At 32.1% G+C, this 67511-nt stretch overlaps 8 protein-coding genes across 10 annotated transcripts; 4 read left to right on the top strand and 4 right to left on the bottom strand.

The window, feature by feature from the left end:
- Positions 1-1606: 1606 nt before the first annotated feature.
- Positions 1607-2020, bottom strand: LOC137805649 (uncharacterized). The gene has a single exon (XM_068605590.1). It carries the CDS (start codon positions 2018-2020, stop codon positions 1607-1609), a length of 414 nt encoding a protein of 137 aa, XP_068461691.1.
- A 22742-nt stretch (positions 2021-24762) lies between these two features.
- LOC137805938 (spermidine synthase 1-like) lies at positions 24763-28033 on the top strand. The gene is made up of 9 exons (XM_068605814.1): positions 24763-25086; positions 25471-25547; positions 25971-26093; positions 26231-26335; positions 26426-26498; positions 26990-27061; positions 27193-27391; positions 27485-27611; positions 27731-28033. Exons 1-9 carry the CDS (start codon positions 24909-24911, stop codon positions 27794-27796), a joined length of 1020 nt encoding a protein of 339 aa, XP_068461915.1. The 5' UTR covers positions 24763-24908; the 3' UTR covers positions 27797-28033.
- A 1673-nt stretch (positions 28034-29706) lies between these two features.
- LOC137807852 (uncharacterized) lies at positions 29707-32639 on the bottom strand. Its single transcript, XM_068608680.1, has 4 exons — positions 32228-32639; positions 32076-32156; positions 30320-30459; positions 29707-30226 (listed from the first exon to the last, which is right to left on the bottom strand). Exons 1-4 carry the CDS (start codon positions 32543-32545, stop codon positions 29977-29979), a joined length of 789 nt encoding a protein of 262 aa, XP_068464781.1. The 5' UTR covers positions 32546-32639; the 3' UTR covers positions 29707-29976.
- An 8272-nt stretch (positions 32640-40911) lies between these two features.
- On the top strand, positions 40912-43973 carry LOC137805936 (probable alpha,alpha-trehalose-phosphate synthase [UDP-forming] 9). Of its 3 annotated transcripts, none has more exons than XM_068605812.1 (4): positions 40912-41043; positions 41095-42893; positions 43126-43399; positions 43478-43973. In XM_068605812.1, the coding sequence occupies exons 1-4, from the start codon at positions 40912-40914 to the stop codon at positions 43814-43816; spliced, it is 2544 nt and encodes an 847-aa protein (XP_068461913.1). In that variant the 3' UTR covers positions 43817-43973. The 3 variants fall into 3 exon arrangements, with proteins under 3 accessions (XP_068461913.1, XP_068461914.1, XP_068461912.1); XM_068605813.1 differs by having other exon boundaries at positions 40912-41661; positions 41779-42893; XM_068605811.1 differs by having other exon boundaries at positions 40912-42893.
- A 2524-nt stretch (positions 43974-46497) lies between these two features.
- Positions 46498-47525, top strand: LOC137807851 (protein NUCLEAR FUSION DEFECTIVE 2). Its single transcript, XM_068608679.1, has 2 exons — positions 46498-46728; positions 46801-47525. The coding sequence occupies exons 1-2, from the start codon at positions 46595-46597 to the stop codon at positions 47204-47206; spliced, it is 540 nt and encodes a 179-aa protein (XP_068464780.1). The 5' UTR covers positions 46498-46594; the 3' UTR covers positions 47207-47525.
- A 2939-nt stretch (positions 47526-50464) lies between these two features.
- On the top strand, positions 50465-50941 carry LOC137805648 (uncharacterized). Its single transcript, XM_068605589.1, has one exon. It carries the CDS (start codon positions 50465-50467, stop codon positions 50939-50941), a length of 477 nt encoding a protein of 158 aa, XP_068461690.1.
- A 3392-nt stretch (positions 50942-54333) lies between these two features.
- On the bottom strand, positions 54334-58986 carry LOC137807850 (RNA-dependent RNA polymerase 2). The gene is made up of 4 exons (XM_068608678.1): positions 58263-58986; positions 56208-58111; positions 55508-55658; positions 54334-55417 (listed from the first exon to the last, which is right to left on the bottom strand). Exons 1-4 carry the CDS (start codon positions 58797-58799, stop codon positions 54650-54652), a joined length of 3360 nt encoding a protein of 1119 aa, XP_068464779.1. The 5' UTR covers positions 58800-58986; the 3' UTR covers positions 54334-54649.
- A 3536-nt stretch (positions 58987-62522) lies between these two features.
- LOC137807847 (RING-H2 finger protein ATL47-like) lies at positions 62523-63987 on the bottom strand. Its single transcript, XM_068608671.1, has one exon. The coding sequence runs from the start codon at positions 63658-63660 to the stop codon at positions 62650-62652; it is 1011 nt and encodes a 336-aa protein (XP_068464772.1). The 5' UTR covers positions 63661-63987; the 3' UTR covers positions 62523-62649.
- Positions 63988-67511: the final 3524 nt, after the last annotated feature.

Raw genomic sequence — 67511 nt, 5'->3', positions numbered from 1 at the left:
TCATCTCCATATCTATCTATAATCAGCACAAAAGAACCACAGAATTTTGGAAAAAGTAAAACAAAAGATAAATTTAACAAAAAATGGAAAATTGGACACTTGTTGAATACTTAACAAAGAGACATAGATGCGCCGTGTCCTTCTCCTGTGTCTCATTTACTCATCTACCAAGAGCTTTCCAAATTTGTCCTCAACGCCTCTATCTAAAAAAGTTCACAAAATCATGTAAAACTTGATCAATTTTAAAATGTAAAATTTTAATTTAATGCCTTTTATATTTTTTTTACAATATAACGCAAATATAAATTTTCACGGTATTATAATATAATTAAAAATAGATTTAATTTAATCTATGTATATGATTTCTTTATTAAAACTTAGTATATAATTAAAATATCTGTTTATTTTGTAAATGTATATATGAAATATCAAACCAAGTATATTACTTACAACAAACAATTATCAAATATTTTTTATAAAATAAAATAAAATAAATAAATTTATTTTACCATAAATATTTACTGAATTTCTTTTTCAAAAATGTTAATTACTTATAAGAAGTATTTAAATCATCAATTTTAATTTTTCAAAATTAGTTTCCAAAACAAAATTTAGACAAGTAATTATATATTTCTTAATATTTATTATAAATTATTTTAAAATTTATTATGTAAATATAAATTTTTAAAAAATCAGAATTAATATAATATATATATATATATATATTAAAAAAAATTATATAATAAATATATTAATGTTTTCTTACGAAAATTTTAAATTTTTTCAAATTTATATTTTTTTTTCCATATTATTTTAGAATGGATAAATAAACTTTACCAAATTACTAAAGTGAAATTTAAATGTAATTTACCAAACAAAATACAGTACTTACAATATCAAAATATCAAAATTATTTGTGTAAAATAAAATAAAAAATTCCTTTACCATAAATATTTTTACCAATTTTTTTTAAAAATGTAATGAATTATAAAAATTATTTAAATCATCAACTTTAATTCTTTTTAAATAGTGTCTAAAAATATTTTTGAAAAATAATTATAAATTTATTACTATTTATTACAAATTATTTAAGACAAGTTTTAGTGATAACTATTAGTTTTCTTCTAATTTATTTTATTTTAAATATTTCTTTTATTTCACTTATTTTTTAATTATTTAAATTCTATAGCTCTACATTATTTTATTTTATTCTATTTCATTTTCATTTAAAATCAAATATATATATATATATATATATATATATATATATATATATATATATATTGTTCCTGCTAGGGAGATGGGACCTAGAGAACTGTTGAAGTCTTCTTCTCCTTCCTTCGGTCGGGCAGGTGGTTGAGTGATGAACTGGGATCCTTCTCTTCCTTCTGCTTATCTTTCGGCACTCGGGACTCGGTCGTCGGGTGAACACCGGATGGTGGGGGTACCTGCGAAGGCACTCCGACGCTCAAGTCAGTAAAGCGGGTGGTTAGCTCTCAGGTAGGTGAACAGTAATAATGACATACCTTACTCCTTGAAATGCGTGCTATTTATATTATTGTAGTGGGCCTACCTTGTTGGGCCCGTTTATCGAGGTGGATACCGCTTAGATACTGTTTTTGGCCGCATGGTAGTACCGCTGCAGCAAAGGCTCTTTAACCTCGAAATCTCCGTTGACTTGGCCGACCATCACCTGGGAGTCGCTTTTGCATGTAACCTCGCGCGCTCTCATGTCGTAAGCTAGGTTCAGCCCGGCCAGCAAGGCCTCGTACTCGGCCTGATTGTTGGTCGCCCGAAATCCGAACTGGAGGGCTTGTTCCAGGAGGAGGTCGCTCGGCCCTTCCAGGACGACTTCCGCTCCACAGGCTGTTTTATTTGATGAGCCGTCCACGTAGAGAGTCCAACCGTCCGAGAGGGTGGGCAGTGGTGTCAGCTCGGCCGAGAAGTCGGCCAAGCATTGAGACTTGATGGCGCCCCTCGGCTCATAACGTATGTCGAACTCGGAGAGTTCGACGACCATCCTATCATCCTCCCTGCAAGGTCCGGTTTAGATAAAATTTTGAAAATAGGGTAGTCGGTTCTTACAGTTATGGAGTGATTTTGGAAGTAGGGGCGCATCCGTCTTGCCGTGAGGACGAGTGCGAGAGCCACCTTCTCAATCATCTGATATCGGGTCTCGGCCGAATGGAGGGTTCGGCTGACAAAGTATATGGGTCGCTCCTCGCCCTCGGCTTCCTACACCAGGGCAGCGCTGACTGCTTCTTCCGAGACTGCTAGATATACGAGGATTGGGACGTCGGGTCTCGGCTTCTGGATGACGGCCGGAGATGTGAGGAACTCTTTGAATTTTTTGAAGATTTCCTCGCATTGGTCGTCCCAGACGAATTTTTTGCCTTTACGGAGCAACTGAACGATCGGCCTCGTCCTCTCGGCCAAGCGGGGGACAAATCGAGAGAGGGCGGTCAGCCGCCCAAGGAGTTGTTGCACCTCCTTCACGGTGTTCGGGCTTCTCATGCTGAGTATGGCCTGGCATTTGTCGGGGTTGGCCTCTATCCCTCGGTGGGTGAGCATGAAGCCTAGGAACTTTCCTCCCTCCACCCCGAAAGTACATTTTTCGGGGTTGAGTTTCATGTTGACCCCCCTTAGGGCCTTGAAGACCTCGTCCAGATCCTTCAGATGTTGCTCGAACGAGTCGGACTTCACGACTATGTTGTCCACATAGACTTCTACCGCCCGGCCTATTAGACCCTTGAAAATTTTGTCCATGAGGCGCTGGTAGGTTGCCCCGGCGTTCTTGAGGCCGAACGGCATGACCTCGTAGTAGTAGTTGGCATCGGCCGTCATGAAGGCCGTCTTCTCCTTGTCCCGCGGGTGCATGCTTATCTGGTTATAGCCAGAGTAAGCGTCCAGGAAGCTCATAATTTTGTGGTCGGCTGCCCCATCCACCAGTCGGTCAATGTTTGGGAGGGGGTAGGTATCCTTCGGGCATGCGCTGTTGATGTTTCTGTAGTCGACGCACATCCTCCAGTTACCGTTAGGCTTGGTAACCATGACAACGTTGGCCAGCCATGTCGTGTATCGGGCCTCCCTTATGAATCCGGCCGACAGGAGCTTGCCGGCCTCCTCCTTCGCTGCGAGTCGTTTTTCGTCGCCCAAGTCCCTCTTCTTTTGGGAGATCGGACGGGCTTCCTTAAATATGGACAGCCGATGGGTGATGACATCCGGACTTACTCCCGGCATGTCGGCCGGCGTCCATGCGAACATGTCGACATTCTTTTTTAGCGCGGCGTGCATGACCTCGGCCTCGGCCGCCGCCAAGGCTGTCCCTACAGCCGTGCTGTGCTCTTTGTCGAGGAGGGGGACTCTCCTCAGCTCCTCTCTTGCCTCTAGCCTGTCCTCGGTTGCCCGGGGATCAAGGTCTACTAGTGCCACGGTTGGCTGGGTCTCCCGGGGCCGGTCCTTCCTGGGGGAGCGGTCCTTTCGGGAGGACTTTCTCGCCCGAAGGGGAGAGGTGTCTGCCCTTAGAGGCTCCACCCGGAGGCTCTCGGCGTAGCATTCCCGTGCTTCTTTCTGGTCCACGTGGACCGTGAGAATGTCTCCTGTCTTCGAAGAGAATTTCATTGCGAGATGAGGGGTTGATACTATGGCCATCAGCCGGTTGATGGATGGCCGGCCGAGGAGGATGTTGTAGGAGGTGTTGGCGTCGATGACCAGGTACCGAATTTTGATGGTCCTGGTGTTCTTCCCCTCTCCGAAGGTGGTGTACAAGTCGATATACCCCTTGGTACCCACCCTTTCGCCCGAGAATCCTACCACGTGGTCGTCGTATGGCATCATCTCGGCCTCGGTCATTCTCATGGCCTTGAAAGTTTTCCAGTAGAGGATATCTACCGAACTTCCTTGGTCCACGAGGGTCTTCCTTATGGTGAATCGATCTATGTCGACCGCTATCACCATCGGGTCGTCTTGCTGGCGGTAGTCCACGCCTTTAAAGTCTTCGTCCGTGATCGTGATGGGTGGCATCCTTGGTCGGAACGCCACGGCGTTTACCTGGTGTACTGCCCGGAGGTGCTTCTTCCGGGCGTTGTTTGTGCTTCCTCCCCCGGCGAAACCGCCGGCTATGGTGTTGATAACCTCTCGGTTACCTCTCCTATCGCCCTCCCTTGGGGGATCGTCCCTTCGAGGGGGGTCGGCCCTTGCGGGTTGCCGGTCGCCTCTGTTGTTTTGGTTTTCTCGGCCGCGCTGAGGTGACCTCGTTCGCCTGGGAGGATCCGCCCGGCCTGGTGGGTCTCGGCCATTCCTGACGAACCGGCGGAGATGCCCAGCCTGGATAAGTTCCTCTATCTTGTCCTTAAGTGCTTGACACTCGTCGGTTGAGTGTCCGGTGTTCTGGTGGTACCGACACTGCTTCCTCCGGTCGGCGTTATTTGGGCTGGCCACCTTCCTTGGGGGAGGGATCAGCTCGGCGTTAAGGGCTTCGTCCAGAATCCTTCCCCGCTCGGCCGTTAGGGGTGTATACCTCGAGAAACGGATCGGTCGGTCTCGATTTTCCCGGCGCCGGTCCGTTCTCTGTATCGGCCGAGCCTGTCGGTCTTTTTCTTCCTTCCTCTCTCCACCGGCCTCGGCACGGGCCTTGTTGCGGAACTCTCTTAGCTCCTCCAGCTGCATGTACTTAGCGGCTCTCTTTTTCAGCTCGTCCAGGCTGTCGGCCGGCTGCATGCATAGGTTGTCGGCAAAGGGCCCCGGGCGCAGGGCCGTCAGCATGTGGTGCATGGCGACATCCGGACTCAGATTTCGGATGCTCATTGCCACTTTGCTGAACCTATCTACGAAGGTCCTCAGCGACTCTCCTTTCTCCTGGCGGATGCCTACCAGGGCGATTGAGGTCAGGTGGTGCGGCCGGCTGGTCGCAAACTGTGTTTCGAACTTTGCGATGAGCGTGGCAAAGCTATCTATGGAGTTGGGTGAGAGCTTGGTGAACCAGCTAAGGGCTGCACCCTTCAAGGATGTGGGGAACACCCGGCACAAGACGGCGTCGTCCAAGGTGTAGAGACTCATATGGCGTCGTCCAAGGTGTAGAGACTCATATGGGTGGTGTAGGCGTCCATATGCTCATCCGGGTCAGTCGACCCGTCGTATCGGTCTCGGTTGAAACCCTTCCACTTCTCAGGAAGTGGGACTTCGATGATGTTGTTTGTAAAGGGGTGACGGCGGTTCGGGTCGGCCGTCAGGGTCGTCCGGGTGGACCTGATTAGGCACGACTCGTCGCCCATTTCAGTCTCGCGGGGAGGGGGTCGGCCTCTCGTCCCCTCGGCCACATCCGGGTTGGGGGGAGAGGTGTAGGACTTGCCAACCACGTTCGTCGGTATGACAAAGGGTCCTCCCTCCCCCAGCTTCTTTCTCATATCTTCGTTCTCCCTGCAGAGAACTTGCAGCTCTTGTTCATTTTTCTGAGCGGCCTCCTCGGCCTTTCTTCGCATCTCGGCCATCTCCCTCTGGAGAGACAGCAGCAGCATTGTTTGGTCGGCTTCAGTCATTCTTTCCAAGCTTCTTGTTGAAACCATCTACTTTTTTCCTTCAGCTAGTTTCCCTCGGCCCCACGGTGGGCGCCAATTGTTCCTGCTAGGGAGATGGGACCTAGAGAACTGTTGAAGTCTTCTTCTCCTTCCTTCGGTCGGGCAGGTGGTTGAGTGATGAACTGGGATCCTTCTCTTCCTTCTGCTTATCTTTTGGCACTCGGGACTCGGTCGTCGGGTGAACACCGGATGGTGGGGGTACCTGCGAAGGCACTCCAACGCTCAAGTCAGTAAAGCGGGTGGTTAGCTCTCAGGTAGGTGAACAGTAATAATGACATACCTTACTCCTTGAAATGCGTGCTATTTATATTATTGTAGTGGGCCTACCTTGTTGGACCCGTTTATCGAGGTGGATACCGCTTAGGGTTGCATTACCTAATTCTTGATGATGGATTAGCTTCACTGATCTCGGTTTGAGCGTTAATTGTAATGGGGTTCGGCCATCGGCCAGATTCCCACGGTGCGGGTCAGCCATCGGCCAAATCCCTGTGGTCTTTGGCGGTTTCGGCCAAGCCTTCTAAGGCCTCGGCCTCGCAGCATAAGTCTTCAAAGGCTTCGGCCTCTCGGCGCAAGTCTTCAAAGGCTTCGGCCTCTCGGCACAAGTCTTCAAAGGTTTCTGCTACGGCCGTTCGGCCAAGTCTTCAAAGGACTCGGCCCCGGCCGGTTGGCCAAGTCTTCAAAGGTTTCTGCTCCGGCCGTTCGGCCAAGTCTTCAAAGGTTTCTGCTCCGGCCGTTCGGCCAAGTCTTCAAAGGTTTCGGCCCCGGCCGGTTGGCCAGGTTCTCATGGTCTCGGTCAGGCTGACACGGCATCGGGCAGCCGGGTGGGTCCCGATCTCTCCCCCGTACCGGTACATATATATATATAAAAGAATTGAAGCGTAAAGAAGGAAAAACATAATAAATTAAACAATTTAAATCATGAAGTATAATGTCTAATGTTTGATAGTGTCTCATACCTAGTTTTGTCTACCATATCACCACTTTGTGCTTATTATTATATATAAAAATTTATTTTATGTACTCATAAAATAATGATATATTTAATTGTTGATATTTTTATATATTACTTTATAATATTCTTAAATAATATAAATTTAATTTTATTAACAAATGTTAATCTCCCTATTAAAAGTCAGTGCGTTGCAAGGATCTAAAGACTAGTGTTGTACAATTGAATGCTATTTTTTACAAAATAAAAATTTAAATAATTGGTTTGAATTATTTAAATTTCTATGAGAAACGGATCGTGTATGTCTGTTTAATCGTAATGGGTGTGCAGTTTAGAAAATAAAATTATTGTTAAACACGTGGTTTATCTCTTTAATCCATTTAGACCTAAATTGATATTTTCACATAACTAATTGTATTTAGAGTTCTAATTTCCATCCATAGTATATGGGTTAAAATAAGTTATTTTTTATTTACCATTAAATGAATGAGTTTAAAAAGTTCCTACATGGTGGGTTAAGGTTAAGATTAAATGGATTTGTCTATATGAAATTCAAAAATTACAATATTTTTTAAAATATTATAAATTATAAATTCATCTATAAATATGTTATATTAATTATAAATTAGTTTTTATTTAATTTTTATTATTTATAACTTAATTAAAAAAGTTAGTACCCTGCTCGATTTGTATAACTTGGTCGATCCAATTTAATTTTCAATATTGAGTTCAATTCAACATTATTCAATGTGAGTTCAATCTTGATCGATTTTGCTTCAATCTAATCTAACACAACTCAATCTGAACTCTATTTGACATAAGCATGATTTGAACCTAACTTGACTGGGTTCGACTTGACTCGTCTCGAAGTGAGTCTGACTACTTGACTTGACCCAAAATAGGTCCAACTTGATTCAAGTCGGTGTGTATCTCATCCTACTCAACCTTGTGTGGGTCCAACTATACTTTGACATGGACTTAACATGACTCAACCGACAAGAGTCAGACTCGACTCGACCAAACTTGGATATGGGTCAAGTCGACCCACTTGGCATGATATAAACATGACTCAACTTAACCTGAGCTTAGGCAAATTTGGATTATGCCCAACTTGACCAAGGCCTTCATGAAGATAACATTGTACTCCATATTGGCTAATATGGAACATTTTCCCATATGTGAAAACATGTTACGAATTACACAATTTAGAATTATTTGAAATGTGTTTATACCCTTTGGATTGGACAATCCATAATTTTTTTCCCGAATCTAGATAAATATTATGGAATACAACATTGTATTACGGTTTGGCCAATATAGAACGTTACTTCAGATCCTGTAACACATTTTAAATTGTCCAATCCAAAAATGTATAAACACATTTCAAATCATTTCAAATTATGTACTCCACTATCTCCAAAGTGCACAATCCAAAATATAAACAAAATCATTTAAAAAACAAAAAATTCACCATAAAAATCATTTACAAAACAAACAAAAAATCACCATAAAGCCACACCTCCAACTATCACTATCACCATCACAACAAACAACTACAAACCACCACGAATCAACTTGCTACTCACCATGAAAGCAACCACCACTATTCATCAAGTTCTTCGTACACTTGTTTCACTTATCTCTGCACCGAAACCTCCATAAAATTTAAGTGTTTTATATAAGGGTAACTCTAACAAAAATCAATATACAAGTGAGCCTCGTAATAAGAAGTCCACGATTCGTGCGAGCAATGGCGAAAACAAACTATCCAAGAAACTTTCATGGTGATGATATAACGTTGCGCATTTATATTTGTAACTACAAATTAAAAGACTATTATTATTAGACACGTGTTTAAACTTGAAGTCATTTCAATTTTTAAACTTAAAAAATAGTAACAGTTTATTTTATTTATAAAAAGGTACATCCATTATCAACTAAAATTATAACATTTTATAAGCAACTGTGTAACTATGTTAGCTAATTTTTTTATATATATAAAATCTTTTATATTAGACAATATTATCTAAGTCTACATTAACACCAAAAATAACAACAATTATCTCTTATTATATAAAAAAATATTATTAAAAAAATGTCTAACTTATTTACCTACTATAGTTAGTTCTCTTTTTAAGCGTTAGATTGATTTGTTTAAGATATAATTATAAAAATATTTATAAACTAATATTAATTTTTTTATTATATAAATTACACATTTTTTAAAAGATAATATAAAAGGAAATGATAAAAATTTAGTAACTAATAGGTTATTATATATTAAATGCACACATATATCTTTTTATATATATATATATATATATTAAAATACTACAAAAAAAATTATAAGAAAAATAGTTAAACAATAATAAAAAACAATTCATTAAAAAAAGAAAACTTTTAATTAAAACGATTAAATACTTGTACCCTTTTTTTTGAACGAATGTGCTCCTAGCAACAAGATACGATAACTCTCAACCCAATTTAATATTAAAAAATTTAAAGCAATAACCAAATTTAAAAATATATTTAAAAACTTGATTAATTGATGATTATATTCTATTGTCTCTACCACATCATTCAAATCTATTATAATTTTTTTTTCTTACTTTTTGCTTTTTTTCTTATCTTTGTCAACCTCTACTGTATTTATAAAGCCAAAGTCACGAAACTTCCACCAAACTTTGTTTCGGCTTTGATAGCTTCTCTAACATTATCCCACCACGATAATCACTCATCTCATGCATGGTACAAAAATTATCACTATATCAAATCTTATAATTAATTGATAATTAAGTTACAACTCCTTTTATATTTTTTTTATTTTAATAGTGTAAGAGTCCAAATATCATAATTTAATTATGACTTATCTAATTTACATTGTAAGTAATGATGGTCATGATTTGAATTTTAAATTTAAATCTATATTTTTTATAAAAATAATTTGGATATTAATAAAATCTAAATTCAAATATTTAGACTGGAATTTAAATCTAAATTCATATTTTTTTATAAAACTAATTTAGATTTTTATAATTCCAAATCAAATCCAAATTCATATTTTTATAAAATAATTTAATTGGATTTTGAATCTAAATTTATATTTTCTAAGAAAACTAGCCTAATATTAATATAATAATATGTAAAAAAAAGTTTAATATTATATAAATATCAAGAAAATATAATAAAATTACAATTTAATAATATCAAAAATTTAATAATACCAAAAATTATAACTACTATTCTTGAGAAGTTTGAAACTAGTTAATTTTACTCATATTTAAGTGTAAAGTTAGTAGAATAATAGGATATAAAATGTCTAATTGGTAACGTCATGAAACTCCCCTCTACACTTGAGGGGAATGTCTACAATTCGATACTAAACACACTAAAGAAAAAAGAAAAATTTCTATCAGTAATATCCCCTCTTTTTCATTAACCACTATTTCCTACCTAAGTACACTTTTTCTCCTCAGCTCTTTGAATTCATGAGGGAAGATTATTAGTTCAATCTATCATAATAAAAATAACAAATAACACATTTCTAATACAAATTTAAATAATTTTTTAGATGACAAATTGTACGAAATTATTTACATGGACTTGCCACAGACATCCGGACATGGTTTTCAACATTGTCTAATATGATTCAATCTTTAGGATTTCAACCGTCCAAGACAAACTACTCTATATTTACAGAATAACTCATCATTTACTGTCCTTTTGATTTATGTAGACGATATTCTTTTGATAGGAAATGATTTGACAGAAATTTAACGTATTAAAGACTGTCTATTACAACAATTTCGCATTAAATATCTTGGAGACTTAAAATATTTTAGGATTGAATTTTCTCATATTCTAAAGATAGTATTTACATATCTCAAAGAAAATATGCGTTTGATATTTTGCTAGATACAGTACTCACAGGTGCTCATTCAGACAAATTTCTAATAGAGCAATACATAAACCGATGGAGACTTATTAAAGGATTCAGTCAAATACAGACGATTTGTGGGATAACTTATATACCTCACGGTTACTCGTTCTGACATAGTATTTTCGGTTCAGACCCTAATTCAATATATACAAACTCCACGGAAACCTCATTGGCATGTCGCAATTCAAGTCCTAAAGTACATCAAAGAATCATCGGGACAATAATTGCCATCCGAGAATAATCTGACATTCATATCTTATTGCGACTCAGAGTGTGGAGGTTGTCAGACAATCAGTATCTGGGTATTGCATTTTTTCTGGTTCTTCTATTATCTCATGGAAAGTATATTATCAAGATATATGCGAAAGCAGAATACTGCACGATGGTTGTGATGCATGACTTAAAGGTGTCATGTAACTTGCCAACTCGGCATTATATATAGCAGCAAACCTACTATTCTATGAACGCACAAAACACATTGATAGACTTCCACATTGTGCGAGAAAAATTATAAGTCGCCACCACATGAAATAGGTTGGTTAGATTGAAATGCAAAAAAGTGTAGAAGTGGAAGTGGTTTTCGGATAATGAACAAACCTGAACAAATCCTTCCGCGGAGGCGCCGATAGTGGCCATTTCGGATAATCGCGAAAGGATTTCGTACAATTGGATCGCGACAACTTGGAGACAACTTTGTGAGGAGAGCTCGTGAGGACAGTTCGTGAGGAGGGCTTCACAATTAGGGCTTCGTGTTTAGGCAGAGAGAGGTTTGAGCGTTTAGGTTTGACTACGAGGGTTCGTGAAGAGCGTTTAGGCTTCGTGTTTAGGTAGAGAGAGGTTTGACTGTTTAGTCAAACCAGATTTTCAAAAATAATTGGGAATAAACTAATTTCGGTTACCAAAAATAATTGGGAATAATGAGGGAAGGAAAACTTGTTTTTTTATTATGAAGAATAATTGTGAGGGTTGAAAATGATATATTTTGAAAGATAATTGTGGCGGTTAGTCAAATGACGTATTATACTGAAATTTGTGGCAGTTATTAATAACCGACATATTAAAACCGTAACTTTTTACACGTTTTTTTTGTAATGTCGGATAATCAGTCATTCATATGTACTGACACACTACCAATATATTTACATTACAAAGACAATGGGCAAGGAACATTTTTTGACACTACGACACAAGTTGAGGGTTTATAATCTTCACCTACCAACTTTAGGGGAGTATTAAGTAAATAATAATTATAATTATCAAATTATACGCAATTATTGTATGCAATTATTGTATACGATATTGTACGCAATTAATTTAATAATGATAAAATCTCATGATTAGTGATTCATACCTAATTAGCTCGAAAAAATAAATATTTTCATACATGAAATTATGTAAAGAGATCTTTAATTTGGAGAAATAAGTAAATAATAATCTTCCCTACCAACTTTAGGGGAATATTAAGGAAATAATAATTATCAAATTATACGTAATTATTGTATATGATATTGTACGCAATTATATGCAATTAATTTAATAATGATAAAATATCATTATTAGTAATTCTTACCTAATTAGCTCGAAAAAATAAATATTTTAAATGATGTAAAGAGATCTTTATTTTTTTTACCATTTTTTATATACAATTTTCTTATACTTCATTTACTTACCATCTTCTTATCTACAATTTTCTTATGACTTTACAAAGTTGGATGAAAATATAAAATTTCCTTGATGAGTAAAGTAGTCTTCTACTCTATTTTTTAACTAACTAAATATATACCATTCTTTTAAATCAAGCAAAAAGGGTTTTAAAAAATCTAGTTTAGGTGAACTAGAGCGTTTTTAAATACAATTAAAATATGTTGAATAGTATGAGTGTGAGATGTTAAGAAATGAATTGGATAAGCAGGCTCAACAAACTGAGTTGAATTGAAAAAGGAAATGAAACAGGTTTTAGAGAAACAACGGAAATGAAGTAGAAGGGTTGTAGGTAGAGAACAAAATTTGGATTAAAAATTTGTATTTTTCAATTTCTAAAATCTTTTTAAACAAAATGGATATTTGATTTGAAAAATTGATAAAGTATGGATTAAAATTAAAATCACATTTAAATAAATGATATTTAATGAATTGGATCAGTGCAAAATTGGAGAAGTTTGGACTAATTAGATTTTTTCTCCACTCTAAGACAATTGATGTAAATCAAAATAATAAAATAAAAGTTATAATTTTATTAGTAAAAAATGTTAAGTGAACTAAGTTATTCACATCTTTTTAAAGTATGCTAGATGCTTGTAGAATTTTCTGAAAAAACCTTTTTTTGTAAAATTTTAAAGTATTTATAAAAATATTCTAATTATGAAATATTGATTGAATATTGTTTGAATACTTTTTATATTTTCAATATATTTAGAGATATTCTTGTTTTAAAAATAAATTTTAATTTCTATTTTATGCTTTACAATCTAACTTCTCTAATCTTACTTTTGTAATTTTTCTTCATAAATTTTCACATTATCTTCTATCTTTCTTTTTTTGGTTGTGTTTATCGTAAAACACTTCGAGTTCTTTCATTTTTTATGCCCCAATCATAATAAAAGCATCCATTAGGATCATATACCTAAAAATATAAAAATTTTATAAGTTGAAAAGTTATTATAAAAAGTCAAATTTTCTTGTAATTCTGACTATTTCAAAATGAATTTTCTATAATATCAAAATATATAATGAAAAATACATTCAAGATTAGATGAGAGACGTTATGAAATTGATGGAAAGGAAGAAGAAAAACTAAAAAATAAATTTAATTTGTTATATTTAAAGAAAATGATTTAGAAATAATTTAGATCCATAATTAAAATAAAAATATTGGAATTAATTCAACATGATCAAACTTAATAAATAATATATATATATATATATATATATATATATAAATAGCTATAAATGCTTAATATACCATCTCTAACTTTAAGACTATTGTTCTCTTTTATACACATAAGCATATCATTAAGAGATTTTGTTTTGAATATTAGTAGGTGTGATAATAACTTATTTTTATCATGTGAATTCTAATAAATATTTACCCAACAAAACAATCGATGTAATTGTTGGATCTGAAAAATATTTACTATGTAAATGGAAAAGGTTATCCCAGTTTAAAAAATTGTCTCTCGTTCAACTAGTAGTTATGTTTGTCCTCAACAAGGAGTTATACTCGTTTAGCAAGAGCTATCTTTTTATGAAGTAGTTGAAAAAATGAAAAAAATGTTTTTTCAGAGTGGGAAGAAAATATAAGGTTTGGAGAAGATCCAATATAATAATACCCTTTAAGATGACTTCAATATTATTACGAAATTGATCTAACTCAACCTTATAAAACGAATTTATGAGGTGAGGTTTGTACCCACTGGGATAATATATTATGAGTGGTTCGATAACTGTCCGATAGCGGGTGACTTGATAAGTCTAACAAACACTCGATAGGATATGCTCGAAATAACTCTAATATCATATTACGAAGTGGACTTTAAGCCTAACTCCACTCATACAACCAGCTCATGAGGTAAAATTTACATATAAAATGAAATGTTATAATCTCTAGTTGATGTGAAATCTCCCTTGTTATTCACATTTTTTACTCCCGTATCTAAAGTAGCTAACTCATTTCTTAATGGGATTGAATATCTTGGACTTTTCATTTTACTCCTTCTATTATTTAGTATACTTAGGAGTTAAAAAATATTCCTTTTGAGTTGAGCAAGTATGAAAAGTTAAAAAGCAACAATAGTACAAAACTTAAAATAAAGTATGAAAAATTTGAAAAACTGGAATCAAATAAAAATGATATGTTTTTTTTATTAAAGTCGAACCTTTTTTACGAAGTTATATTTTCAAAACACAACTTTTTAAATAAATAGTATATCTTAAATATAATTCTAAGAAAATATTAAAAATCATGATTTAAAAATACAGTTGTATCTTAATTAGTCTATTTTTTTAAAATATGTTTTTTATTTTAAAGTATTATTTGTTAAATACGATTTACCTTTTTTTTTAAAGTTGATCTAATTTGAAAATCTTAAAAAATCATCTTTACCTGACTGTCTTCTTTTAATTTCTATATATCAACCCAGGTAGACCATTTCAGTTTGAAAAGTGCTAGCAAAGTCATTAAACATATGTAATTAACTATTTTTATTGTCACAGGTTCTTAAAACTGATTTTAAATAATTCAAAAAAAATTGTTAAAAATATATATTAAAAATAAAACATTTAACTTTTAATTGTTAGGAGTTTTAATGGTTAAGAATTAGCTGATAAAAAAGAAAATGGTTAAGGATTATTTTGGTAAAACTCTTAAAAGACAAATCAAGTATCACTTTGGATGAAAAGATATGCTCATTCAATTAATTAATCAACTTCTTTACTTTTCATTTTCAAAGGATGTACGAAACCTTCAAGTTCAAGGCAATTTTTTTTTTCTTTTTTATATTCAAACACCTTTTAATAAAAGCAAAAATGAACCGCGTGCCACCATTTTTTGACCGCTGACTTTGACATTTTTTGTAAAGATAAAAAACTAGAATTTTACTTTAACAGCACAAATCTTATTAAATTATAAAGTAGTTTATGGATACATTGAACAATTAAAAAATAAGACAAATTATGAAATATCAGTTTATTCTCTTTTTAACATTAAAATAAAACAATTGAATATCAGTGCACTCGCACATTAAAGTGTGATACAAAGTATATTTTATTTACATCATATGACAGGACAAGACTTAATTTTATATTTTTTAAAGAAAAAAATTCACTTATCTCTTTCAAGATTATACTACATGGAACTCACTTCTATTTTAAAATAAATTTTTATCCTTTTTTTTCATTTTTTAACATAAGGATATTTACTTTTTTTCTATTTTTAAATGGATATTCAGTTTACTTAAAATATAAAAAAAAATTAATAAACAAAAAATTGAATAATTTAATTATGTGAAAATTACACTCATACTTTTTATGTTCTTAACTTTTGTAACACCCCAGAAAATGACATCTAACTATTACAATACAAGTTCTACGTATTTCTATACAAATTTAGACTTTTTCAAAATATTTCTAATACATGATTAGGATTTATATAAATAAAAATATTTACATATCCATAACTCAAAATAAAACTCTGAAACCTCTAAGGCTTTTCTGCACCTATATGATCATCTGCTCGTGTACATAGTATAGTCATCGCAGTTTAAACACAACACAAAAAACAAGGGTAAGCTAATGAAAATAAAATTTTATAATATACAAAATTAAATTAAAATAGAAAATCAAATTACATGGCCAATTTCTCAAATTATTCAATTTTCTTCAAATCTCAACAATAAACAATCACATAGATCTCACATGGATCTACATATCCAGAATATTCAACAAACAACGTTTTCCGAAAGACCCGTATTAAGTAAGTCCTACCAGAGACTAACACCTGATCCAAATATTACCAGCGAATCCAACAGAAAGGATCAGGGTAAGTTCAATACAACCCAAGCCGTGCATCTCATTTGTCACGGTATGCATGAACTCCCCCATCAGCTTCTCACCACCTGATATCTTAGTCTATGTGACTTAGATCATCAGTGAAGCTCAGAGATCTCTGTTACCATATAGGCATCAATACTTAATACACAGCAAACATCAGTCCATACATTATCCCAAATGTATGAATTCAATTCCATACCATTCTGTCATACAATATCATTCAAAAATTATCCACAATATTCAAAAATCTATTTGACATAAAAAAAAAACACTTTAATACTAAATCATCAAAATCGAATATTTCCACAAATTTAAATAATATATAACCAAACAACCCAATATATATAAACACACAACATCCCTCCAAGAGAAATTCAATATTGGGACCACATCCCTTCCGCATTCAGATCTTTTATCCTAGGGTGCTATTAAAAATTAAATTTAGCTTCCCTTACCTCAATTGCTTGCTTTCCAAGCAACTTTTAGAATTTTATTTTTCACTGTTTGGATAAGCTTCAAGATTTACGGGCCTAATGCAAATTATCCAAACAGAATAAAAATTTAGTATATAATAGAATAAGTTGAGAGAGTTAAACTTCTCAACTGACCCTACTAAGATTGATGACTAAATCCTAAGGAAAAACAGATAACAGAGGATATTTAGAGTAAAAATGAACTTACTCTGTTTAAAAATCTGATCGAGTAGAATTGTTCATTAACTCCTCTGCTATAGCGTGGTATGATCAAATTCTAAAATAGATGAAGATTGGAAGAGAAATTAAAAGAAAGAGAGAGAATAGAATATGGAGATAGAGAAAAATGGAGATAAGAATGAAAAAAAATGGATGCAGGGCTTCTGTTTCTCTTCTTAAAAAGTGCTGTTACAACTTTCTCTTTGATTCTAAAATAGAGATTATTACTGTAGAGCTCATACTTCTTATCTTTTATTTATATTTGTACTTATATTAAAATCTCATGTATATAATAATAATTTAACAAACTTAAACATATATTTTAAAATAAATTTTATTTTATAATAAAATGTTTTCCCAAGTATTTTTTTATTACTTTAAAATATGACTACGTCATTTTTAATCTTTTAAAATATATTATTTGTTGTTTTGTTAAATGTGTCAAATTTGATTTAGCTTAATAAATTTGTAAAAATAATTACTGATGGGACAGCTAGTTTAACATATGTACTAAAGTACCCATTATTTCAGTAACATGTTATTTATTAGTTCGTTAATAGAAAACATCGAGATATACTTTTTTTAACATTTAGAAATCTTGTCTTTTGTTATAGGTAAATGTAAACTCACGTAATTCACATACACACACCTGATCCACATACACACATAACTGTATACAACAATGTTTGGAATTTTAACATATTTATTGAGTTTATATATATATATATATACATATATATTTAATATGATTAAAATAAAATTGAAAAATATTAAAAGGAAAACAAGGTAATAAATACAAATAGATCTATGTGTAGTTAATATGATTAAAATGAAATCAAATTACTATTGAAATGAAATTCAATGATAGTAATTAAAAATATATCCATGTGTGGTATATGAATGATGTATTTGATATTGAAATTTAATTTTTATGAGTGACTAATTTGATTGATTCTTTTTGTATGTATTGAGTATGTTATGAATTTTTTTTTCATTAACTTAAGGTTACTTTCTCTTTTTATGTTGTGAACTGTCATAACTATAATATGTACACGAGCATATATACTACGCACCATAATTTACCTGCATGAGTTTATTCAACAAATAAGTATCATGTTTAAAACTTTTACTATTTCGAAACTAAATTTAATACATGTTAGATGTTAGGACTAGAACATGTAAGAAAGATTTGTCCAAAAGATAAGAAATTATTGGAAAAAAAAATATTAAGCTTCTTTTCTTGATATGTTGTTTAATTATTTTTATTTAAAAATCAAACATGAAACAACTATCTTTATATTCACACTTTTATATTACATAAAAAAAATAGATAGAATGATGAGTTTTTCTTCACCTTTTATTTTCGTTGTTATTCCTTCAAAATCCACATGTGTTTGATGACAGGGTATATGAAGAAGACCTAGTTAATCCAATTTTGGTGGTATGTTTGATAAAATAATCTATTTATCTATTATGCAAGTAGTTTATCTATGAGTATTTAATAAATGGATATCCATTTATTAATTTTATGGATAATTAATAATTTATTCAGTATTTTTCAAAATTTATTAATCCTATTATGAATTTTATAGGGAGGTAATAGGAACATTAAAATTTAGTTATCCTACCTCAATCCCTTAATCCCTATGTATAATATTAAAAATTATTTTTCATTTCTCAACAATCCCCATTGTGTAATATTAAAAGTCATATATTTGTTTCCCGAAACATGTAGTTTAACTCCTATAATTATACCCTAGTCTCAAGTTTGAAAATGAAGAGAATATAATACCATATAGATGAGTTAATTCATATTAAGGTAAATGCAAATCGATATAATATCATATAGATATGAGTTAATTCATATTAAGGTAAATGCAAATCGATATAATTTCTATGTGAATACACATAAGTCAACATAGTTTCTATAAAAATATGTAATGTCTTAATACTAAGTCTTAAGATGAAGAGATTATTAAGATTGATGTAATTTATATAATAGCTACAAACAAGTCTGAGAATAATTTCTATGAAAATACATATCTATTGACACAATTCCCATAACTTTATATACATCTGGAAGAAAATCATCAAATACAAACCAATTTTTAAATATTAAAATAATTAATTGCAATAGTAACTACATTAGAGACCATTTTAGAAACTAAAAAAAATGGTTTCTAAATTAGTTTATATTATTGTTAAATAATTTATAAATTGGTATCTAATTAGCTACCAAGGTTTTAACTACCAATTATTTAGTTTCTAAATTTGGTAGCAAAAACCTTGGTTGCTAATTAGATACCAATTTAGAAATCATTTAACAATAATAGAAACTAATTTAGAAACCAAAAATTTATTTAGTCCCTAAAATAGTCTCTAATTTAGTCACTATAGAAATTAATTATTTTTTGTCTCTAAAATTGATTTCTATTTCATGATTTTCTTGTAGTGCATATAATCCCAAAGAGAAAAAGACTATATATATATATATATAATTCCTATTAAAGTACACACTAGTTATACTATGTTCTTTTATCAATGCACTTATGAATTAAAATAATCTAATGAAAAATTGTCATAATTAAATACTTTTTTATTTTTTCACTTTTTTTAAATATTTTATTTTAATGGATGGATGTAATATTCATCTATAAAAAAATAATATTAGGGGATGAATTGAAATTTTATCAAAGAAATCACAATGATTCAGGTTTTTTAATGAAATTTTTATTGGATTAATATATTTGTTTTCCTTCTATCTATTACAATTTAAATAAAATTTATTTTATCAATTTTATTTCACACCCTAAGTTCAGTTCCAATAAAAGTCTCAAACAGGCTTAGTTCCAATAAAGAAATTCTATAGGTAGTAGACAAGAGGAGATGTATATGATGGTTGAAAAAAGATTAAGGAAAGATAGACACTGAGCTGGTGAGAGATGAAAATATATTAGAATAAAGAGAAAAAAAGAGAAACAATTAGTGAGATTTTTTTTTGTATTAGATAAATTAAATAATAAAAATAATATATAAGAGAAAGAATTAGTGAGAAGTTTTTTCTAAATTAGTATTATTTTAAGATATTTGTTTGATGACTTTCCGTTATAAGGATACTTTGAGTCCAATCTCATGTAAAAATAAATTAATTGCAGTCTCATTCACCACACATAACATAAATAAGTGTGGTTGGGTTACTGATATCTATCAATTCACATTAGGAAAAATATTATATATAGATTGATTTAATAACTTTCAACAGCCATTCACAAATCGAATTGCAAAATACAAACTCTTGAAGGAAGTTGACTAGCACATGCCTACAAAATTCAAATCAATATATATCATCAAAACCTTTTTTATTTATTTATAAAACTCATGTTAATAATCACATAAAAAATAATATAAACTTAAAAACAAAAACAAAACACGAGGAACTAATAAACTATGCGAAAAAAAATAAAAAACAAGAAATTTTCAAAAATAGTTTAAATAAAAAATTTAAAAAAAAAGATAGAATGGCAAAAAAAAAAAATTCTTTAATGTGTAATTTTCAAGAAGACAATCAAGAGAAATAATTGAATCTCAAAAATTCAATAAGTCGAACTCACGTTAGCATTCAACAACATTAATAACATTCAGTGATATTTTTTCACGTCACTATCATTATTACTTTTTTTTAGTTGATCGATTTTTGAAGTCATCTTATTGGGTTTCACTCAAACTTTAGGAGAACGTTCCGATCTCCTAGAGGTTTCAACTAGTTCATCATCTTCACTTAATGGTTTCTCCTTATTCATCTTTTTAGCTCAAAACTTAGAGACCAAATTGACTTTTATTAAGAAAATACCAATTGTTCTCGCCGGCTCAAGGTCGGTCGAAATCTGGATGAGCTCCAAACGGTCTCCCTTCAAGCTCTAGTGATTCAACCTTCAGAGAACAAGGGGGACTCCTCCTGCGATGACACTCTGACGCTCAAATAGGTAAGAGTACAAAATATTGTGTATGCAGTGAATATAGTACAAAGATGCGAGTTGTCTATTTATAAGCCTTCATGGGCTTGGATATTTGATTCCAGTTCCTCCAGGCATTAATGTGTCATATTTTCCATAAAATCTGAACATCATGTATATAAATTGGAGTATTTTGTCATATAATTGGAACATTTATGCAATATAATAAGGGATATTGAACAAGTAAGTTAGAGCATTTATGTGATATAATCGGGAATATTGTGCGGGTCATTTGTTATATATGCGAAAGTTATGTTAATTAGGTTTTGATGTGAGGACCTTCTCCTGGTACCATTGGTGTTGGATGATATGGGCCATTGGGCTCAAATTGTCGCATTTTAGGTCAGCTCGGTCGGTCCCATGAGTTACCTAATAGGCCAAGCAGCTCGACCCTATTCCTAACAGATCTTGAGACGGTACACCAACCAAGTTTGCTATCAAGATAGTCGAACATGACTCTTGAGCCTCTTGTTAATCACATGAAAGAGATTCAAAGCAATTTTACAAGACTAAATCTTGATAAACAAATTTAGGAGTTGTTGCATTAGTTGTAGAGTTAAGAGGAGAGAATCCTTCTAAAAGATTGAAATTTGTAGGAGGCAAGGAATCTTTTTTTTGTAGCAAATTATCTTATTCATGGACATCTTCTAAAGAGGAAAATATCATCCTGGGATCCAAAACCAACTCTTATAACTTCAACGAATTCTTAAACTTTTGACCAAAAAGAGATCCAATCTCCACCTAACCTACAACAACTTCAACAAGGGTATCAAAATCAATAGCAGCTCCCTTAACTTCCATCACTCGTGCATTACCAACATGTACACCATATATTTGTACCTCTAAGGTAGAATTTTGTTTCTCTATGACACCAACCACTTCCTTGTGAGGGGCATCCTTAATTTCATTAGTCGTCATATGTTTATACTGTACAAGAGTCTTAGTTTTGTGCTTGAACCACATAAGATGACTTAGCTTGTGAAGAACAACCTTGATCATTAAGACGCCTAAAAAAATTTGAAAATCAAACGTCTCCATACCACCAAAGGAAAATAATATTTCAAATATTCAACAAATTGAACAAAACACTAACTAGTGACCAATACCAGAATAGTGACTGTAGGGATATTGTGTTTGGAAGCGTGATAATTTCAACCAAAGATTATGAGAGATTAATGTAACAAGAAAAATGAGAATGATACCAAAATTTTTAGGTGGAAAAACTCTTTTAAATAGAGGTAAAAAACCACCGGCGAGAGAGTCAAAAACTTCTACTATAATGGTATTGGAGTACAATGAATTATTCTCAGGCTAATAGATAAATAACTCCAAAATAAATTCTCTCTATATGAGTTAAACACTTACACCTAAGAGAAGAAATAAAGATTACATGAAAGGAGAGAAGAAGCAAGTGTAATTTGTTGAGTTACATTGTTTGAAGGAAACCACTATATATAGTGGTTCTAGAACAATAATAATAAAAAACAATTAATTGGGAATGGAAAGTAATCTTTCTTTGATAACAATCAATAGTTAGCCGTAATAAATCTCTCTTTAATTTCTTTAGATATGCTCCTTCAATGATGCCAAGAAATTGATAAATGTGAGTTATATCCCACATTAACAAATAAAACACTAATCAGATCTGACTAGGATAGAAATTGTTATTCCCATACCCACACTCTCTTTTCATTTATTTCAAACACTCACACTTAATTGGTTATTTTTTTTTTCATTTTAATTTGTAAACAAGTGATGTTCCTTCGATATACTTAAAGTATATATAATAATTTCTATCTGGGACATTAGTGGCTCATGAACCTACTAAACTTAAAAGGCATTGAGTAAAAAAATACAGGTGCAACAAAAAAAATCAGTGCAGCAGATACTGTGGCCATTAATTTTTATTTTTTTTGAATTAGATATGAGCATTACAGAAGCAGATTTGCCGTATCAAGTTACATTCGTCAACTTTATTTTATTCAAAAGCTTCTTAGCCCAAAATATTTGAAGTTTTTTAATTTTTATTTTTGGTGACACATTCAGTTAACCCCATGTTAAAAAAAATAGTATTTTATATAATTGTAACCATCATAATTATTTTTAAAATGATTATATTTCTTTTTTGTAAGAACATTTTATTCTTTTTCTTTAATATCAACCCGACCAATTTCAATATCATCTAACAAATACCTGCACTAGTTAATTTTTTAGGTACTATATCCATTTTAATAATGCTCAATGATTAGATTTAAGATCCAGGAATGTGAGTCACATAATCTATCTACCGATTCAATTCTAATGTCCATTAAAGTTATCAATTTCCAATCTTATATAGACCCCTCAAAATTTTCATGAGACACTAGAGTTCTAAATCAATTCCCTTCGTGTTTTAAAAAAAAAAAAATGTTGCAAATCCTAACAAAAATTAAAGTCAAAATGTCAGCAAGAATATTAAGAAAACATATTTATTCATGATGAAGAGACGTGTGAACTTTTTTAAACACAAAATGTATCCCCTTTTCATGTTTACATTCTCCGACAACAAAAAGGTTGAGACTCAATAATGGAGTGTCTCTATTTGTTCCTGTGTCTTTGCACTTTTTTTATAAATAAATAACAAAAAAAAATTCCATTACGTTTTCAAGTCTTGGTTATTAATTAGATTGATATAATTGAAAGTTATGAACAAATCTTATTAAATAAAAGAGGATAAATTGCATTATGACATTCAATATATTTTAACATATTGTTAACCTTTGTTATGATAACAAATATATTCAATGAGTAAAGTTATTCCTCTTCGTATTCCTGTAGAGTCAAACTTTATATTGGAGGCACCCCTATGGCTGCAACTTTTAAATGTGTATATTACTTAAAAGCTTAGTATTTACTAAAAAAAGGTTTTATTAATAGTAAAATATTTTATTTTTTTTAACTTTTAAAGCCTTTTTCAAAGTTACAACAAATTATGATATTAAACTTGTCTATATTATTTATTTAACAAGATTTCATTCCTAGATTTTAAAAACCATTGGATAATTAAAAATGAAATCAAATTACGAAGACAAATTAGCTTTTCTAAAAGGTAGAAGAAATTATAATGTATCAAGAATCTTGATGAATTTATGTGTTCCAAACGTAAATTTGATTGTAACATAAAATATATACTCATGTAAGTTTTGATGTGAACTAAATATATGAGAAATCTTACTAATTATTAGAATATTTGATAATATATAAGTGATCTAAACTTAATTTTATAAGTTGATATTATAAAATTGAGTTAGTCATTTTGAATCTATTTTAGTAAGAGTTTGTTGATGATAGGTAAAGAAATAAATTTAAAGTTTAAAATTTCAAATTTAGGGTTTAAAGTTCAACTCAACCTTATAAAATCCTCTTATTATCTATATATAATTTAAAAAATAAAAATATCTTTGATGTCTACTTTTTAAATAGCCATATTGTCAAAATACTTTTACAATCTCATTCACTCTTACATTATTCTTGAAATTTTTTTAAAAATAACTATTATGAAAAATAATAAATTGTCATAGATCATAATATAAACTTGAATTTGTAATTTCTTTAGCGAGGAACTCAAGTTCCTTACACTTCAACCGACAAATATTGGTAATTTGATAATTTGATTAATGAATTTTGAGTAGAAGTATTCTCAATGTTTAATTAATTTAAATTGTGAACATTTAAAATAAGAGAGATAATTTAAACATTATAACTAAAAAAAGATTAAGTTTAAAATTAAAACCATAAAAAATTAAAATTTTATATATAAAAAAAAATACACGTCAATCACAAATAAGTGGATTCTATTTGGACGTTGATACATTAACACTATATAGAATAAAAACATATACCTAACATCTTAAATAAATTAATATTTAATTATATTTATTTAATTTTTTAATTTAGAATGTTATTATATTATTATAAGAACTTGTGAAGTGTGTGTTTTTTACCCCCACTTTTTGACTCTTTTGATTCACCATCCCTATATATATCATACCAGGGTGAAGGCTAAGAAATGCATTAGAACACTCTCTTTCTTTGCCTTCTTAGTTTTCCCTACCAATATTGCATAAACTTTACAAGGCAAAGAAAAGAAAAATATAAGAATTGAATACCAAACCCAAAGGAGAAGCTAACAAGTTTAGAAAGCAGAGTCTAATGGCCTCTAGTGTTGTTGTTGGTCAGTATCTGACTAAAACACCAGTGCAGTTTGAGAATTTTGATGATGAAAACATTGTAACATCATCTGCTAATAATGGAAAGAAGGAGTGTAATGGAACACCTAAAGACACATCTCCTGCACTTCCTGGGTGGTATGCTGATGTATCTTGGCCAGGTAACTCTCTCTAAGGACCCTTCAATTTCAATTACTTCACTCTTTTCTTTTAGGTTTTAATCTGGTGCCTTTTGTGCTAATTATTTTAAATTTGGCTGTGTAAAAAAATGGTATCTTGATAATGTTAAAAGAACTTTTGTGAAGTTGTTTTAAAAAAGTATAAATAATTTTTTAAGACCAGAAAAATGTGTTGCTGACTTGTGTTTGTACCCATATTGACATGTCATTTTCAAATTTTTACACTAATATAAAAAAACGTTGGAGTGGTTTTTTTAGTGCTTATTATAATAGAAGGAATGGTGTAAAAAGTGTAACAAGAACACTTTATTACTTTCAGTAGTTGTAACATTTTGAAGTACTAACCACACACCAACAATTGTACAGGAGAAGCGCACATATATAAAATGGAAAAAATCATATTCCAAGGAAAATCAGAATTCCAAGAGCTTCTTGTGTTTGAGGTACCTATTAATCATTTGATTTGTTTTTATAATTTTGTTACTAATTGATTTTAATGCAACTTTTCGTAATCCATTTTTTCTCTCATCTCTACAGTGTAGGGGTTAGCATGTGAGCATAGTTTCGTGTATCTGGTCATGTATATTATCACATTAATACACATTAGAAATAGTTTGTGCACTGTTTCTAGGATAATATTGTCATGTTTTCAAGAAATAAAAGAATATTTACGTATTTCTGCAAATTATTTTGACATATTTTTGTCTATTTCCTACCAATAAAATAAAATAAGAGTCGTAATATTGACAATCTCTTTTAATATTATTTACATTATTTAATTATAAATTTATTTTTTATTATATATATTTTTAAATTATCACATTAAAAATCGTAAATAATTCAACAAATTGTTGTGAATTGTACAGTCATCCAGACATGGGAAGGTTGCAATTCTGGATGGGTATATCCAGCTGACAGAGAATGATGAATTTGCTTACCAAGAGATGCTCACTCACCTTGCACTCTGTTCCGTTCCAAATCCAAAGAAGGTTTTTTTTTTGTTCTTCATCGATTATTGGTTTTTATATCAATTTTAATGGAAGAGGAAGCATTTATGAAACAACACAGAAAGAAAACGTAATGTGATTCCTAAATTTGTTAAACAAGGGATTGATGATGATTGCAGGTACTGGTAGTTGGAGGGGGAGATGGTGGAATTCTTAGGGAAATATCACGTCATTCATCTGTTCAGCATATTGATATATGTGAAATAGACAAAATGGTGATTGATGTAAGTCTTCAACTTAACATTCCTTAGATCCACTTTTAATCAACTTTCACTGATATTGGTTTCTTATGCTTTTGATTATACACTATATAGGTTTATAAGAAGTTTTTCCCAGATATAGCGGTTGGTTACAAGGATCCCCGAGTACATGTTCATATCAGAGATGGTAAAAATTTAAACCACTTGTTTTTATCTGATAGAATAAACATGATCGTATATTATGTTAGAACAAATTTTATAGTAATATTTGCATACGAAAGAAAATAAGGAAAAAAGACAACATAAAAGTTTAATAAGATACATAAATTTAACCTTAATTTAATTTTACAAAAACTTGACTTGGAAGGTAAGGTTTGTCGTGACTTATATGTTACAAATTAGTTTTTTTTTAATTGATATAAAATCTTCGACTCACTCATGTTGAGATTGTGCATAATACTAGATATTTATGAATAATCTCAATATTAAATTTTATTAAAATAGATTCTAAAAAATATACAATTTTAATAAGTAAACTTTAATCATACAAAATGAAATTTGCATAGGAATAAGTCTTATCTTTTATGAATGTGGGTCTCCAACAAATTATTTTGTAGAAATTGATGTTTGAGCTATATTAATCCATACTTTCACTAAATTTCTAACAAACATATGCAGGAATTGCGTTCATCAATTCTGTTCCTAAGGGCACTTACGATGTCATTATATTGGATGCTTTTCAACCAATGGGTAAAACACCATTCCTTCAGTCAATTTTTTATTTAAAATTGGAGCTGACGTGACGAAAGAACACAGACATTTATTCATTAAAAAGAAACAAAAAGTAGTTTAAAGTTGTGAAGGGACGCAATGTGATGCAGGACCTATTGCTGAAGTTCTTGCGGATAAATGCTTCTTAGATTCAGTAGCAAATGCTCTTCGAGCTGGTGGAGTGTTGTCTGCTCCAGCAGATAGCTTGTGGCATAAGAACTTTGTAGTTGCAGATACCATAGACAAATGCAAGAATATATTCAAAGGCTCTGTTAACTATGCTTGGACCACAGTTCCTACATATGCAAGGCACTTCTTATTTAACTACATATTTACATATTTGAACTCTAGATATTAGGAAAAGCTTTTGGTGAGAAGTGTTTATTTGTTTTTGTTTACCAGTGGAGTGATTGGATTCATGCTTTGCTCCACAAAAGGTCCCCCGGTGAATTTCAAACGCCCAATAAATCCATTGAACCCAGAGCAAAATGGGGTAGCAAAGGGACCTCCTAAGTTTTATAACTCAGAGGTAGTCCATTGAAACAATTCCTGTTCATGTTCAAGGGTTAACTTTCTTCCTTTGCTTTATTCTCTTTCCAACTTAAGACTTAACTCCTCTCTCATCGCCTTTTGTTTTTGTTATGACAGATCCATTCTGCTGCATTCTGTCTTCCTTCTTTTGTCGACAAGGCTATTGATCCAAAAAGATATTGATAAGAAAACAGAGTAATAAGGACTTGTTGTTATCCTTTGTACTGGGTTGTTTTGTATTTGTACAAGTCAAAGGTTGCACATGCAAAACTATTATAAAGATGAAAAGTTGATAACCTGTCAAGTCATTTCTTAATTATTACTTTAATTACAGTCACTAATTGATGAACAATGCAACTCATGCACTTCATACTTGGCACAGTGAGAAAGAGCTAATAAAAATGGTTGGTTATTGACTTCACTAATAAGTTATACTACTTCCAACAACTTGTATTTTTTATAAATTTGGAAAATTTAGTGTTTGTTAACGAAAAATGCGAAAGATATTAAGATGCATTAAGTAAGAACACGACTGAATTGTTGATAGTAAAATTTAAAAAATATTGGAATAAATATAATGTTGTATTTGCATTTGGTACAATTTTAGACCCAAGGATGAACTTAGAAACATTGAGTTTTTGCTTTGAAAAAATATTCACTTATGGGAGCTGGGATTGGAAAAAATAAAGGAAAAATTGTACAAACTTTTTGCTAAATATTCTAGCAAAGGTTTGAAAACATCATCAAATGTTCAAAAGCGTAAGCGTGGACAATCTTTGTCCTTGTCTACTTCCACATAAAAACAACAAAGAGTAACGATTGAATCCTAAAAATCCATTTAGATTAATCCTCATTTGCATTCAATAACGATAATAAAATTCTATGATATTGATGCACATCTACCATTACTTTTATTGGGTTGACCTGTTTTGAAGGTTATCTTATTGACTTTCACTCTCTAGGAGAACATCCCAGTCTCCTAGAGGTTGAACTAGTTCATCGTCTTCACTTAATGATTTCTCATTATCCATCTTTTCAACCAAGAACTTAAAGAACAAATTAATTTCTTTTAAGAAAATATCAACCGAGATAGATTCAACGATAACCACTATCAAGATGACTTGACATGACTCTTGAGCCTCTTGTTCATCACTTGAAAGATATTCAAAACAATTTTGCAAGACTAAATCTTGAAAAAAAAATTAGAAGTAACATGTTTCGCAACAACTAATTTAGGACTTGTTGCATTAGTTACATATTTGAGATGAGAGAATCCTTCTAAGAGACCATAATTTTCAAGGAGTCAATGAGTCATTTTTTTAACAAATTATTTTATTCATGTACATCCTCCAAGAAGGGCATATCAGTATATCCAAAGAGGACAAATCAACAAAAATATCATCCTAAGATCCTGAACTAGCCCCTATATCTTTAAGAGATTTCTTAAACTTTTGACGAGATCCACCCTCCACTTGGTCAACAACTCTCTCAGCTTCCACCACCCTACATTACGAACATATACATCATATATTTGTACATCTAGCATAAAATTTTGTTCTCTCTAACACTAACTATTGAGAGTATAACAACAAGTTTGGACAAAACAACATTCAATTTGTCTGTGTTATCAAAGTTATCATGTGAAGTTTTATGATGTCGTTTGTTAAAATATCATTTTCTATCATTTTTTACTTAAGAGTAAAATGGAATGGAGGCAACTTCTAATAAGGATTATGGTTACTCAAACTATTTTTTATTATGCGAGTATTTAACGGCAGATTAGAAGTAGCTCACTTGTAAGCTTTCTATCAAAGCCAAAGTAGCTCACTTGTAAGTTACCTCAGAGAATAATCTGAGATGAAGCAATCTTAATTAAGACTTGAGACCGCTTCAGCTAAATCTGTTGGGTTAGACTACAGAAGACCATACATTTTGCTTCTTTTTAACATGAATAAAGATAAAACACAATAAAGCTGTCAACATGACTATGTGACGTGTGTGTATATATATTGTAGAATTTCTGATTCATCCAAACAAATTTAAATTTATGAACACCTTCAAAACCTTTATTCGAACAGCTGAATCGTACATAATGACAGGAATCAAATATCAAATTTCTACATTCCATCACTTTGCAACAGGTTACTTTCTTTTTGAACAGTGGAACCAGATACAGATAACAATGAATACTCTATACAGTATACAAGTAAGTGGAATAAAAACCGTAAGGTCAAAAGAATCCTGTAACAAGGAGTATATGAAGAATTTACATATTGCTGGTGATTGATTGTACTATAAATACCGGCGGCTAGACCCTAGCAACCCTCGCAACTGAATAGCATTGGCAAGAAAATAGAGTAAACTTAAAGAGGAATTTGGTTTGGATCAGGATCTTTTGGGGACATGGACATTATGCACAAACCGTAAGGTAGGAAAAAGTATACAGCTAAAAACACAAGAACACCAAGATCAGCCTCTTCACCAACTGCTGGACGGCGCGGACTGATCCAGTATATCTGGATTGCACACCAAAAACAGTACAAGGAAGCTATGGATATCATAAGTAGCATCGACTGATATGACTTTTTCTTTATGGAGTTTGAGGAACTTGCTCTGCGTGGCAATAAAGGAGACAAAAAGTCAAAACCATTTTCTGTTTATGATATACGTTGATGATTAACATGGTAAGTTGCAAAAAATAAAAACCTGTTGATGTAAAAAAAGCCACCAATTAAGCAAGCACATAAGAAGCCAACTACAACAACAGCATCTGGGTTGACTGGTGCTCTACTTTGCCACCAGCCCGTGCTCAAAATCCAAGTGTACGTGGTTGTTTTCCCATTCTCCTGAGCGATTTGGGAGATAATACATATTTGTCAATCAGTTGTAGTACAACAGTAAATGTTCAGAACAAATTATGACAAAGTGAATGCAGCATTTGGCTTTTCTGTGGACACCATTAGATAATTTGCAGTCCAGCTCAAATAGCTAACACCACTATATTTGTAAATGCTATCATAAATAGGCAAGACGAATAGACTACATAGATCAGACATTTAATTAGGGGTTACTTTCACCGTGAGAAAGCAGAAAGAAAGGCAAATGTAATTGACTGGTATATTATACTTTTATATTAATCTTAAACTACTCTTAATCATTCGTATATTTAAATGGGATTTCAACAAATTCCTCAGCGTTTCCATTGTTTCAGTGAATTATGAGATTGGTTCGTTATTCTCAAATCAATGACTGCTTATATTTGGTCACCATTTTTTTCTGCTTTGCTAAATGTTTATTATGCGGAGACATGCTGGGATCTAATAGCAAGTGTGAAACTTGATTGTAGCGTGAGGTATATAAACAGTTAACTCTTCAATTATAATAACTAACTTTTGTGGTGTGATTCTCCAAGGACTCTCATCAATTGGTATCAACCAGGGTTAGTTCACAACCATCCCACACCGGCAGAGCGTGAGGGATGCTATTCTAATTGTTAAGGGTTTATAATCTGAAAATCTAGTTTTTTCTTTTTTACTTTAAATGTCCACAATGATAATTTAATACGAAAATAATTAAACCCCATACATTTATTCATTGTTTTCTCTGACTGATTGCAAAAATTTAGTGTAAAACTTGATTGAAACTTTACCTTATTAGAAATAAGAGAGGGTGAGAGAAAAGAGAAACTGAATAACAAACTATTCACTACCATACTTGGGTGTGGGGTGCCATGTTGCTTGACATAGTTAGGATATGATGAATCTAGAATGTTTTTTTCAATTTTCTTAATCACATACATGCACATAAACCAAAACATTGATTTATATTCCACATTTTTCAACATGAGATGGCAAGCTTTTATTTATTTTTCCCACATTTTCCATCGCCATCAATGCATCTAAAGAGTCGGTGAATGACTGATTTAATCTATTTATTTTGTACAATTTGAACCTAAAAGCTCATACAAACTATTCAAACTCCTCAGGGCTAAGTTACCCAGTAGACGATGAGTAATCTAAAGTCACAACAACAAAAACTTATAAATCAAAGGAAAATGGATGTTTCTCATGATAGCGACCAATGAGGCCAATACTAATGGGGAAAAGTAGCCGAACAGAACTATTAATAGCAATCAATTATGCTTCGGCAATTTATATAATGAACGAAGCACTAATCCTTTAGAGAATGATTCCTTTTCACACAGGACAAACAAAACATGCCATGCCACGCTGATTCAGTTATCCTTAGTCACTAATTATACAATTTCTTGTTTTCTGATGGATAAGAAGTGTAGGATAGTAATCTCCCTAAAGACTTGATGATAGCCATGATAAAGATCCAGTATCCCAAGATAAAACAATCTCCATAAAGACTTGACAGCGCTTGAACTAAAGCTTTTGGGTTACTTTACCAATTTATTAGGTCATAGAAAAGCAGACATGCATAGAAGAAAACATATTACCTCAAAGAGATCATCAAGAAAGAAGTGGGTAAAAGAGCCAGCAGATATCAAGAAAAAGCATTGCATCCTCGTAAGGGGCACCTGCAATCCGAAGTTAAAAAAGTAGGAAATCATGAATTTTGAGGAAGGAGGAAAGAAAAAGAGTAACAGACCCTGGAGACGGAATCAAGAAGGTGTGTGCGAAGAAGGTAGGAGGATATCCGAGAATAGAGAAAAGAGAGAGGAAGAGCCAAAATAAGGATGTAATAGAAAGGATGGTGGATGAGATTGGCAAGAGCGGATCCCAAAGCATGAGCAGTGGCACCAGAAAGTGAACCAAGCCACTCTGAGAAAGAACCAATATCAGGGCCAAAGAAGGAGTTTAGTGTGTAGGTGAGTGTGTGGTGAGGACTAAACCTTCCATTGGAGATGGTTGTGAGAGCCAAAGCAGAGGCCATGGCATACATCAGGTGAGGACCAGGGCCTGGCATTGCCTCCAACAACCTAGTTTCACTTCCAACAAACAATACTCCAATTAAGCACACATCACCCCTTTTCACTCTTCAACAAAACTAACCACCTCAATAACTATTCTAATCCAACTTTGTTAGTTAGTTATCTTGGATACTGATACTCTTTCTTTTTTTGCCACTTTTACCCTGCATGTTCCAAATCACCCACAATACCAACCCTTCTCAATTTGCCCAAACACGTCTCTATCAGTACAAACATCTAACAAATAATTAAGTTCAAATAAGTTTTAAGTAACATTCTATTATTATTATTATTATTATTTATATTCACATTTCAAAATCATGTAACATATGTATAAGTAATATATCAGCAGTAGAAGATATGATATATTAAGAACTTAAAACTTATTTAAGTAAATAATTTAACATATATTTTTAGTAAATTTAGTATTAGTATGTCATAAATGATTTTAAATTTATAAAAAATATTTTAATTATTTTTAAATGCTTGTTAAAAAATATTCAAAAAATATGTTTTCTTTTTAATAAACTCATTTGTATCTTTTAGAGATATAAAGTGAGGGTAAGTTCATGAAAGAATTTTGGTGATATCTAGATTTTTGATATTTTCTTTACATGCTATTAATATGTTAGTATGTAATTAATGATAAATATTAAATATCTTAGATCATTTTAAATTAAAGGTTATAATATAGAGTCTTCTTTTTATATATAAAAAAAAAATTCATGTTAGACATCATTATGCTACTTGAGTCTGTCACACCTCAAGTAACAACAATCATTTCTCATCACATGAAAAAAAATATTATTAAAAAAAAATACAAAAAATATGGAAGACTAGACCAAAACTCATATGTTAACAAAAACGATACATAAGTAGACTATACCTAGTAATAAAGAATTCTAAGATTAGATGAAAACCTATTATACCAATGAAAGGATTCTCTATGAATAAATCCTAAATTAGCCAACTTATCAGCACACGCATTCCCTTCACGAAAAATACGAGTAACCCTAAACCTGATTTTTTCATACTAATTAAGACAAGTATTTCATTGATTGCAAAACATCCAAGAAACATTTGTCCTAGCAGTAAACGCAGCACAAACCAAGACAGAGTCACATTCCATCAAGACATTAGTAAGACTCAATTTTTGAGCTTCCTCCAAACCATATATAACTCCATAAAATTCAGCAACCAAAGTCATCTGAACATCAAGAAATGTAGAGAAAGCTCCAATAAACTCTACCACGAAAAATACTTTCACAAGGGGCAAGACATGGATAACCCCTAACATCCCCATCCGTATTACTTTTATAAGTATAGAGTCTTCTTTAACTTTAACGTGAATTTTATGAAGTTATATCTATCTTGTAACTTTTTTTAAATGGAAAAATATAATACTTATATTTTAATAATTTTTATCTACATTTTGACTTTATAAACTTAAAAACAATATATATTTTTTAAATTAGAAGTTAAATTTTATTTAATATCAACACACTTTAGTATGATATTTTATAAAATTCAGATGTTATGCTTATTATACTGTACATTCTTATATAAAAGAAAAGTATGTGATTTGGTAAGTGTGTGTCAATGCATTTTTTATTTTTTTTTAGCTTATATTTTTATCTCTTATTTAAGTAAGATAAACCTAAATGCTAGTATTTTAAAATGATTTTTTTTATTCTTCTTCACTTAGTTGTTGAGTACCTTTTTTTTTGCTCTCCTCAATTTTATCTTGTTCTCACTCTTGAGTACTTATTCATCTTTCTCATATTATTAATCTTTGTTAAATAATTGTTTTTACTCATATTTCTTTCCATTTTGGATTGACACAATTGTTTGAGCAAAAAACAAATGTTCATGTGTCAAGCAATTCTTATTGATTATCTCATATGCTTGATTGAAAAGGAAAAAATAAGATAAAATAAAATGTTCAGGATAATCTAATAGTTAATATTATATATTGTTTAATATTTAAATTTTTATACATGCACTTTAGTTAACTTTGTTATATTTTTAACATAATTTGTATTCAAGACTCTTTCTTTTACATTAGAAATAATTACAACAATAATTCTAATTTGAAATAACGCAGTAAGTCAAGTATGTCAATTATAAATTTACAATGATTACTATGACAAATAAATTTAAAATCATCACAATAAATACTTTATTTGAAGTTTAATTTAGAATCAATATAATAAATCTTATTATATTTACAAGTTTATTACTGTACTACTTCTGACGACGAGTTAATCAGAATTAATATATTAAGTTATTATTAAATATTATTTTTACATATTTAAATTTTAAAAAATTCACTAACATTGATATTCTAAATTATATTATGATATCATCTAAATATGAATTTTAGTTTTATTTTTTACAATTTTATTCAAATCCTAATACAAAATATTCCAATTCGTTTATGAATACTCTTATCCACTTAAAATAGATGTGATAGTGATATAAGTTGTAACAAAACATTAATTGGTATTTTTTATTTTAAAAAATGTAGATAAAGCAACACATTTAAATATATTTTTAGCATTCAATTTGTGGCTCTATTTATAATAATGTTTTAAATTAATTTTTAAATATATGCTAAAATGAAATATTTTTTCAAAAATAAGTATACATTTATTATTTGTTTAATTAAATGATTCTAAAATATTTGTCTGATTTGTGCGCCAAATAAATATAACTTTTCGTTTTTTTGGTTACTTTTAATGGAAACAAGAAATATATTTCAGCTTTAATACATTTGTTTTTTCTTTTTAATATGTTAAGTGATTATAGAAATACTTGTATGATTTGTGTGACAAATTAATGATTATTTTAATGTGACATTATTTATTATTATTATTATTATTTTTTGGAAGTGAAATTTTTTATCGGATACTTCTTTTCTTATTCAACCAAAAAATAATATATTAAATTCCGCTGGTACTTAAAGAAAAACTTCTGTTGGTATATAGTTTTGTCTAAATAATTTATAGTTTAAAATTATTTATCAAAATGAACAATCTTTTATGAAAAAAAAAAAAGAAAAATTCAAAGGTATTTTTTTTATCAGCCAAAAGAAAAATCCAAAGGTGTTAATGAACATTTTGTCAATAAACAGGGATAAATTTTACGGAGAAACTGTCTATTTTCATTTATTCAAGCAAACGTGGTAAAACAGAGAAATTTAAAAAAAAAAGGATAAAGCAAGTTATTGTAGTTGTAAGAGATAAAACAATTCCCTTACTTACGTTACGATTTGACATTTCAAGGTTTTAAAAATTATTGCTTATATTATAGGTATTGTAAATAATTAAAAAGCTTTAAAAATATTGATTTTAAGATGTTTTTTTTGTTAAAAGTTAAAGATATTTGATCACGTATAATATTTCTGAAATTCAAAATGTTGAGGTTATGGATTCAAAGAAAAGGCTTAATTTTGGAAGCAAAATACTATAACTTTTTATGTGATTTATTTAGAAATAAATATATAATAAAAAATATATTTTGATTTAAATAAAAAAATATTATTAGAAATTGTAATGTGATTATATAAAAAAAAATGAGTTGTTTTGAAATTTGATGTATGATTGTTATTTTTATTTGCCATGCTTCTCTATGCTATTTGAGTTTGTTTTGGAACATTGTGGTTTAGACAATAATGTATCTTTCTCTTGTTTAAACTAACTTATTACTATTTTTATGCTTTCTTTATTGTTGTAATTAACTTTCTCTAATAGGACATTTTCACTTTCATGCTCCTAACGACAACATCAAACATCCTCTTTTGCAAACTTCACATGTTCCTCACTGTTTTAATCATGTCCACAATTTTAGATTTGAAAAGTGATAAAAGGAAATGATGGCCAATTTTAGAAGAAAAAAAATATTAACTACCATCTTATTTATTATCTTTTATATCAATCACACACATTTACACACTTTTTTTTTTCATTTTTCTCCAATTTTCATTAAATTCAATATTTTTTACTTTGTGCAAATCATGTACCCAATCATATTAACTAAACAAATATTGTGGGCACACAATGTAACAAAAGTAAGACAATTAAGGAATTTGGTTTAGGTTAAAAAAAGAGACGTGTCATGTAATCCAAGAAAAAAAAGGATGAAATTTACTCTTTTAAATTAATTTGGTATATTTTGATATTGTGCAATGTTTGATTTTTTTTGTAAAGGTGCTTAAATATTTTCTTTTGAAAGTTAATACAAACTCTTAATTTAAGGTATTCATTTTACATAAAGATTTTTTTTTATATTATTTCATAGCACATGTTATAAAACATTTCCTTATTTTCTTGGAAAATTTTAAAACATTATCAATTTATTATACATAACACGTGAATTTATACCTTTTGAAATATTTTTTTCAGTTCAATTATTTAATTTTTATTTCATACAAAGTCCTTTTCTATAAAAAAAAATATTAATTCGTTTATTATCATTCATAAACAATCAATTCAAGTCATGATAAAAAAATCAATTTAAAAAACTCTTTTTTTAGATCATGTTAATTTTTTATGAAAATAGATTTTGTTTTCAAATTAAGTTAGAAGATTTCGTTTATAATGTGTCTGGATGAAGAATTTTGAGAGAATAATTCATTTTTAAAGAGAAATTGAAATGTTTTATAATAAAATATGTTCTTTTTTCAAGAAATTGAAATTCTAAAATTTTAAAGAAAAATTTAATTTTTTACAACAAAAATAAGATGGTAAAAAATTGAAATTTTAAATTTTTTAAAAATAAAGAATTTTAAATTTAACAAAAAATATTAAGAATTTGAGATTTCTCATATTTTAAAACTTATATATTTTTTTGTCATATATTTTCTCCAAAATTGATTTTAGTTTGAGAATAATGATGTGATCAAAATACAGTTAAGATAATTACTTCTCAATTAATGTTAATTGGAGATTCTTGATTGATGTTGATAGAAGTTAATTTTTTTATTTAAATGATTAAAATTATTTTTGTTATTGTGAATCACTACTCTTTCTTATTTGATATTATTAATTAAGATTTTATCTATTAATGTCAAGGAGTGTAAAGTGATTTTTTTTTATTAACATATGAAATATGTTATGATTATGTTTTTTTAATGTGTATAGTGATTATTTTCTCAGTGTTCTTCTAATTCAAATATAATGGATATGAATGTTATGCAAATGGAAGATTTCCTGTAGAAATCCAAGGTTACTGTTGGGATAGACTTACAGTGAAGGTATGTTTGATCTAAAAACGTGTGAAAAGTGTAAAATCCTGATGAGAATCTGTTTGTGCTTCAAAGAAGATGCAGTTCAACTGTAAAACTCTTATTACATACCATGTTTCTCTTTCTCTATTCTTTTGACTTTTCACTTTCTATGTTTTCACAAATAAATATTCCAAAACGAAAAGGAACCTCAATTCAAAACTCAAGATTTCTTTTTTCAGCGTTTTATTATTCCACCTTAATAATAATTGTTACAATTGGAAAGAAAAGTCTTCCAAAAGTCTTCCAAATTTCAACGTTTTCATCTTATTAAGTCCATTTCCAAACTCTCAAAATTTACACGTTTCTATCCTAACTCTTATTCCCTATGCTCTTTTAAAAAAAAAAAAAAAAATTGTTTCTATCCTAACCCTTATTCCTATGCTCTTAAAAAAAAGTTCTATTTTTTTATTTTTACTTGCAACTTTTCACATACTCAAGTCACATCTTTTCCTTCTCACCTTACTTTTCATATCATAGCATCTGGAAGTTTGTTTTTTTTGAGACAATCATGTAAATTGACCTCTCTTCATCTTGGAGGACCTCTTTCTTCTTTTCTTACTTTCTCTTCAATCATCCTTCACTTGCATAAAAAAAACTTTCTTTCATTAAGCATATCATTATTATACACAATTATTATACGTTAGTTATTATTATTGTACGCAATTAATTTGATAATGAAAGAATCATATAATTAATACATCCTACATAATTAGCTTGCTTGTAATTTGGAAAGAAAAGTCTTCCTATACACTTATATTTCTTATACATGCATCATGCATGGAGTGATACTAAAATTTGCGGTGATAATTGCCTACAATAAATTTAAACCGTAAAATTTACACGTTTTTTTATCCTAACTCTTATCCCCTATTGTCTTAAAAAAAAAAGGTGTTATTTTTACTTGCAATCTTTCACATACTCAAGTTACCTCTTTTCCTTCTCACCTCACTTTTCATGTCATAGTGTCTGTAAATTTGTTGCTCTTCAATCATCCTTCACTTGCATACTTCACTTGCATAAAAAGAAACTTTCTTTCCTCAAGCATATCATTATTATACACAATTATTATATGTAATTATTATACGTTACTTATTGTATGTAATTAATTTGATAATGATAAAATCTCATGATTAGTGGATACACAATTATTATAGGTTAGTTATTGTACGTAATTAATTTGATAATGATAGAATCGCATGATTAGTACATCACTACATAATTAGCTTGTAATTTGGAAAGAAAAGTTTTCGTATACACTTATATTTCATGTACATGCATCATGCATGAAGTGATATTAAATTTGCGGCGGCGATAATCGTTTACAATATCGTACAATAAATTTAAACTGTAAAATTTAATTTACAAAGTTTATCCTCTAAAAACAACAAAATAGCTAAGCAACATAGTATTTTGTTAAACCTAACACTTTTTTAGATAAATAAAAAAAATAAGATTAAAGATAATAAATAAATAAAATAAATAGAGATATAAAAATTGTTATAACAAATTTATTTAATTCTTATAACTTTATTATTTAATTTATCACCGCATATGAAAGACGATCAAAGGAAAAAACAACATTCTTGAATTGCAGAGCCATTTCCTATACTCTAACTTTGGATCAGGTAAGGCATTGCTTCCTTTACTTTTCTTTCTTTCTTGCCATTGGGTTCCTTTGACAATGCGGCATTGGGATTAATTTTGGTGCTGTTTATTTGGTGAGAAACTATTTTGATCAAGGGGATACGATTTTGCATGTGCACGTTAGATCTCTAAGTACAAGGTTATACCATTGGTTAAATTGTAAAGAGTGGATTTTACTCATAATCCTTAACGGCTGACCTTCTAATCTTTAACTTATGGTTTCCTGATTGTTATCATTAGTAGTTCTCTCTAAAATGTTTCCATGTTCAATATAATAATACTCAAAATTAAGAGAGAAAACAAAGATTTAAAAAAAAAAAAAAAAACTCACGCAACGGGTGTAAGTCTTCAGTGTAGTAGTAAAAAAAGAATCCAATTTCTGGAGTGGTTTTGCTTAGATTTTGTTCTTTTACCTTCTTTTGCCATATATGGATTGCAGAAAGACAAATTTGAACAATGTTCTATGATAAGGATGAATTAGTAGTCATTTATTTGTTGCATTGATTTGAAATTCCTTCAGTGGTTATGGTGTTATTTGTTGGTTGAACATTGTTATCTTTTAATTATTCCTTAGACATACTTAAAATGTTTACTGAGGTTAGGGAGATACTCCTTATGTACTCATTTGATTAATGTATTTAGTTGTTAGACAATGTAAGCAATCATATCCATTTTCGATGATGTGAGTCAGCATGCTTCTGTGGTAAGTCTGATGGGCTGTTCGCAAATCATATAACGCATCCTCAATCACAAGGTTCATATGATATATTCAGAGAAGAAATTGTGTGAAAGAATAGTAACCGATTACAGAAGATCAGGAGATGATTAATTGCTAGAGTTTGAGTTCAGTTTTCTAGAGAAGTGGATGATTGGAAGATGAAAACACTGAAGCTATTATATCCTTAATTAGACTCTCTTCAATTTCCTCTCTGAAGAGAGTTCTATTTGTTTTTATTTAGAGAATTTTGTGCTTAAAAGGAAATTTTATTGGTGGTAGGATCACAATCATCACATCCATTTATGATATAATGTATGCTGTGCTTCTCCTAGTGTTGCTTAGATAGTGGAATGGTACATTTTAATTAATGACTTGTTGAATTTTTGGTTTCAAATCTCTATAATGGTGTTGAGGGAAACTAATAATTGGAAAAAAGCTTATCTGATTATATGAGCAGCTTTGTCAACCATTTTCATGTCCATGCAAGTAATATTTATTAGATTGTCAGTTTCAACAATTTTCATTGGGAGAATTTGATAACAGTGATCAAGCAGCCAAATAATTGTAGTTCTGTTGTGATCTTTCATGTTATAATTAATAGCTATTTCTCTTCCATTTTCACAGGTTTCTGGCCGCATTCAAGAATTTGCAGTTCTGAGCACTGGATCATAGTTAAAGTTCACATTGCTCACCAATTCACTATTGTAGCAAAGATGGTGGAAAGGTCGGGCTCCAATTTGTCTGACTTGGTATCTGAGGACAGTTTGAATTCTCCTCGAACTCCAGGAGATCTTCCTCAAACCCTGTCTACTCTTCTAGGAATTATGACTGATGTTGATGGCAAAGTAAGGGACAATGATGATTCAAAAGCTTTCTCATCAGAACAACATCAGAAGATCATTATAGTAGCAAATTTTCTCCCTCTCAATGCTCAAAAGGATAAAATGTCTGGCAAATGGTGCTTCACATATGATGAAGATTCAATCTTGTTGCCATTAAAGGATGGTCTCTCTTCTAACACTGAGGTTTTTTATGTGGGTTCTCTGAAGATTGATGTTGATGTCAGTGAACAAGAGAATGTTTCTCTTCAGCTACAAGAGAAATTCAATTGCTTGCCTACCTTTATTCCTTCAGACCTACAGAAACAATTTTATGATGGATTCTGCAAGCGACATTTGTGGCCGCTATTCCATTACATGTTGCCCTTTAATCCAGGCGGCAACGGCTTTGACAACTCACTGTGGAAAGCTTACGTTTCTGTTAACAAAATATTTGCTGATAAAGTCACGGAGGTTATTAATCCAGAGCTTGATTATGTATGGGTTCATGATTATCATCTCTTGGTTATTGCAACATTTCTACGGAAGCGATACAATTGGATCAAGCTAGGATTTTTTCTCCACTCTCCATTTCCTTCATCAGAAATTTACCGGGCTTTACCTGTCAGGGATGAAATTTTGAAAGCATTGCTTAATGCAGATTTAATTGGCTTTCATACATTTGATTATGCTCGCCACTTTCTTTCTTGCTGCAGTCAAATTCTTGGCTTAAAATATGAATCCAAAAGGGGTTACATCAAGCTTGAATACTTTGGCCGCATAATAGTAATTAAAATCTTGTCTATAGGGATTGATATGTGTCGACTTCAATCTGCCTTGAATCACCCTTCTTTTACATTCCATGTCAGAGAAATTTGCGAGAAGTTCAAGGGGAAAAAGCTTATTCTTGGAGTTGATGATATGGACATTTTTAAAGGTATCAGCCTAAAGTTAATGGGCATTGAGCAACTCCTTCAGCAATATCCTGAATTTCAGGGTGAATTAATACTTGTTCAGATTGTAAATCCAGCAAGGAGTACTGGTAAGGATGTAGATGAGGCAAGGAATGAGGTGCACGTTATTGCCAACAGGATAAATACAACTTTTGGTTTTCCAGATTATAAACCTGTCATCATCATGGATCGTCATGTTCCAATGTATGAGAAGGCATCCTACTATGCTTTAGCAGAATGTTGTATAGTGAATGCAGTGCGGGATGGTATGAATTTGGTTCCTTACGAGTACATTGTCTGCAGGGAGGGAGGTCCTAATAGGGATAAAACTTTACACATTGGTTCTGATCCCCCTCGAACAAGTGCAGTTGTTGTTTCTGAGTTTATTGGTTGTTCACCGTCTCTAAGTGGGGCAATCAGGGTAAACCCATGGGATATTAATGCTTTTGCCAATGCACTGAATTTGGCAATCAGAATGCCCAGTGGAGAGAAACAGTTGCGGCATGAGAAACATTATCGATACATTAGCTCTCATGATGTAGCTTACTGGGCCAAAAGTTTTCTGCACGATCTTGAGCATTCATGCAAGGATCACCAGAGCAAAAATTGCTGGGCGATAGGCCTTGGCCTTAATTTCAGAGTTTTTTCGCTTTCTCCTACTTTCAGGAAGCTTAACAAAAGCCATGCTGTTTCTTCATATAAAAGGACAAATTGCAGGGCATTATTTTTGGATTGTGACGACATAGTTGTCCCTTCCATTGATAATACCCCAAGTCCTGAAATTATAGATGTTCTAAATAACCTTTGCAGTGACCCTAAAAACATTGTTTTCATACTAAGTGGCAGGGGGAAAACCACACTCAGTGAATGTTTTGATCAGTGTCAGAATCTCTGTTTAGCAGGGGAGCATGGTTATTTTATTAAGTGAGTTTTTCCACTCCTCAATTCATGTGCAATTCTGCTGATTGTTACAATGGAAATCCTCTATTTCATTTCTATCAAGAATGAGCAGGAAGGGAACAAAAGGATTAAGAAGGAAAAGATAGTGGTTTTTCATACATTCATGATGCATATATTTGTTTCTTATCAAGTGATTTTTTCCACCTTATTAGCAAGTTCTAAACTGATGATGTCATGTCTGGTCTTCTTGTCACAGATGGAGTCAACAGTCAACTTGGGAAATGAATCATACAAATATAGTTTCTTCTTGGAAAGAGATTGTTGAACCTGTGATGAGATTGTATACTGAGGCAACCGAGGGCTCCTATATAGAGACCAAAGAGAGTGCCTTGGTATGGCACTACTGTGATGCTGATCCGGAATTTGGAACTTGGCAAGCCAAGCAGCTCTTGGATCACCTCGAGGATTTATTTTCAAACGAACCAGTAACAGTAAAGAAAGGAAAACACATTATTGAAGTCAAGTCACAGGTATGTTGAATCTATCTCTTCAATTCCTAACTTGTGACTATCCTCATGTTTTTTAATAAAGACTATTCAACATTACAGGGGATGACTAAAGGGTTAGTTGTAGAGGACATCCTGTCTAAGATGACCAAGGATGGAAAATCCCCAGATTTTGTACTGTGTATAGGGGATGATAGATCTGATGAGGATATGTTTGAGAGCCTGCTGAGTAAACTTTATAGTGAAACCTCTTCTACTGCACCAGAGATCTTTGCATGCACTGTTGGTCAAAAACCAAGTAAAGCTGGGTACTATTTAGATGATACTGAGGATGTGATGATGCTTCTTCGAGATCTTAGCACAGTTTCAGTGCCTAAACCAGCATGTCTTGAAGAAAACTCTGGTGGAGAAACAGAATCAGCCTTCTTCAAGAACGTCTGAAATGCAAAACTTATTCAGTCTATTTTCTTAGTAGTTTTTTCATTAGAAGTCATGCTGCACAGAAGTAGTTTACATTCTCCGATCAAGAGGAAACTGAGGATTAAGTTTTAGACTGACAAGAGTTGTTTTTTTTTCTTGCTTTTGATTGTAGTTAGTAGCAAATGGATGCATATGTTGTCTTTTAGCCATACCTTTGATCCTAGGTTCTAAATGTAGATTTGAGAATACAATTGTTGTATAGCTTAACTGGATACAATCTCCCATTGCAAGGCCATTCACAATTTAAAACCATGTACCATTTTGCAAGGCTGGTGATTTTCATTGTGATGCCTTTTTTAAACAAAAATATGAGTATTATCCTTTTCTTTTATTATATCTGTGTATTTTTGGAAAGTATCTAAAAAGTAATATAAACAAAAGGATAAAATAAATATTTTTTTTCAATACTTGATTACAATTTATCATTTAGTTTCTTACCTGAGATCTAGTTTTCTTTTCTTTTCAAAATTTCACTATGAAAATAGTACACTGATGTCACAAGAAATTTAAATCTCACAAACAACAACAATAAAAGTGAATACGAGAATAAAATGTAAATAGTAATGAAAAATAAAAGTATATGTTTCAAGATTTAAGTTACCATTCCTGAGTGGTGGTCGTCATTATAGAAATGCTGGCATGTATGTATTGAGTAAAATGATGCTTTAATTTGGCATGTTAAGTTTCATATTTGTATGCATTTACTACAGACGAGAAATATAAAAAATAAAAAGAATATTATATGAATAATATAATTTAAAAGTTTTTAGGTTTCTTCTGAGAGATGAAATTATTTGTTTTTTAGGAAAATCCTACTCTGATACATAAAGTTTTTTTATATTAATAAAATGATAAAAGTTGCTTTTGAAAAACGCGAAGAGCTGAAATTATGTATAATCCAAAAATGTATGAAATGCACTTGGACTACGATGTTAAGAGTGATAAGTTATACAAGAAAAATGTTTTTTTAAGAGAAAATAATTATTAATATACGTCATAACCTGTCACAGGATATTTTGAACGAGTTATTCATCTATAATATAAATTATTTTATTGAAGTTGAACTTAAGAAGAATAAAAGAAAAAACATCAAAGGGCACATACCACATATAGGCAACTAGTATTAGTATAGCTAATTACCAATAGAATAGCTAAAATATTATTATAGTCCATAATTATTCAGAGTAACAAAACTTAAAAGAAAAGTGTATCATCCCACTCTTCCACGTGAGTATGTTTTCTATATCAATTACTATGTTTTTGGACATCTGATATATTGGAAATTTGATAAGGAATATATTGACTGTTTTTTCATTAGAATAAATCTATTGAATTATTAATCACATAAGTGATATTTATTAGTTGAAAATTTTATTTCTTAAACTAACGATCTTAGGTCAAACTTCACAAAACTAACTCTAGTACTACCCGACAAAAATACACCACTTAACCAATCTCATATAAACTATAGATCAATACATTAGTTAAAATAAGAGAAAAAAAATGGAGTGTGACTTGAAAATAACCAAAGATCAAACCTTTAATTGAATCATAGCAAATAATTCTAAATTATCAACCACCCACCTTTGAAAATGACATTATTCATGTGCTTCCAAGTCTCGTTAACTACTGCAATTCAAATCGCTCCTCAAACATCATTAATAGAATCAGAGGCGTTACACAACCTAAACTGTGAAAAAAAAATTAACAGTGGATCATTGTGACTCACTGATGTCACACCAAACCAAGCAAAACATTGACTTCATATAGGCCAAGCTATTCTGCACTCAAAAAACAAATGGCAACAAGTCTCTTCCTTCACCCCACAAAAACTACACAAAAGACTTTCAACCGTAATTCCACGCCTTTCTAAATTGACCCTAGTAGCAATCTTATTTTCTAACTCCCTCCAAGTAGAGACAAGTGCAGAAGGCACAACTTTAATCCTCCAAAACTTTTTGTACGCAGAGACAATCTCCCCTTCACGTGCCCTTCTTAAACAATTATAAGTAGAATTCACTAGGAATTCCCCATCTTTCCAAACCCAATTATCCATCTCTTCCAAGTCAAAGCTCAACTCTTGAAAATCGTGAAAAAAAAACTCACCAAAGGCTTTTCCAATTAAAAAAGACTTCTCCTTCAAGTTAGTTGTCAGTCCCAAGAACCATTATTCTATTTCCCAAGCTCGACCACCTTAGCATCTTTGCAAGAGCTCAAGGAGAACAACCTCGGATAGACATTCTTTAAAGTTCATCACCCGCCCAACAATCCTTCCAGAAGTAAACACGTGGATCAGACAACTTCAATCAACATAGACCCAGGACAACTTTGATCGACACGACCCATGACAACTTTGTTCGATAAGGGATCGGACAGACATAATTTTGATAAAAAAGAACAATATCTAAATAATGGTTTGATAATTTTATTTTATGTACAACTAATTAATAACCATTTTATAATATTACAATAATATAATAATAATAATAATAATAATAATAATAATAATAATAATAATAATAATAATAATAATAATAATAATAATAATATATTTTATAAATAAAGAAGTAAGTGGCCATTTTTCAAAGAAATATCATTATAGAATTGTTTTATTATTACAGCAAAAAGATAGAAGTCCTTAGTAGCTAAGTAAAGTTAGTTGTGATCGAGGAGGAAGTAAAAAGTCCTCAACACTGAAGCAGTGAGAAGCAACTGTCTTCGCCATAGTTTCCTGCCAAAATGCGATCCTCAACTGTTCGATGCTTCATCATCTTCACCCTGCTACTTCTCCTTTTGCAGGGTCACGCAACAACCCACAAACTTCTCTCTTCTCCTTTTTCAACCGCTCTCGAAACCCTCCAGAAACAACTCGGGTAAACCCTTTCCTCTTTCTCTCACTTTCTTTTTTCAATTATTTCTTAAGCAGTTCTTTTTTTCTGGGTCAGGTACACCTTCAAGAGCACTGATCTTCTCCGTCGAGCCATGACTCACGCCTCCTTCTCCGAAGAAAACAACAAAGCTTTCGCCATTCTTGGCGCCACCGTCATCGAAACCTCGGTCTCTTTCCACTTACTCTCCAAAGACGTTGATATTTCTCCCAAAGAGCTGAACCATCGATTGTCCCAAATCACCAACGTCGACTCTTCCTGCGCCGTCGACGGAACTCGATTAGGGTTGCACAAGATCGTTCGCGTCTCGCCCAAGACCAATTCCTCCGCCCCTGCTGTCGTTTGCGGCGCGTTCCGAGCAATCTTCGCTGCCATTTCTATTGACAGCGGCATGCCCGATAATGCAGGTAACGTCTTCTGGAACCTTCATGGCGGTGAGCTAGGATCTGCCGTGGCTATTTGAACTGAGTTCGGTTTTCTATTTTCTTACGTTTGTGTTTGCTGCCCAAGATACTTGATAGTGACTAGTGTGTTGGTTGTTTATAGCTCCTTTTGAAGTTAATCTAGTTGCTTTATTAGTGCTGGACCACTAGTTCTGTTGTGGAGCAGCGAATGATAATGTAGTGTGATGTTATAGCTACATGTCTGTTAACTGAATGAGTTATGAAGGTAGCTATGTAGCTTCTTTTTCTTTTTGCTGTTAGTTTATAGTTCTTTACTTCTGCTGTTATTGTAAAACTTAATGCTTAAATGAACTTGCTAAAGACACCTATGATATTGAATCGGTCCTCTCGAGTATGCGGATGTAGATTAGTCCTTTTTTTCTATTCTGCAATAATTATTTAAGTCAGTCTTCTCGAGTGTCAATCTACTTTTTTTCCTCGAAATACCCTTGGAGTTGAATATCTAGTGGATGCTTTTGTTTTCTTTTACATCATGAAAGACAAAAATGTTGTTTGAAATCTTTGCAGGACTTTAATTTAAAGTTGGGGTTACTGGTTTATATATTTTAACCAGGTTTCTGTCCCTTTTTCTAATCTTTGCGCTGGTCTCTTCTGGGTAAATCTTCCTTACTTTTACTAATGGGTGAAATTATCACTAAAAGTTGATACTTGTTTCTTGTTTCATTTCTCAATTCTTAAACTCGTATTCTAGGAGCAAATACATAACTAGGAGCTAATACATTACTGCAGGTTGAGCAGAACCAATGTTTTTTATTAGGAATTTAAGCTTAACGCAATCTTACAAAATTGACTCATTGATCTTTGATTAGTTGATGTAGAATCTTCAACAAACTCATGTGTGTGACTATATAATGGGTGCTCCGATAACAGATGACCTTATAAGTTCAACAAACTCTCGTTAGAATAGACTCTATATAACCTTGATACCATTATCATACTAGGGTAGACTCTATAACTCTAATAATATATTAAGAGGTGGACTTTGAAGTGAGATTTGCATCCACTTATATATTATGAAATGTCTTTAGTTCTAGTTTAGTCGATGTGAGATCTCCAATAGAGATAAAGACATCTCATAGTATATAGATAGGTGTAAACCTCACTTTATGAACCGGTTTTGTAAGGTTGAGTTAGACTTAAAGTTCATCTCCTAATATGGTACCAGAGTCACTTAGAGTTTATCATAGCGAGAGTTTGTTGGATTTATCAAGTCATCGTTATTAGGCCGTTATTGGATCATCCTCTAATATATAGATAAGGACATTTCATAGTATATAAGTAAATGCAAACCTTACCTCATGAGTCGATTGAGTTAAGTTTAAAGTTCATTCTTTTTTTATCTTTGAATGATAACTTCTAAGGGGTGTGTTAAGAGAAATAACATAATGAAGTGTTTATTGGAAAATGCTCAAGTCACAAGTGTTGAATAAGTAAGTTACTCTTTGAAGCTTACTGAAATAAACTTAAAAAAATAGGCCTATAGTTATAGGCTATATAAGTTATTCTCACAAGGCTAGCAAAACACTCAATTTTCATCTTAAAAGTTCATGTAAGTTGAAATAAGGCTCGTTAAAGCTCTCTTAAAACCTCCTAAATGTTTGAGAGGGGAAGCAAGACTGTGGGATCCTCGTGGCTTTTGGAATGATGTGGATTATTATCAAATACCAATGCACCATTATATGATGACAATGCCTTCATATTAGTATCGTTGCAAGAAATTGTTCATCCTTATATGGTTTCTTATCTGTGTCATTAGATGAGTTTGATAATGGATGAGTTTATTTGTGCATTTTTTAAATGATTTTTTGTGTTTGTCTAATCTATTTATTTTTTAAAATAATCAGTTTTCTGTTTATTTTAATAAGTACACTTAAATAAGTGATTATTTTAAAAATACTTGTTTTAAGTTTAAACAAACTTGTCTAATGACATGAAAGAATAATGACAAACAGGGTGCACGAGAAAATAAATTGACGTGAAGGATACATAAAATCTGAAAGTATGGGTGCCCATTAATTCAAATCTATATAATTGGATTAATCTATATTTTCTAAAAAAAACATTTTGAATTTTTATAAATTTAGATTTGTATTTTTTTTTTTTGTCAATTGTCTGTACGCGGTACATAGATTTGTCAATAAGTATCTCTTGTGAACGGATATTAATAAGGTAATCAAGATATTAAATTATCTAATTTGTTCTTTTAAGGTTTACATAATGTATTTAGAACAGTGTAAATATGTTAAAATTCCCAATTCTAAAAAACATATTTAAAATAAGAAAACAAATGAATTTTAAGAAATTAAGTGAGAATAACGGATAATGAATCTCAAATTTTGTGTCAATTTCTGTATATTGCTTAAGATCTAGCTCATCCTATTTGTGAAGAATAATAAATAAAATTTAATTCTCAAATAATTTATAATCAAAATTATATATATATATATATAGATAGATAGATTGAAATAAAAATATAATCCAAATGTACAGTTTGGATTGAGGTAGGCAATGGAACAGTTAAAATCGGATGATGTTATCAGACCTTTTTGTAGTGATTTTTGAACTTTCTGAATCCACCGACAAATTGTGTCTCCTGTTTAATTAATTTTATGAGTGAGATGTTTGGTGATTGGAGTTTTGATGATGAAAATAATATATATAATTGGGGAAAAACCCAAAATCTAAGGTATGATGACATTCCTTGGTTGAATGAATTAAGTCAACGTTGGTTCCTTTGAAATGGAGAACTGGGTGAGCTCTTTGACCATGTGCTTTGTTGCACATATTTTCCTGTTCAATAGTTTGACATTGTGAGTTGGGGGTGAAGCTGTGTCTTGATGGGAAAACGCATAGTTTAAGGGGGAAAGTGGTGATAAAATATACATCCTTTTGAAGAGCTCAGTGTTGAGTCCAAGCAGTCAGCCGAGTGGGAAATTGCGCTTGCGGCTGTATTTCATAACCGTCTTCTTTTTTCTGCGGGCGCCCTTAAACTTATTTTTATATTTATTTGTACAACAAATACACAAAATCTGACGTGACAGATAGATAAAAAAATTGAAAAAAAAGGATATAGTGAAAAAAGTGATGTTAGAATATTGTTAGGGATGGAGATAATATTAATAATAGAAAATAAAATAAAATGGGAAGTGAGTGGATGGTGCGTAGTGAGGGTGAAGAGACCCTATTAATATCTGGGAGAGGTCTCTGCTCTTCTTGCGTTTCTTCTGAACAACCGAAATCTGATCTGAGTTGCTGACATGTCCATCCAGTTTGAATCTGAATCCACTACCACTCCCACGGCCCAAGCCCAAGAGAGATCCAACCCTGCCTGCGCCTTACTATTACCCTCCTGCTGCCTGGGCCAACGACGCCGCTCCTCATGGTGGGAGCGCGTCCGCTCCACCTCCTGGTCCCACTCCAATTCATCTTCATCCAGTGACCGATGGTGGTCGCGTGGCCTCAGGGCGCTCAAGAAGCTTCGCGACTGGTCCAAGATCGTGGCGGGCCCCAGGTGGAAGACCTTCCTTCGCAAGTTCAACCGCAACCGCACCTCCAAGCGCATGCCCAAGTACCAGTATGACCCAATGAGTTACGCCCTCAACTTCGACGAGGGCCGTAACGGGGATTCCAACGACGACGCCGCCCTCCGCAATTTCTCCACGCGCTACGCTGCCGTCAACCTCAAGTCGCTTTCCCCCAAGGCCCGTGACTCCGACGACGCCGTTTTCGTGTGAGTGGTGGAGTGGGCGTGACACTACGCGTGTTTGACGCGGTGGCTCTTTGGTTGGTGGCTGAGGCTGCCCCTTCGCCTCACTTTTCACTTCTGATTTTCTTTGGCCAATTATTTTACTCTTATTTTTTTTCCTATATAGTATATACATCCATATAAATCTGAATGGTTGTTACTGTGTATATACACCCTTTTTATTTTAATTTTACTGAATTGTATCATAATTAATTCATTTTTTTTCTATGGTTGGAGCTTGGGTTGGGTGGGAGGATGATCCAGGAATTGGTCTTTGATTTAATTTGATAATAGCATTAGGTAGTGATTATGATTATTATTATTGTTATTATTATGTGGTGTGGATGGTGAAGAGGTGGGGTTTGCTTTTGGAATGGGCAACTGCAATGAATAGGCTTAGGTAGAAATTTGGTTATTTGTTTGGAGTGTGTGGTGTTCTTGAAGCCTAAAAAGTGTGACTTTATTGTTGTGATAAATGGTAGTGTGTAGTGTACGAGTGACCAATTCAGACAGACAAACAAACAGGAACAAATGCTCTTATCCCTCGCCAAACATACTTTCTTATAACCTACACTCTCTAAACATATATTATTCAATCAATAATTAGATTAAGACATTTCTTATCATCTTCATTGCCACTTTTTTTTTTCCTTCGAAATTTAAATCAACACTCTGACTCGCCAGTTCCATTTTTTTTATCTCTATTTTGTTTAATTTAATTTGTTCAAAAATATTGCCAGTGTACCAAATGAACTTTTCTTATTAATGACTTCATTTTATTTATTTATTAATAGAAAACACGTGTTCATAATATTTAATAAACATTGATAGAAAAAAACCCTAAAGAGAAAGAGGTATACACATTTAGTGGCATAACAAATATTAAAATACAAATTTAGAGTGGCATAACAAATATTAAAATTCCTTAATGTGCAGCAACTTGAACACCTACGACGAGTTATCTATAGTTTTATACTTGGACCATTTATTTGCATTTTCGTTAATTTCAATGCATATTCACATTCAGTATTGGTGTGATAAATTCATAAAACATGAATGTTGTTGCAATATTATCTCTATGGTCTTTGTAATGATGTATAATTATAAGTTGGATTTTTATGTTCTCTCTTTCTTTTTGTTATTATCTTAAAACAAAGAATTAAAAGAAAAATTATAAAAATTATTTATTAATATTAATTAAAAAAATTAAAAAGTAATTTTACTTTTAAGTAATTTATATGAAATAATAAAAATACTTCATTATATTAATAAAATAAGATATATTAAATAAATAAAAAATTGTGTACATGGTTATTTAAAATAATCATATATATATATATATATATATATATATATATATATATATATAAATTAAGGAACTCATGATATTGGAGAAAAAAGTAAAGCCTCAAATTAGCCTTCTAAACTATATCACTGCTTTTAGTTCTAAATATTTTTAAAATCTTTCCTCGGTCTCTCTCTCAATATCTAGCCACATATTATCTTAAAACTACTACTTCTGATTTCATAATTAACACAATTTATGATTGTGATAATAAGTCTTTTATTGATTTTTTTTTTCTAGTCTTTTTAGTGTATACTATGTAATGATAGGCCTTTTAATAGTTTCTTGACCTATACTTAAAATTGATGGAGATTATAAGTTTTTTAAGTAACTTTTAAACTCATATATCACTAATCAAGTGTTATAAATTACTGACATGTGGATTTGTCTTGTATAGTGATATAATAAAAATCTGGCCAATCTCAAGTGTTGTCTTTAATAAGAAATACCAATAATTCTCCATTATTGTTTATTGTGAATGTTATACTTTTAACTAAAATAAATATTATTTCTATTGTATTAATATATATATATTATTTGAATAATTTTTTTAATGAAAATCTTATTTTTTTATTTAATATTTCATATCGTTTTGTAAAATTGAATTATGTTTAAACTCTTTTTAATATAATATCAATGTTTATTGGATTTATTGTAAAATCGGTTATTGAAACATTCACTTAGTTTCATATATGATGTATATGTTTTAGTTAAAAAAGATGTCTTGGAAATCATAACCAAAGATAAGATAAAATAAATTCGTAATATATAATTAGAGATAATGAATCTTGTAGACTTAAACTCTCTTATTAATACTATATTTATTTTGGTAGGGATGTCTCATTGGAACAAAAGTGAATGTTTCATTGAAAAATGAGACACTTGTATAACTAAAGCTACATTTAGTTTGGTAGTGATGTAATTAATTTGTAACACTGATTCTTCGAGCACTTCCGTATTTTCTTCCTACACTTCCATACTTTTTTTTTAAAATTTCAATAATACCCTTCTGAGTATATTGAAAAATGTGGTGCATTCTTCTTTATTTTCAAGTGTTGGTAGTTGTTTGTGGTGACTGGGGATAAACTTTGTAATTGAGATAAATTTTGTGGTGTTTTTATTGGTGATTGACTGGGTTTTCGTTCGCTTATCACAGAACCTCGAATACAACGATTTTTTTTGTCATTCCTTTCACACATGCTCAAATGATGGAATTGCCCTCTCAAACAATAACTGAAAAAAAAATAGAAGTATTGCGGTTAAAAATGAGGTATGTGGTGCAATAAAAGTTATTTAAAAATGTAAAATTATGTTTTATTTAAAATTATTTAAAAATGTTATTTCACAATTAATATGGAAGTGGAAGGAATGGAGTTTAGGGAAAATTTCTCATTTGAATTCATAAACATCCCCTCCCTTCACTAGTCAAATATTATTTTAACTCGCGCCTAAGATCATCGTATCATCCTTGTTTCAGGTCTTACTTCAGAGGTCTCTCACATATATTTTAATTATTTCTCACAAACTGACAATAACAAATAATCTAAACGAATTTCTTTCCTGTAAAATGTAAAACAAAATAAATGTTTAAATTCTTATAAAAACTCAGAATGATGGAAGAGTAAAATTCTTAAAAAGTTTGCCCCCACAGGTGGTATAATGGATAGGATGAGATTTTGTTGAGACATGACATGAGATACTCTTTCATTATTGGTTCTCAATTCATATAGATACCAAACTAGTTTGCAAGGCATCTCAGGTCATATTAATCAGCTATTGCCAGAGCATGTACATAAGAATTCGATACATTCTCCTACCTTAATGACTATGAATTTAAATTTCCTATTAGATGATTGATAAATAAGATCTCATATATATATATGATTTTTTTTGGTGATTTTGTAGCAAGTCAACCCTTTTTATACAGAAATTAATCTGGATTGTGAACCTTCGTTCGAAATTATCAATTCCAAAATTTACTAAGAATGCATGTCTCTTTTTCCTTAGCATAAAAAATATAAACCTGGAAAGAAAGATTTTACAACATGAATTACCTAATTCATAATTTTAAAAAATGTACATTGAGATTGTTGCTATACAATAAGAAATAGCCCTCCATGTGAGCTCTAAACATACGGATATACATCAAGCCAGTGGCATCAGATTTGCACATATAGCTAGAACATATTTATAATGCCAAATAATATAACAATAATAACTTAGCCAAAATGTCGCAGACAAGGTGAAACCTTATATCAAGGTCTGCATAGACTTTTTGTCCTATCCACCAGAGACGGCTTCAGATTTTTTTTTTCAGAAACAAAAGGATGCACACAGCATTAGAGGAAGCCTTCATCTTTGAACTGCTTTGTTTACAGACTTTATCTGCAACAAAACCTCACCAACTATCCATGGGAAGCTAAGAAAACATGAGCTTTCCTGGCAATAATAGCTGGGGTGATAGGTCACATGATACCATGCAGAAGCCATGGGACGATATTCGTGCGGTTGGCAACTAGTTTCAAACCATTCTTTAGCTTCGCGCTGAAGATTCTTCACTGAGAGCAGAATCCGATCTTTCATATCACCATATCTCCTGTTATCACGCTGCAAATATGAAGCACGGTTTTGCAAGTTACCAAGTAGCATTTCATCCTCAGTCTCGGCACCATAGAAGTTCATCAAACTGCTCATCTTCTGTGCGTACATTTCTTTGTGACTTGAGGCTGTCTCAAGGAAGGCCTCAAAACCATTCACTTCAAGGCTACGATCATATGCTTCTTCAGCAAGCTTCTCTGACCACACAAAACTATATTTAATTTGCATTTGAGACTCAATTATAGCACGATAAAGTTTTCCTAATACCCCCTTGGAGATGTACATAGGCTTCTCCACCCTCTCCATGAAATCTGGAAATTCTCTTGGTTTTAAAACTCTAGGCATTGCAGCAGGTGCTCCGGTCTTTGCAAAGTCAACAGCCATGGAGTGAAGCTCTGCTAACTCCAAACATTTTCTACTCTTAGCCTTATCTGGTTCACGGTCAGCGTGAACTAGATGTGCAGTGGAGATAGCACCCAAAGTATCATTGATCATGTAATCCACAAAAAAATGTTGGATTTCCTGACCGGTCAAGAAATAACAAATGAGGAAGCAGTTCTACCTTCATCAGTGTATTTTTCAAAAACAAGTTGAAACTTTGATGAAAATTACCTCTAGGGTCACCTTATGGTCCATTATACGAGGTCTCCGTCCTGTGTAGTCCATTGGAGCCTCAGTTTGAGCTGGGATTAGATCTTTGTCCCAGCTTATGAAAAACAAATCTCCATCAAGATCACCTCCAGAGCATTCGTTTGGATGGGGCCTGTAGGCCAACCAACAAGTATTAGAACAATAAACATCAAAGATAATAATGATTTCATGATGTGGAACCAAGGTGGCTAAAAAGCTTAGAGATAACTTCATATCTAACACGGCAAGACAACAGAAAATCTAATATCATCTCCAAATGTCCTCACACAATGAACCTAATAGACCTATCAAACCAAAACCAAGTGGCACCTAGAAAGTAATAAACTGATGATGACTGGAATACCAAATTCTTTAAATATTATGAAAAATATTTTGTTTTTGCACAAGTAGATGAAAGCATCGAGAGAGTACATGCCACAAGTTCTAGAATCTAGACAATAAGTGCAACAGTGATAGTATAGCTAAAAACAACATCGCCCTTTCCCCTTGTATCTCTCAACCTGCAGTTCACAACTTTTGTCAGCACATGATTAAATGACTCATGGTAGTCAATGACACCACACGGGACCAAAGATAAATGTAAAAAATGAATTTCTCCATGATAAATAAAAAAAGGGTTACAAGCAAATGGGGTTTTAAATGTAGTTCATTATATACACACCTATGTCCGTTTTGTGGAAATACAAGGCAATCCCTCAAACCCTTTTCCTCTAATTCTTCATTGTAGATAGCATCAAGCACTCTTACGTCTCCTGGGTGAAGACAAGGATTTTTCGTGACCACCACCTTTCCCACTATTATACGTGTGCTATCATCGTCACCCCCTTTCCTTAAGTTATCATCAAACTTTTCCGTAGTTCTTTTCACTGTTACACGAACAAATACTTCACCATAATTCAAAAGACCAGTTTCATCCAAGCAACCTACTAAGACTCGACCCTTGGGAACAAATATTCGGCTTCTACTTTTCAAGTCAGATAATTGGTATGCATAGTAAGCCTTAAGCATCATTGATAGGTAAGGCTCACTGTTTGGCTCATTAAACTCATGCAACATCTTCACTAGAATGCTCCTTGAATCAGCTCCATTCAAACCTTCCAAAACATCCAAAGCTGCCTTACTATCAGTCAACATCCTTCCTAACAAATTCAATTGGTCCTGTTGCCTTGCCAAAAATGCCTCATCTTTTACTCCTAAGGTAGACAGCAGGGATATAATCTCTCGATTGAGAAAGCAAGGCATTGACTCACTCCATTTTGTGACACAAAGCATCCTATTTTTGGATTCAAACTTAAGCATGCTGTTGCGCAATGATAACTTCCTAAATGAATGGCGATCAACAGTTATGACACCTTTATATCCTCCAAACCGAATTTGAAATGCTGAAGGAGTATGATCTAACTTGAGCTTTTGAGCAACTTGCCTACCAAAAGATTGGGAGATTTTTCCAATACCATCTGAGAAACAGTAGCTTACACCATCAGAGGTAACTTCAATATCAGGAATTACCTCTACATCTTGAGGGGCCACTTCAAAAGTTTGCATGGAAGAACTGAACAACTGACCCATCCTCGCTGCACATTTAGAAACACTGCGTATATTATTGAAGCATCCCATCCATTCTCTGATATCAGTTGCTTTCACATTGTCATTAGAGGCAAATAACCAAACAGAATTTGAACGCAGCTGACTAGCAGAGAAGGCCAGGAACTCAAATCTCTTTGATCCAATTACAATCCCATCTCGAAGAATAGTCAATATTCGCTTATATATTTCAGTTTTAAAAGGCTTTGAAAAGATTCCCTTTTGCACACCAGTCGATACAGCATAATTTGGAAGCTTATTCCAATTCTCTTCAACAAAGGTAATCCTCATGAAGTCCGAGGCACAGGATGCAAAGTGCTTTACCACATGGTTTGAGGTTTCAAGCTCGGGACCAAGGCAATAAATCTTAGTTGGGGTAACCAAGGCTCTATGACAGCTCATAATGTTATTATCTATCAACCTTTTCTGTGAAGATAGTGGTTGACTTCTTTTCTTGTTACTCAGCACATGCAACTGAGTCTTCACAAATTTAAGAGGATCATAACAAGTGAAGCCCATCTGGTGCAATTTCTGAAAAATCACAGCTCTAATTTCTTCATCTAAGCCTCCCAACAAGTCAATCAATTCATCATCCACCGAAGCAAGACTAATTTTCTGAGTATGAACAAGAGAATTCAACTGGAAAAGGGCCTCGTAAGGTAACTTGGATTGCGACGCACACTTTACAAGAGGAACTGCTTCTGTGGAAGAACAGAATTCTTCCCCATCCTCCAGAACCAAATCTCTTAAATTTTCCTTGTAGAGCGGCAAACTTGTAAAAACATCCGAAGCCAATTGTTCTTCCGCAATTTCCCAACAAAATGAAGTAGAGTGCCCAATCGACTTCAGAGCCGAAAAGTCAGTAGTCCGCACCCAAAGAAACTCGGAATCTTCCTTACAAAAATGGTATCTATCATTCCTAAACTTGGTTGCCACATCTGGCCCCATCTTTTTCTTATAAATTTTTGGCCCAAATTTAAGCTGAGAGGAAAAAAACACACCAGCAAATAAATACAAAAGAAAAGAAACTCATCAATCACATAAAACAAAACCCTACATACTTATTCACCTTGAACAAGACAAAATTTATAGAGTCCCTAAGTGGTTTTTTTTATGTGCAAAAAAAATGTACCTTCAAGAGGAGGGCATTGAGTTTGCCTTCTGCTCCCAAACAATAGCCATGAGACTCCAAAATATCCTCAAAAAAAATCTCGACTCGGTAACAGTCGCCATCATGCAACACCAAGAAGTCAAGCTTCCTCCTTTGGGGCACGACCAAGCCCGCAACGCCCTCCCAGGACTCGAGGACGCTCATCCGGTCGTCGGAGAGCATGAGGCCGGCGTAGAGAACTCCGTTTTGAAGGCGGTGGAGGGGGCGGAAAATGATGTCTTCGGAGGTATCAGAGAGGCGGAGGAAATGGGAGTGGATGAGCAGTTGTTGGAGTTGGGAGAGAGAGAGGGCGCGGGACTTGGCGTCGAGGGCCTCAAACTGGACGCGGCCAGCGCCGCGGGACTTCCAGTTGACGTTGTCGGAGAAGATTTCGAGGGCAAAGACTGTGGAAGAACCCACCTTGGATTCGATGAAGTGGAGGAGGTCCTTGGCGGTGGCGGAGCGAGGTATGTTGAAGACGCTAACTGTGTGCGAAAGAGGTTTTGTTGTCGTCCCCATGGTGGTGATGAAGATGGCACTTAGTTGCAGAGTGAGTGACAGAGTAACACAACACAGGAAGTGAGTGTTGGCATAGAAATTAGAAAAAAAAAGTTGAATTTGATGTTATTGGAAACATACAAAACCTATGTTCCCTAACTTTTACACACACTCCCATCTTCCACACTTAACTATGATTCATTCATGTTACACTCGTAAAATAGAATTTCCAATTTTACCTTTTAAAAATATGTATTTTTTATTATACATTTTAGAAATATATTCTGTATCTGATCTCAAATGTATTTATAAGTATAAAATACATTCTAAAATATATTAATATATTTTAAATTATATATTTTAAAATGTGTGTTGAGAATACATATTTTAAAATGTATACTAAACTTCAAAATAAGTTATTGATTATTCAATTCATAACTTTCTCATATTATCATTTAATTTTTTAATTCAAAAATAAGATTATTTTAAAAATACAAATCAAAGGCATTTTTGTCATTTCGTTAACTTATAGGAGTATAGCTTCAAACCATAGGCTTACAAAATGCAATGGCCCAACTTATAAACCCAAGTCCACACTCACATGTGAAAGAAAAATTGGACGTTTTTAATTTATTAAAAATTATAAAAATACCTATGAAAAAGTTTTAGCACACAAAATTGAAACTGGAGTGCTCCTGTAAATTTTAAAACTTTTCAATTTGATTTATTTATAGCTTTTGTATGGTTTGATTGTAAAATGATTATTTATAAAAAAGTTATTTTATTATGATTCTTAATTTTTCCAATTTAATGTTATTTTTTTTTTTTTATTCTAGTGAAGAAGAATATCTTACAACTAGAAGATGTTGTTTAGTCCAAATCAGTGATTCCTACGGAGTTGGCAATGTGTCTTTTGATCAGTCTCTTTCTTCTTATACTAGATTCTTCTTTACTTTTTTTTATATCTAGTTTTTTTCCAACTCTATTTTATCTTTTTTTTTTTCCACATATCTAACTAATTATTTTCATTAGCACTCTCTTTTTTATAAAAAAATAATATCTTCATTAATTACCCGAATCAAAATCAAGACTGTTTCCCATATTATCCAATTTGTGCATAACCTTACAATTTTATTAATTTTATTAATGAAGTTAATGATTTGATTCAAATCATGATACTTTTGTTTCATTCGATATCAAATTGTTTAACAAATGTATTCAAACAAATTAAATATCCATTCTGAATTATAATTAGATTGAATAGTGTTATCATGCACTTCTCTTCCTCTTATTTTATAAGAATAATTAATTGTTTTCCTTATTTGCTAATTAACAATAAATCCTAATATTATTGCTTTATTGTATTTTCAATATTTATGTTTTTTCCTTTTTTTTATTTTAAAAGCATGTGTTTTAAATATATTTTTTTAATAAAGAATTGATCTGTTATATATATATGGAAAAAATCCAATTGATGCAAACTACTCCAATTTTATTATTTTCATCGAATCTATTAAATATCTATTTATTTAAATTAAAAAATGAATCCATTTGAGAATAAATATTTTTTCTATTTTTTTTTTTTTTGAAATCAAAGTGATGATATGAATATATAAGTAGTACATATAAAAAAATATATATAAAATAAAAAATTAATAAATACTAGAATTAGAAAAAATAAAATAAAATTTTTAAAAAATAAAATTGATATTAATTTCCTCTAATAATATTTGTACCCATATTCTTTTGATAATTTTGCATAAAGTTTGTTGAAAATATAAAATTTCCTTCTTGATTGAGAAAAGTAGCCTTCAACCATATCTTTTTAACTAACTAAATATATACTATTTTTTGAATCAAGCAAATAGGGTTTTAAAAAATTCGGTTTAGGTGAATTAGAGCATTTTTTAAATTGAACACGACAAGTGGGCTGAACAATTTCAAATGAAAAATAAATTATTTGGTTGTTTTCATCTTGAACTTCGAGTTCGATAAAAAAACAATTCAGACTGTATCTGATTGTCTCCATCTCGAACTCGAGAAGTTCGATAAAAAACAACTCAAAGTGTATCTAATTGTCTCCTCTCAAATCCGAGAAGTCTTATACAAAAACAATTCAGACTATATTTGGTTGTCTCTATCTCGGGCTCGAGAAATCCAATAAAAAACAACTAAGACTGTATTTGGTTGTCTCCATCTCGGTCCTGAGAAGTTCGATAAAAAACAACTCAGGTTGTATTTGGTTGTTTCCATCTCGGACCCAAGAAGTCTTATATAAAAACAACTTAGACTATATCTAGTTGTCTCCATCTCGAACATGAGAAGTCCGATCAAAAAACAACTCAGACTGTATCTGGTTGTCTCCACCTCGGACCCTAGAAGTCCGATGAAAAACAACTTAGATTGTATCTAGTTGTCTTTACCTCGGACCCAAGAAGTTCGATAAAAAAATAACTTAAACTATATTTGGTTATCTCCACCTCAGACCCGAGAAGTCCGATAAAAAACAACTGGGTTTCTCTACCTCAGACTCGAGAAGTCCAACAAAAAATAACTCAGACTGTATTCGATTGTCTCCACCTCAGACCCGAGAAGTCCGACAAAAAAACAACTAAGACTGTATCTGATTGTCTCCACCTCGGACCCGAGAAGTCCGATGAAAAACAACTCAGACTGTATCTGGTTGTCTTCATGCAACAAGCGGTTGAGCTTAGTTGCAAACGACTTCGACAAATTCTCGCACACATGTGCCGATCAAAGCTCATGTTTGATTTTAACTTGACCTTTCTTACTAAAAAACTCATACCACTCTTCAAGACAAATGTAACGGTTGAACTTAGTCGCAAACATTTTTTACAAGTCTTTTCACCTCGCTCGGCTCAAGGTTGCAGGACTGTGTATCGTCTCGGATTTGATCAAACATGTACTGATCAAAGCCCAATTCGGATGTATTCCATTTTGGCTTAAATCGTGAGAAAGCCCATGACAAAGCAAAATTAACCATGATTTTTGGGACTATTATTATAAACTCCCACATAATTATGTTAGTGTAATAATATTAAGTTAGATCAATATATTATGAGAATCAATCTTATTAAAGCACAATTAACATGAATTTAATACACAATATTTTGATATCTTTGAATGGTCTGATTTACTTGCCCAAGGTTCCTGATTCTATTGCATGAATACTCTAATCTACTTACTCAATATCACTTATTATATAACATAAATGCTTCGATTATATTAAATAATACTCCCTCCAAGATCCATATACATGATATTTAGATTTTATGAAAAGATACTATAATATGTCTCATTATACTCGAATTTTAGCACTATATTCACTATATACACAAAATTTATTTATTGACTTGAGCATCAAAGTATTTTAGCACTATATTCACTATATACTTCCCTCGTTTCTTAAATACTGAATCACTAGAACTTGAATGAAGATCACTGTAAGCCCACCCAAATTCTGACAAACTTCATTTTGAGATTACGACAAACTTCATTTATCACCATAATTTTTTTAAAACATAATTAAAATTACAATTTCTTATAATAATGTCGTACATGGAACATTTTTTTTGTTGGCACAATGTTACTGGACAACTTTTGTCAAGAGTTTGTTATAAGTTTCTCATACGGATAATCCAGGATACAAATCCTCCTAACACCCTTGTTTTCAATCTAGATGGATGCAATTCCATGGATAAGTAGAGAGAGAGAAAGTAGAAGAGAGGAAGAAGCACTGCCAAATATCATTTAATTAGCATGTTTCAATCGGTGTTTATTAATGGTATAATATAAAACGTAAATAAAAGCATGCAATTCTTCCTCATACATGTTCAAACCTTCTTAGCTCTTAGGGGAAAGCTGCTGCATTAGAAGCATGAAATGTGGAGTTCTTGGACCAAAGCCATATCTTGGAAACAGAGAAGCTCTCACCTTTGGTTGAGTCGCTTATCCTCTTTCCCTTCACATTCTCATTTTCTGAAACATCACCAGATTCAGACAACACCACTTGCAGATTCGAATCACGAACCACATACCGATATGAACCCATGGAGTAGCATCTCCTCTCATTCAAACTACAACTATCTCCACTCTCTAACTCCAACCCATTGTTTCTGAATTTTCCAAGCCTCACGGAAAACACCCTTTTCCCAACTGATCTTTCACTCTCTGAAAACCCCTTCTCTTCCTCACCACTGAACCCACTTGGCAGAACCAAACAATTTGAATTGCCAATGCCAACATTAAACAGCATTGGATTCTGATTCTGATTCTGATTCTCCACGTAGTTGGAGAGAGACGCCCTGCAAAGAGGACACGTGGAATTCGAGAGAAGCCACGTGTCAAGACAGTTCATGTGAAACGCGTGTGTGCACATAGGAAGCAACCTCAGCTTGTCGTCCTCGGAGAACTCGCATAAACACACGGCACAATCAAACGGTTCCTTTGAACCCAATAAATCTTGGTAACGGAAAACGGGTAGAGAGTCTATGAGGGCTTGGTCTAGACCTGAGTCGTGCAAGCGGAAGAGTTGTTGAAGCTGCCTCTGAAGAACACGTGAGCGCGTGGATTCGTGGAACCTGTTGGAGTTGTAGATTGATGAAGAGGTTGGTGTTTTCATGAAAAACCATAGAACCAAATGGACAAGTCCATACACGAAGAAGATAACTGCTAGAACAATTATGACCAGCAAAATAAGTGGACTGATTCTGCTGAGAGACGATGGCGTTGTTGTTTCTTTCTCGTTGGTAGTGTTGCCGTCATTAGGAGCTTGGTATGCTGAGAAAGGAGATTGAGGATATGACTCATCTGAGTACTTCACACCACCATTTTGCTTCGTTTCAATCTGAATGTTGCGCATCTTGGCAGATGAGTATTCTTTTTTTCAATGTACAATGACAACAATGATGCTTGTGTCCAACAGTTCATGTAAATTATTCAAACTCTTGCTAGCTAGAAGGTTGACTGTGGTAGACTTTAGCAGAAGAATATTCTGAAAACTGATATTCCTGATTCGTTTTTCCATGTTGGAAGTCAAGGGGGCATTATGCAGTAGTACTTTGTGGAAGATTCATTCCAGTGTAGTGGAGTCAGTGTTGTGAGAAGAGAAGCATTAGAAAAGGTATGTTATGCATATGGTTGAATTGTTAAGGTGGATTTTGTAGTAAGGAAACTAATTTCCTTTTTTCTAGTTAAGATGGAAGGAGATATAGAGGGCTTAAAAAGAAAAAGAAAAAGAAGGAAGAGATGATAGGTGGGAGAGTGTTATTAGCTTTTGATAAAAGTCAACAAGCATGGAAATTTGTTGGTGGACATGGAAAAATTTGTTTAACTTTACTTTTACAGCAGAGATCCAAAACAAAGGTATAAATTAATGGAGTATATATATAGACCTCTATATCTATATAAACACATAATTATACTACTATTTATATAGGTTTTTTAATATATATATCTTCTCATCATATTATTTCTTTTTATAATTCTTCCCCTGTGATCTTAATTTTTATTCTGAAAAATTATATAAATACAGTTTCTCACGTTTAAATACTAAAGTCCCTGTATTAAATCTATCATGTTAATTTTGTATGTCTCTTTGGAAATGAATTCAGGAAGCTCTTTTTTTTTCTCTCTTTTTAGACAACAGTCATTCAAACACAGTAAAATAACTTTTTCATTTTCTTTCTTCCCCACTGTCTCTTACTTTTATTTTTGGCATGCCAATATTATTAATAAGTTATGCTAATAATTAGTTCCACTTACCCCTCAACTCTATTTTTAAGATTGTTAAACTTGTCTAATATTACAATCATTTACGTTTTATCATCTCAAAACTATTTTTACATTTGCTCCATTATTCTTCTTTTTATTATTATTATTATTATGAATTATTAAAATAAAATTATGTTTGCAAGTTTTTGTCGTTCCAATATTGGCATAGAGAATTGACAGTTTTAAGCAAATATTTCATTTTGACTTGTACGGTAACAAAACACCAGATGTCTATAAGGAGAAAAACAGAAAAGAATGAAAAAAAATAACCAAATGATTAAGATGTTGACTTCTTTATATACCATAAAAATTGATAAGTTTAAACTCTAAAGTTGTCTATTTGTAGGGTGTGTCTTCTTTTTTGGAGTACAGAATCATTGCAGATAATAATGACCAATCCACGCCAATCTTGGCATGATAGCTGCAAAGAAAAAAAAAAGTAAAAAGGAGATTTTTTTTTCATACATGAATGCTACCTAAGATTAAGAGTTTGAATGGAGCAGTGAGTTCTAAACCTTTGTGGAATCTTGAAATAGTGGTTAGTGCAGTAAGGTTTTTAGGCTTGAAGGCTAAGTTGTAACCTCAGAAATTAAAGTGTAAATCTATGTAGGGTCTTATATAATATTATAGGCGTGTTTTGTTACATCATAGAAGCATTTGGGTCGCATTTAAATTGAAATGATGAATGTTAATTCCTATAAATCATAATAGCTACGGGCTGAGAAGTTGATTCAACTTTCACATGTTTGGAGGTGATGATAACTAGAGATATCTTGAAAAGACAAAAAGGTAAATGGTAGGGTCTTGTATTTTCGCACGCATGGCAACTAATTAAACCTATGATGGTGTCTTTCCAAAGTAGGTGTGAAATGCAAATAAAATGGTGTTGGTGCCCTTGGTAACCAGCAAGTCAATAACATGGGTTCTGTACTCAAGCAGATGTTATTCCTGAACAAAACTGGGGCTGAATACCTGTTCTCTCAAGCAATCATAATATACAGGAAAAAAGACAGAAAATTTGTAAGGTAAAACATGAGAACAGAAGACACAGACACAACCAAAACTATCTCATGTTTTTTTAGATCTATTTATTAAAAATGCATCATCACTTCCTCACGTCAACAGAATGCAGTAGCTTACTTACAAGAAGTAGTAGTTTGTGCAACTTTGATTTCAATTTAAAATGACAAAACTATGTTTAAAAATTGAAAAAAGAAACAATCTTGTGTGGTGTTGTATAGTCTTCCTTTAAATAGACGATCCTATCGTTTGTCACATGTATAACTAAACTCTCTCCTTTGATATATCTCCTTCTTGTTTCATTGAAATTGTCATGCCATCACTTAAACTTCACTCTTGCTTAGACTACATCTCTTGTTTTTTAGATGTTTATCATGTTGCATTTCAGCTTGATTTCCAATCAGCATCAGACCATATTAGCTTACTTATGCATGGATGATAAATCCATATACTTGATTTAATTTATCATCAGCTATTCTACTTCCAGAATCTCCCCATGCGTATAAGTCAAAATAAGTCAAAGCCTTAGCTATGCTAGCAGCAGCATTAAGTCTTTGTACCCTAGTTCAAAGATTGGCCGAGGTGTTTGCGGGTTGAATTAGCCAGAATTTTAACAAACCTCTTACTAGCAGGTTGAGTTTATGCATTTTTTAGCTATGTCCAATGCAACTTGAATGTAGTCACTTATACTTAAACTCATCACAACCTATATAATGAGTTAGTTTGAATTGGTTCAGGTCAAATTTGACTTAATCATAAATAAAATCCAACTAAATTTAAATAAGTTGGATTATGTGAAGTTGGGTCCAACTCTATAAATGGGATAGTTGGAAAATTGGCCACTTTGAAATCTTGATAGAATTCAAAGAATTTTCATATTTCTCAAAGAACTTCTATCTCATTCTTCATCAATTGTTTGAGAGATTGAGTTTAATCTGTACTTTCTATTGTCATCTTAAAAGGATTGGCTTTGCTATGTTTGGCTGTTGGAGTGCAAGTAGACCATTATCTCCTAGTCGATGCAACTTTTTTTTTCTGTAATTGATTTTTTGTTTGAATTACAGTAAGATTTGGAGGATTTTAACTATTTACTGGTAAAGTCCCTCAATTTCCTGCAATTATAAACTACAATGACTTTGCTCTTAATTCTTTGGTTTGCACGGAGCAAAGGGCAGGATTTCATGTTTATTCAAGCTACATTGATTAGAAACATTGATAGAAATTTGTAGTTATAATATAAGTATGAAAAAATTTACAGTCTTTTTTCTTAAAAGTCACTGTAATATGTAGCTAATAAACTACTAATTACCATTTATTTAACATCCCTGGTTTTGGAATAAAAACATACATATTCAGCCTCCAAAAGAGAGTATGAAGAATTACGTAAAAAGTTATAAAATAACTAGTATACATATTACTATAATTATGTAACTTCATATCAATATCATGTTAATAAGAAGTGTAAGAGAGAGCTTCTGCTCATTGGCTGCAGGAAAGAAGAAAATAGAAAGCTAGGCAGAGGGAGTTTTCAGGTGAGAGAGTAGAAAGAAGGAAAGGATCAAGCTTGGAGATTCGCTAAGGTTATGAAGTTGAGCAAATTCATCCCTCTATCTCTCTCTACATCTTCATTTTCTTTTTCTTTTATTTGCCTTAGGATGTTAAGGTTGATGAATTTCTGAACCTAATTTGTGGCCATAGTTTTATACCTGTTACTTGATTATACAGTTGGACCTGGGTTAGTGAAAAATTATTACCATGCGTATAATATTTGTAAGAAAGTAATATTTATACAACTAAAACGAGAGAATTAATTAAAAGATGTTATGCTTACTATTATTCGTAGATGTTTATGACCTTAAATGACTTCTTTTTAGGATCTTTTAAACCTCTTTTAAGTAGCTAAAAAGTTATTCAAAAAAG

This window comes from Phaseolus vulgaris, chromosome 3 (assembly GCF_000499845.2).
Source record: "Phaseolus vulgaris cultivar G19833 chromosome 3, P. vulgaris v2.0, whole genome shotgun sequence".
NCBI lineage: Eukaryota > Viridiplantae > Streptophyta > Magnoliopsida > Fabales > Fabaceae > Phaseolus > Phaseolus vulgaris.
This window is presented reverse-complemented; position numbering and strand designations above follow the sequence as displayed.

Bases quoted from the DNA above. Each gene is read 5' to 3' on its own strand.
- LOC137805648 (XM_068605589.1), top strand. From the start codon at position 50,465: ATGTCCATCCAGTTTGAATCTGAATCCACTACCACTCCCACGGCCCAA.
- LOC137807850 (XM_068608678.1), bottom strand. From the start codon at position 58,799: ATGGGGACGACAACAAAACCTCTTTCGCACACAGTTAGCGTCTTCAAC. The intron at 58,112-58,262 runs GTACATTTTTTT...TTTTCCTCTCAG, and splicing joins TCAATGCCCTCCTCTTGAAG to CTTAAATTTGGGCCAAAAAT. The intron at 55,659-56,207 runs GTGTGTATATAA...GTTGGCCTACAG, and splicing joins TTTCCACAAAACGGACATAG to GCCCCATCCAAACGAATGCT.
- LOC137807851 (XM_068608679.1), top strand. From the start codon at position 46,595: ATGCGATCCTCAACTGTTCGATGCTTCATCATCTTCACCCTGCTACTT. The intron at 46,729-46,800 runs GTAAACCCTTTC...TTTCTGGGTCAG, and splicing joins ACCCTCCAGAAACAACTCGG to GTACACCTTCAAGAGCACTG.
- LOC137805649 (XM_068605590.1), bottom strand. From the start codon at position 2,020: ATGGTCGTCGAACTCTCCGAGTTCGACATACGTTATGAGCCGAGGGGC.
- LOC137807847 (XM_068608671.1), bottom strand. From the start codon at position 63,660: ATGCGCAACATTCAGATTGAAACGAAGCAAAATGGTGGTGTGAAGTAC.
- LOC137807852 (XM_068608680.1), bottom strand. From the start codon at position 32,545: ATGCCAGGCCCTGGTCCTCACCTGATGTATGCCATGGCCTCTGCTTTG. The intron at 32,157-32,227 runs GTCTGTTACTCT...TTCGGATTGCAG, and splicing joins TTCTTGATTCCGTCTCCAGG to GTGCCCCTTACGAGGATGCA. The intron at 30,227-30,319 runs GTTTTTATTTTT...ATTGCCACGCAG, and splicing joins GGCTTTTTTTACATCAACAG to AGCAAGTTCCTCAAACTCCA.
- LOC137805936 (XM_068605811.1), top strand. From the start codon at position 40,912: ATGGTGGAAAGGTCGGGCTCCAATTTGTCTGACTTGGTATCTGAGGAC. The intron at 42,894-43,125 runs GTGAGTTTTTCC...TTCTTGTCACAG, and splicing joins GAGCATGGTTATTTTATTAA to ATGGAGTCAACAGTCAACTT. The intron at 43,400-43,477 runs GTATGTTGAATC...TCAACATTACAG, and splicing joins TTATTGAAGTCAAGTCACAG to GGGATGACTAAAGGGTTAGT.
- LOC137805938 (XM_068605814.1), top strand. From the start codon at position 24,909: ATGGCCTCTAGTGTTGTTGTTGGTCAGTATCTGACTAAAACACCAGTG. The intron at 26,499-26,989 runs GTAAAAATTTAA...AAACATATGCAG, and splicing joins ACATGTTCATATCAGAGATG to GAATTGCGTTCATCAATTCT. The intron at 27,062-27,192 runs GTAAAACACCAT...AATGTGATGCAG, and splicing joins GGATGCTTTTCAACCAATGG to GACCTATTGCTGAAGTTCTT.